This window comes from Bufo gargarizans, chromosome 2 (genome assembly GCF_014858855.1).
Source record: "Bufo gargarizans isolate SCDJY-AF-19 chromosome 2, ASM1485885v1, whole genome shotgun sequence".
NCBI classification, from domain to species: domain Eukaryota; kingdom Metazoa; phylum Chordata; class Amphibia; order Anura; family Bufonidae; genus Bufo; species Bufo gargarizans.
The window spans coordinates 532,098,851-532,170,939 of NC_058081.1; the positions used below are offsets into that span (position 1 = coordinate 532,098,851).

The window sequence follows — 72,089 nt, forward strand, 5'->3', positions numbered from 1 at the left end:
ACTAAACTGAAGACATCCTGATGCATCGTGAACGGTTTACTCTCTATTCAGAATGCATTAGGATAAAACTGATCAGTTCTTTTCCGGATTTGAGCCCCTAGGACGGAACTCAGCGCGGGAAAGAAAAACGCTAGTGTGAAAGTACCCTTAGTAAGTGCTGTATAATCATCTTGCAAACACATAGATCAACTGTAGCCAGAAAGTGGTCAACACCTTTACTAAATAAATGGCTTGCTATCTATAAATGCCAGTAACACCGCCTTTCCTTCTCCTCCCATAAAAAGGCAAGTATGGGCATTTTACATAATGGGGCTTTTTGCCTTTATCTATATGCTTATGCATTTACTGTATATTCCTCAACAGATTGTTCCTTGGTGTTAGGCCATTTTCATACTATACTTCGGCATCTATCATCTATCTAATCGTCTGCTATCCATGGCCGATGGTTAGTTCTAAAGTTTCCCTGCCTTCTAGATGATGTCCACTAGGTGGAGCCATGCTTCCCAGTGACACTGGCAGCTCAGCCTCCCACTCATCGACCTTCTCTTGCAGCCTTGCCATCTGAAGAGCTGATGTTGCTGCAGGATGAGGTGAGAGGATGCGTGTGGATGACGAGGATGATGGTCGCTCTGCATGTCAGGTATAGATGGATATTTTCTATGTATTCGTGCCTGGATCAAGCTCTGCGCAGTGTGTGTTTCTTCTAGTCATAGGTTTGTGTCATAGCTTCCATCTGATTTATTGAATACAATATATGTACTGTAACTGTACTGTATATATGTGCTGACTATATACAGTGTATGTGCTGTGTATATATGTGCACTTTGTATATACAATGTATGTGCCGTGTATATATGTGCACTGTGTATATACAATGTGTGTGCCATGTATATATGTGCACTGTGTATATACAATGTGTGTGCCATGTATATATGTGCACTGTGTATATACAATGTGTGTGCTATGTATATATGTGCACTGTGTATATGCAATGTGTGTGCTCTGCATAAATGTGAACTGTGTATATACAATTTATATATATATATATATATATATATATATATATAATTACTGTGTGTACACCATGGGGCAGATTAATAATAGTGTCATACATTGCACTGTCTAATATAAATGATAGAAAGAGCTAGAGAGCGTTCAGAGGAGGGCAACTAAAGTAATAACTGGACTACAGTACCCAGAAATATTATACAAATTAGGGTTATTTAGTTTAGAAAAAAACACGACTGAGGGGAGATCTAATTAATATGTATAAATATATCAGGGGTCAGTACAGAGATCTATCCCATCAGCTATTTATCCCCAGGACGGTGACTGTGACGAGGGGACATCCCCTGCGTCTGGAGGAAAGAAGGTTTGTACACAAACATAGAAGAGGATTCTTTACGGTAAGAGCAGTGAGACTATGGAACTCTCTGCCTGAGGAGGTGGTGATGGTGAATTCACTAAACGAGTTCAAGAGGGGCCTGGACGTATTTCTGGAGTGTAATAATATTATAGGTTATAGTTATTAGATTTCTGGAGAAGGGTCATTAATCCAGGGAGTTTTTCTGATTGTCTGATTGGAGTTGGAAAGGAATGTTTTCCCCTTAAATGAGATAAATTGGCTTCTACCTCATAGCTTTTGTTGCCTTCCTCTGGATCAACTTGCAGGATAACAGGCTGAACTGAATAGACTTGTTACTATGTTAGACATAATGATGAGACAAATTCTGCTGCATGGACCTTTGTAAATTTGGAATATCGTAAATCCTGCACCAGATTTATGCTAGAATTTTGTCTGTGCGCCAAAAATTCTGTTCGTGTTTGTTTACACCACTTATAAGTTGGCACGGTTTTATTCCGAAAATGCACCAAAATTTGGGCACATTTTCGTGCATTTAGACCATGTCCTTCACTGATGCGCAAAAGCTTCCTTCCTGACAATCGCCTGCAAAATTGGCCATTGAAAAGGGGTCTTTAGTCCAATGTGGAACCTCAAATACATTCATTAGCAGCAGACTTCAAGTACAAATCTTCTCTGGCACTAGTAAGGATTATGGAGGCAGGTTAGATGGCGGCAATTTAGCACTTAGGTGGTACTGAACTAGTAACATTCTAGGTGATGGGTGTCTTGGCTGTAATCCCTCACCTTGCAACACTGTCTTTAATGGTGTCTGTAGCAGTTCACTATGCTGTCTAGTGTCTCAAGACTTTACTTGAGGATAATGCTTGGTTGATCTCTCTTGAGACTCCTGTTTTGGAGCAGGAGCTCGAGCTTGTGCTTCCTGTCCTTCCCATGTCTTAGCAGGACCAGCCCACTCTGACCAAGAAGGGAGAAACAAGGTGGTTAGCTCTATTTTTTGCTAACCTTTGCCATCCATATCCTTAACTGGAAAATACTTCCAATTATATAATATTAAAATACATAAGATTGATATAAAACTATTTACAATTGTAGGTCCCCCATGCTGTCCTCGGCTGTGATATTGGTCCCTCCTTGTAATCTGGCATCAGAGTCCCAAAGCCATAGTTCACACTGACCCCTCCCCCCATTTCTATTGAGAGAGTATGTTAGGGGCATAAGTGCATACATATGCATATATTGCCTAGGCTAAACATGTTGCCTACTAGGGGGACATAATAGCTAGTGCCCAAGGGGACCCTGTCCATGAAGGTGCCAAGGAGGGTGGTACTAGCTACCTATGTTAAATGTAGAAATTTCTAGGCTGTGAGGCTCTAATGCGTCAGAGTCCTTGGGATCCAGAGCAGAGTGAATCCTTTGCTAAGGTGTATTTGAGTCCTAAAGTTGGGTATGATCTTGGAACATTGCTGGAACAAACAAGAAACAAGGTGCACCCTCCACTTGCAGCTCTAATCAATAAAGTCCCAGAAACATAAATGAGAGGTGCAAGGAGCTCTGGTTTGTTAGAGTCTTTCCTTGGGGGCTCCCCCTTCTCAGGTAAGTTGGACCATGGACCAGAGAAATTATGGGAAAAGCACAATAGGTACAACTTGGATGAAAAGGGAGTCCCATACGGCTAAAAATGTGGGGGTGGCAAAAATAGGACCCATAAAAAAAAAAAATACAGAACAGGGGTCAGTGCCAGGTATCTCACCCTACTGAAACTTGTCGGGCTTCTGGATCTTTTGGACTTGTCAGAAGAACTTCAGGCTGGGTTGGATACCATGGCTGCTGGCTTGTCATTTTCAAGATCCTTGATGAAGGTTCCTTAGGCTGGGGTATCCTGGATGGCTGTACCTCCAGCAGAAATGCCATGGATGGCGGATTGGTATCTGCAGCCAACAGAACGGGTCCATGGTGAGGGTGAAGCTGGTGATCAGGCCCACTTATTTCCAGGTTCAGATCCTCCAGGCTTTGTCATGGTAGGGCACAGGAATGTCCTGATCCAGTGGAGATGGAGATCACTGGGCTCATGATCATCATGTGCCCAGCTGCTACAGCAATCACTGGAGGCCACACTCTTCATTCCCTGGTCCACCTGCATAGTTAGCTCTGTGAATCCCTGTGGAGTAGCTGACAGGGCCAAGTATATTTACAGCCACCCTAACGGTTCTGCAGCAGTTTGGGTGGATGCCGCCATCCTAAGAGCCATGGATCTAGGCCTGGGCTCACTAACAAAATTAACCAGGGGGCTACCAGACGTGTCTTAAACAACAGTTCATCAAACCCTATTGCGTGTAGGGCTCCAAAGCAGACAGGCGGTCACTGCACCTCTGCTAAAGTAGTTGCGTTGGCAGAAAAGGCTTCAATTTTTTGCAGCAGTATTGGAATTGTACCTCTGCTGATTGGCAGGAGGTTACCTTTTCTGATGAGTTTTCTGGTTCATGGACATTGGTGTGTCAGGCGAGAAACATCAGAGAACAAACACCCTGCCACCATTGTTAGAAGAACACAAGCTGGTGGTGGCAGTATTATGGTCTGGGCCCACGCATCAATGTGGAAGGCACTCTCAACCGGTTTGGGTATCCACTCTTACAGAGTACACCCATAGATGCTGATTGTCTTTCCTGGGACACAAGGGATCTTCCAGCAAGTCAGTGCGACATATCACACATCTAGAAATGTCTGGCATTAGTTGCCAGACTTACAAGTGCTACCCAAACCCCCTCATTCTCCAGACCCAATTGAGCATCTGTGGGATCACCTAAATTATTGTGTTTTCTCTATGGATCCTCCCCCACGCACCCTCCAGCAGCTGTTTTATGCGATTCGCCCATCCCTAGTGGTCATAATAATGTGACTTTACCATTTATATGCACTGTATGTATACAATGTATGTGTTGTATACATGTGCACTTTAGGTATACAGTGCATGCACTGTGTGCAGTATATATATGCACTATCTATATATGTCCTGTATGTCTACAATATATGTACTGTGTATTGTGCACTGTGTATATACAATGTATGTGCTGTATATACATACATTGTTTATATACAATATATGTGTTTTTGTGTGCACTATTTTATGTGCTATAATTTATGAACCATTTAAGGGATGTGCTGTTTATGTTTGTACAGCATAAAGTATATGTTATATATGTGCTGTACTGTATATGGTATCTGTTGTATGGGTACTGCACTGTATAATGTATGTGAGCACTGTATAAATTAGGTGCTATTTATGTACGTGTGTCCTCTATGCTTCATTTGTTCTGCTCTGTGTAAGTAAAAAGAATATGGTATATACTGTGTGTATATGCATATGCAATGTATAAGTTATGTGTACAGTGTATAACATGTGTTCTGCAGTGTGCAGAGACAAGTTATATGCCATATAAGTGTGCTGCACTGTATACATTATGTGTACAGTGTATAACATGCGTTCTGTACTGCGTAGAGACAAGGTATATGCTATATACAGTGGATATAAAAAGTCTACACACCCCTGTTAAAATGTCCGGTTTCTGTGCTGCACAATTTCCGATTTTTTTTCAGGACTCATTGAAAATGAATGGGTCCAGAACTGGTCCAGATGTGTTCCGCAAAAAACGGAACAGATTAGGAAAGAAACAACGGACGTGTGAATGGACCCTTAATGTGACCAATAAACTGTACAACTCAATTGAAAAAAAAAAAAGAAATCTTTTAGGTGGAGGGAAGAAGAAAAAAAAAAACTAAAATAATGTGGTTGCATAACTACTTATAACTGGGGATGTAGCTGTGTTCAGAATTAAGCAATCACATTCAAAATCATGTTAAATAGGAGTCAGCATACACCTGCCATCATTTAAAGTGCCTCTGATTAACCCCAAATAAAGTTCAGCTGCTCTAGTTGGTCTTTCCTGAAATGTTCTTAGTCGCCAGAAAGCCAGAAGAAGCGCACATACGCGCGAAACGGCTGTCGCTTGATGCTGTGTTTGCACTCTATGCACCCCCTCCTGCTCTGGATTAAAGAATACCTTTTGTACAAATTGGTGAGTGCCGCCCGCTTTTGTTTCTCTCCTTTGAAGATTATTTTGCACATGCACTGTTGCTACAGGCTGAGCACCACCGCAAGGCATCACTCCTCGGTACTCATTCCATATAGCACATAGGTTGGTGTAGTGCCACTGATACACCTTTCCTACAGTTTTACACAGACAGATTTGGAGTGTTTTTTCAAAGAAGAGTGGGCAAATCTTGCCAAGTCAAAATGTGCCATAATGATAGTGTCACGGCCAGTGGTATGTTTTGTGACACTTTCCTTCACTTGGTTGCCCGTGGCAACGTGTGGTGTTGTGGGCATGTGGTGGTAGTGTCTCAGCCCTATGGCTGATCCCCAGGACATGATTTCCACGCATGCCGTTGCCCGCGGCAACAGGTGAAGTGTGTTTGTTTATGTGTGTATTCCCCTTTAAGTGGCTGTCTTCCCTTGCCTTGTGTTTGAAGGGTTAATTCCCTTCTGTGTGTGTGAACACTGGGTGTGTCTGTGTGGGTGTGACTACTTGGGCCTATAAAGCCTCAGTGAATAGCACTAGTCTGAGGGGTACTTCAGCCATGGTTAGCTGGAGCATCCTCCTGTGTATTCCATCTGCCAGTGGGGGTCACCCTTGTGGTCATAAGTTTATGTGATGTTTACTTGATGTTTCCTTTGTTATTCGGTGCAGCTATAGATCTGGGTTCCTGTGTGTGGATGTGTGTGCGCTGAGTTCATTTTGTATTGTGTGGACATCAGCTTGCCAGCACAGGGATCCAGTCAGCAAGGCTGTGGCAGGTGGCTGGAACTAGTGCAGTTCACCTGCCATATCCATAGGACTGTTTGTGTTCCCCTTTTCCCTGCAGCTCGGCCAGTGAGACTCCTGTTCCTCGTGTCCAGAAGGAACAGGTCGTCTTACCCTACTCCTAGTTCAGGGATCGGCGGAGGGTGAGTAGGGATCCGAGGTTTCTGAGCATGGGCCCTCCTACCTTCAAGGTCGGCTCATGCAGCTAGGAGTTAGGGTCGGATTAGGGATGCGTTAGGAGGTGACCTGCTCCCTAATTCTCTCGTCCTGGCCGAGCAGCCGTTAACATCTTCTGGCATCGCACGGCTGAGGGTTTTCCCCATCCTCAGCCGTGACAGATAGACTCATACCCAAAAAGACTGAGTGCTGTAATAAAATCAAAAGGTGCTTCGACAAAGTATTAGTTTAAGGGTGTGCACACTTATGTAATCATATTATTTTATTTTTATATTTTTTCTTCCCTCTACCTAAAAGATTTCAGTTTGTTTTTCAATTGAGTTGTACAGTATATAGGTCACATTAAAGGTGGAAAAAGTTCTGAAATGAATTATCTTTGTCTCATTTTTTTACAGCACAGAAACCTGACATTTTAATAGGGGCGTGTAGACTTTTTATATATATATATTACATTCATATATACCCTGCACGTGTAGAGGCACTTTTGTTATATTTACATATAGTCTTAGACTACTAATTGCCTACTCTTGACAAGTGCAAATTATGTATTTTGTTTATTTAAAATTTAACTTTTATTAATTGCTTTTTTAATAATAAATAGTGAACATTTTTCTAACCTACTAAATTAAAACTATCTCCAGTGCTCCAGTGTGTGCAAGTCTTTATTTTTTATATATTTGTATTTAATTATTTTTTAGCTTTTTAACACTATTATTGCTGTAGCAGTGTATAGATTGCAGACACTTTTTATATTCACTGTACGTGTGCTGCACTGTATAAGTTATGTGTACAGTGTACAACATGAGTTCTGCACTGTGTAGAGACAAGATATATGCTATATATACGTGTGGCGCAGTGTATAAGTTATGTGTACAGTGTACAATATGCGTTCTCTACTGTGTAGAGACAAGGTACTGTATATGCTACACACGTGTGCTGCACTGTATAAGCTATGTGTGCAGTGTATAGAGTGTGTGTAAAGTGTGTTTTATGTGTGCTTAATGTATGAGTAATCATCTCATTTTGCCACTTTACCTGGTGTGGGAATCCGCTCTGGTAGGCAGTGGTAGCGAGTGCAGTATAGAGGCAACACAGACTGGTCTTGATGTAAGACACAATGCAGGGCCGTTTCTAGGGGCGGGCGGGACGGGCGGCCGCCCGGGGCGCTGTCAGCAGCAGGGCGCCCGTTGAGGTAAAAAAAAAAAAAAAAATCGTTATGATGGTAAATGATCGGGCGGCCGGCCGGCGGCGCCCCTCATGCTGAGCCTCCTGAGCGGCCGGCTCAGTGCTGCGCAGCCTGCCTGCGCTGCAGACTGCTGAGTTATTAGTGTAGCGTGGCCGAGCTCTGTTCGGTCCGGCCCGGGGTACAGGAGCATTTGTTTCTTGTACCCGGCCGGACTGAAAGGAAGTGCACACTAAGTGAGCACTTCCTGTCAGCCGGGTACAGGAAACAAAAGCTCCTGTACCGCGGAGCGAACAGAGCTCGGCCACGCTACATTAGAGGTGACAAGGGGGAGGAAATGAGAGGAGGAGGGGGGGGAGTAGAATGAGACTAGTGACAAGGGAGGGGGGGGGAGTAGAATGAGACTAGAGACTAGTGACAAGGGAGGGGGAGGGGGGGGAGTAGAATGAGACTAGAGACTAGTGACAAGGGAGGGGGAGGGGGGGGGGAGTAGAATGAGACTAGTGACAAGGGAGGGGGAGGGGGGGGAGTAGAATGAGACTAGTGACAAGGGAGGGGGGGGGAGTAGAATGAGACTAGTGACAAGGGAGGGGGGGGGAGTAGAATGAGACTAGTGACAAGGGAGGGGGGGAGTAGAATGAGACTAGAGACTAGTGACAAGGGAGGGGGAGGGGGGGGGAGTAGAATGAGACTAGTGACAAGGGAGGGGGAGGGGGGGGAGTAGAATGAGACTAGTGACAAGGGAGGGGGGGGGGTAGAATGAGACTAGTGACAAGGGAGGGGGGGGGGAGTAGAATGAGACTAGTGACAAGGGAGGGGGGGGAGTAGTAGAATGAGAGTGACAAGAGGGGGGGGAGTAGTAGAATGAGAGTGACAAGGGAGGGGGGGGGAGTAGTAGAATGAGAGTGACAAGGGAGGGGGGGAGAAGAGAGTGACAAGGGAGGGGGGGAGAAGAGAGTGACAAGGGAGGGGGGGAGAAGAGAGTGACAAGGGAGGGGGGGAGAAGAGAGTGACAAGGGAGGGGGGGGGGAGAAGAGAGTGACAAGGGAGGGGGGGGGAGAAGAGAGTGACAAGGGGGGGGGGGGGAGAAGAGAGTGACAAGGGAGGGGGGGGGAGAAGAGAGTGACAAGGGAGTCCGCAGAGCCAGACTGCAGCCAGAGACCAGATCATCTAATTGTCCTGGTGGTAAGTAGACAATGCAATATGTGTATTATTTAATTGTTTAGTTATTAATACTACATTTTGCGGACCGCACATTGCCGGCACTAAGAGAATATGCCTATTCTTGTCCGTTATTGGGGACAAGAATAGGACATGTACTATTTTTTTTCAGGTTCGGAATTGCGGATCCGGGTCCGCAATTCCGGATCTGATAAGGGGGAAGGGGGGCGGGGGTGCCAATTTTTATCTTGCCTAGGGCGGCAAAAATCCTTGCACCGGCCCTGGTCAGACTTACTGACGTCACGCGCCTGCTCCTCCCACTAGGCGGCGCAGGCGCGTGACATACAGTGACTGAGTGAGCGCCGCACTGCCTGCCTGTTACCGCCCGCCCTGAGCCCCTGAGCAGTGCTGATGCCTGCTGTGAGGCGAGTGATGGTCTGGGGGGGCATTAATTACAATGGGGGGATGGGGGTTATTACAATGGGGGGGGGCATTAATTACAATGGGGGGAATTAATTACAATGGGGGGGGGGGCCACTGTGGGAGACATGAAAATGGGGGCCACTGTCACTGTGGGGGACATTAAGTTTAATAAGGATCACTATGGACATTATTTAGAATGGAGGCTGCTGTGGGTGTCATTACTCATTATAACTGTATAATGTCTGATAGGCCTAGTCCTGAGCTGAGTTATATTACCCTGCCCATGCCCAGTATAATAATGTACCCATCCCTGATACCCCTAAGGCTACTTTCACACTAGCGTTCAGTACGGATCCGTCTGCATTAATAACTTTAAAAAAATTCGCAAGTGCGCAAGTAGCCTGCGCGGATCCGTTCAGACTTTCAATGTAAAGTCAATGGGGGACGGATCCGCTTGAAGATTGAGTCAATTGGTGACATCTTCAAGCGGATCCGTTCCCATTGACTTACATTGTAAGTCTGAACGGATCCGCACGGCCAGGCGGACACCCGAACGCTGCAAGCAGCGTTCAGCTGTCCGCCTGTCCGTGCGGAGGCGAGCGGAGAGGAGGCTGAACGCCGCCAGACTGATGCATTCTGAGCGGATCCGCTCCATTCAGACTGCATCAGGGCTGGACGGCTGCGTTCGGGTCCGCTCGTGAGCCCCTTCAAACGGAGCTCACGAGCGGACCGACGAACGCTAGTGTGAAAGTAGCCTTAAGTTATATTACCCCGCTGGAGTAATATAACTAAGGGGTATCAGGGTACATTATTATACAGGGCAGGGTAATATAACTCAGGACTAGGCCTATCAGACATTATACAGTTATAATGACACCCACAGCAGCCTCCATTCTAAATAATGTCCATAGTGATCCTTATTAAAAATAATGTCCCCCCACAGGCAGGCAGTGCGGGCGGCGGCGCTCACTCACTGTACCTCACGCACTGCGTGACGTACAGTGAGTGAGGTCAGCACTGCCTGCCTGTCTGTTACCGGGGGGGGGAGTTTTTTTGACACTCGCCCTGAGAGAAATTTTACCTAGAAACTGCACTGACACAATGCTTTGTTTATTCATACGGTGCATACAAGTGAAAGGCGGTGCAGTTCATAGGGAGGGTGGTCACACACAACAGCAAAATAATAGCTCAATCACAGCAAGTCCCTGAATGGGCCCGAAACCTGCTGCAGGCTACTTGAGGCCTGTTACCGTCACATAAAGCAAAATCTATTTAAAGCCAGGAGTAATGTCACCTTTTTCTCCTTGGTAAAGTAAGTCCCTGGGTCTAGCTTCTAGCCACGGAACACGGATCCTGCCTGGCTTCAGCAGCGGGTTCCTGCACAGTCCTTTACAGGCCTCAGCACACAGCCCAGCTCACCTCCACCTCTCACAGCCAGAGAACAAAAACCTCCACATTGCACACCACACCCTTGTTTCTGGTCGAGTTTTAACCCTTCCCTGCAAAACCTGGCCTGGACCGCGGGGAGACAGACACCCACCCGCATCTCTGCCTGCTCCCAGTAATAGCCGGCCCGGATCCGCAGTGTTAACAGCATTACCGCTGCAAAATGCACTTTTCCGGCTCTTACTCCACCAGGGCCAGGACCCCCGGTGGCTCGTACCTCCCGTCTACCACCACCCCAGATACTCTCCTACACTGGGTACATGTGATCATTGGGGAGCAAAGGCTTGTGTTAGGTTTGTGACTGAGTATACTCCGGAGTACAATTTTTTTTCTTTCTTTTTGTAAATGCTATGATCGAGAAATGCTAGTTGGCTGATGCAGTTCAGACTGCTCGGGGTCTTTACTCATAGCCACATTAGGCTAACCACCAGTATAAGGGCTCATGCCCATGAATGTAAGGGCTCCGTGCCCGTGCTGTGGACCGCAAATTGCAGTCCGCAATGCACGGGCACTGACCTCGTGGCAGCCGCATGAGGATCGCGGACCCATTCACTTGATTGGGGTCTTTGGTTTCTTACCTTCTATCTCCAGAGAGGACTGGGAACTTAAAGTGGTCCTGGAAAAAATAAATAAAAGTGGCCCTATTTTGTAGTGGGGCGCAAATTGACAGAAGGCAGGGTTAACACAAGAAGGTGGAGCCAGAAATACCATAATGCTGCACATTATCCCACCCCCGCAGAGCCAAATTCCACAATGCATCACAAAATACTACTCCAGCAACACAAAATGCCTCCCTGAAAATTGCCCCAGCTGCCACTTTCTGTCCTTCTACTCTAGTCGCTTTAGGATGGTGGAAATTAGGAAGACTCTGGTGGCCCCATAGGCAGAGAAGCTTCCCTGTAGGGTCTATGGCCAGTCTGCCCCGTCTACCGCTATTTCATTGTTTTTGTCTACAAAGAGTTTTCTCTTCTTCAACTGGAAATAATTGGGAGATTTTTGTTTTGTTTTGAACTTGGCAAACACCAGAATAATAGACTGTTTCAAATCTGGTAAAATAGGCATACAAATTGTATAGAAATGATAGACCATGGGCTGGTACCTGATATAGTTCATGGTGTGTAGTGATAGACTGAGCAAAACCTCTAGTTTTTGATCATGTGAGAGAGACCTATGTCCTTCGTGGGGGATAGGACAATATTGGGGAGCAATAATGCTTAATCCCTTATATCACTAGTGGAAGGATGGATCCTTATGATTTCAGAATAAATCATATTTGAGTAGATCAGGATTATAAGGCAGGTATAAATGTATACACATCTTCTGCTTTATCACTGCTCAATTTACCAAGGTACTATATATATATATATATATATATATATATATATATACAGTCAGGTCCATAAATATTGGGACATCAACACAATTCTAACATTTTTGGCTCTATACGCCACCACAATGTATTTGAAATGAAACAAACAAGATGTGCTTTAACGGCAGACTGTCAGCTTTATTTTGAGGGTATTTACATCCAAATCAGGTGAACGGTGTAGGAATTATAACAGTTTGCATATGAGCCTCCCACTTGTTAAGGAACCAAAAGTAATGGGACAGAATAATAATCATAAATCAAACTTTCACTTTTGAATACTTGGTTGCAAATCCGCAGTCAATTACAGCCTTAAGTCTGAAACGCATAGACATCACCAGGCGCTGGGTTTCATCCCTGGTGATGCTCTGCCAGGCCTCTACTGCAACTGTCTTCAGTTCCTGCTTGTTCTTGGGGCATTTTCCCTTCAGTTTTGTCTTCAGCAAATTAAATGCATGCTCAATCGGATTCAGGTCAGGTGATTGACCTAGCCATTGCATAACATTCCACTTCTTTCCCTTAAAAAACTATTTGGTTGACTTTGCAGTATGCTTTGGGTCATCTGCAGTGTGAAGTACCGTCCAATGAGTTCTGAAGCATTTGGCTGAATATGAGCAGATAATATTGCCTGAAACACTTCAGAATTTATCCTGCTGCTTTTGTCAGCAGTCACATCATCAATAAATACAAGAGAACCAGTTCCATTGGCAGCCATACATGCCTACGCCATGACACTACCACCACCATGCTTCACTGATGAGGTGGTATGGCTAGGATCATGAGCAGTTCCTTTCCTTCTCCATACTCTTTACTTCCCATCACTCTGGTACAAGTTGATCTTGGTCTCATCTGTCCATAGGATGTCGTTCCAGAACTGTGAAGGCTTTTTTAGATGTCTTTTGGCAAACTCTAATCTGGCCTACCTGTTTTTGAGGCTCACCAATGGTTTACATCTTGTGGTGAACCCTTTGTATTCACTCTGGTGAAGTCTTCTCTTGATTGTTGACTTTGACACACATACACCTACCTCCTGGTGAGTGTTCTTGATCTGGTCAACTGCTGTGAGGGGTGTTTTCTTCACCAGGAAAATAATTCTTCGGTCATCCACCACAGTTGTTTTCCGTGGTCTTTCGGGTCTTTTGGTGTTGCTGAGCTCACCGGTTCGTTCCTTCTTTTTAAGAATGTTCCAATCAGTTGTTCTAGCAACGCCTAATGTTTTTGCTATTTCTCTGATGGGTTTGTTTTGTTTTTTTCAGCCTAATAATGGCTTGCTTCACTGATAGTGACAGCTCTTTGGATCTCATCTTGAGAGTTGACAGCAACAGATTCCAAATGCAAATAACACACTTGAAATTAACTCTGGACCTTTTATCTGCTCATTGTAATTGGGATAATGAGGGAATAACACACACCTGGCCATGGAACAGCTGAGAAACCACTTGTTCTATTACTTTTGGTCCCTTAACAAGTAGGAGGCACATATGCAAACTGTTGTGATTCCTACACCGTTCACCTGATTTGGATGTAAATACCCTAAAATTAAAGCTGCAGTCTGCAGTTAAAGCACATCTTGTTAGTTTCATTTCAAATCCATTGTGGTGGTGTATAGAGCCAAAAATGTTAGAATTGTGTTGATGTCCCAATATTTATGGACCTGACTGTGTGTGTGTGTGTGTATGTGTATATATATATATATATATATATATATATATACATACATACATCCAATTTACATCCATTATAGCACAAAATTACACAGTGCATTGTCTAATGAAAACCTGTGCTTAATAATCCAAATGGTGAATGGCATCTGATGATGCAGCAAAGTTTTGTTCACAACCACTTTTCACTGAAATGTCTTCTGGGTCTACAGAACGTAGAGATGCCTCATGCACTCTTGTACCGTACACTCCTCTGAGACTCTGTACAGGTACAATATATTATATCTCCTTCCACATTTTGAGTAACTTTCATGTTGATTGACCAAATAATGATTTAAAAGAGGAGATAACAAGTTGCTGCTCATTCTTCTTCAAAACAGTATTTTTCGTTTTGTGAGTTCTTTTATTCTTGTAGAATTTTAGATCCTGGGAAGGCTGGACCTTCACTGTAAACGACTATGATTTAGAAAAGCTAAAGTCATATCCTATTAGCGTCTGTGACGAAGTAAAATGTATACACTGATCACTAGTAGTATAGTATATTTATATTAGTAAATTCTTTCCATTACTTCAGCTCTCTAGAGGAGACAGCATGGTGATGGCTATTATAAGAAGACGGCAATAACTGTAGCACCCTAATTCTGAAATATCATACACTCTCGTTGTGTACATTAGGCTCCAGGAGGATCTTAGAGGCCTTATTCATACATTTTTCATGTCTGTGTGTTTTCCCTTTTAACAATGGACAGTAAATGGATCGGTACAAGTCAATGATTCTATTCACGCATCTGTTTTTCTTTAGTTTTTTTCATATGTCCCTTGCGAGAAACTCAATGCATGCCCTATTTTGGTCCATTTCTGCAGACCAGATTTGCCTGTTACAGTCTACAGGGGTGTGAAAAATGTATGTCACAGAAAATCGGATGGCAAATGAGCGTAAAAAACAGACACAAGGATGGATGCAAAACGATCGTTTTTTATGGACACAAATCAGATACAGTCATGTGAAAAAATTAGGACACCCTTTGAAAGCATGTGGTTTTTTGTAACATTTTTAATAAAAGGTTATTTCATCTCCGTTTCAACAATACAGAGAGATTAAAGTAATCCGACTAAACAAAGAAAACTGAAGAAAAGTCTTTTCAAGATCTTCTGTAAATGTCATTCTACAAAAATGCCTATTCTAACTGAGGAAAAAGATAGGACACCCTTGCCCCTAATAGCGAGTGTTACCTCCTTTGGCTGAAATAACTGCAGTGAGACGGTTCTTGTAGCCATCTACCAGTCTTCGACATCGGTCTGAGGAAATTTTACCCCACTCCTCAATGCAGAACTTTTTCAGCTGTGAGATGTTTGAGGGGTTTCTTGCACGTACAGCCCTTTTCAAGTCACCCCACAGCATCTCAATGGGATTCAAATCTGGACTTTGACTTGGCCATTCCAGGACTCTCCATTTCTTCTTTTTCAGCCAATCTTTGGTTGATTTACTAGTATGTTTTGGGTCATTGTCATGTTGCATGGTCCAGTTCCGCTTCAGCTTTAATTTTCTAACTGATGGTCTCACATGTTCTTCAAGCACCTTCTGATACACAGTAGAATTAATCGTGGATTCTATGATGGTGAGCTGACCAGGTCCTGCTGCAGCAAAGCAGCCCCAAACCATGACACTTCCACCTCCATGCTTCACAGTTGGTATGAGGTTCTTTTCTTGGAATGCTGTGTTTGGTTTACGCCAAACATGTCCTCTGCTGTTGTGTCCAAATAATTCAATTTTGGACTCATCTGTCCAAAGAACATTATTCCAGAAGTCCTGGTCTTTGTCAACTTTATCTCTGGCAAATGTCAGTCTGGCCTCGATGTTTCTCTTGGAAAGCAAAGGTTTCCTCCTTGCACACCTCCCATGCAAGTTAAACTTGTACAGTCTCTTTCTGATTGTAGAGGCATGTACTTCTACATCAACAGTAGCCAGAGCCTGCTGTAGTTCTCGAGATGACACTTTAGGGTTTTTGGAGACCTCTTTTAGCATCTTGCGGTCTGCTCTTGGGGTGAACTTGCTGGGGCGACCAGTCCTGGGCATGTTGGCAGTTGTTTTGAAAGCCCTCCACTTGTAGACTATCTTCCGGACAGTGGAATGGCTGATTTCAAAATCTTTTGAGATCTTTTTAAATCCCTTCCCAGACTCATAGGCTGCTACAATCTTTTTTCTGAAGTCCTCTGACAGCTCTTTTGCTCTCACCATGGTGCTCACTCTCACTTCAACAGTCAGGAGCACACCAAACTAAATGTCTGAGGTTTAAATAGGGCAAGCCTCATTCAACATGCAGAGTAACGATCTACTAATTATGTGCACCTGGTGTGATATACCTGTGTGAGATCTGAGCCAATTTAAGAGGGAATACATGTGAGGGTGTCCTATCTTTTTCCTCAGTTAGAATAGGCATTTTTGTAGAATGACATTTACAGAAGATCTTGAAAAGACTTTTCTTCAGTTTTCTTTGTTTAGTTGGATTACTTTAATCTCTCTGTATTGTTGAAACGGAGATGAAATAACCTTTTATTAAAAATGTTACAAAAAACCACATGCTTTCAAAGGGTGTCCTAATTTTTTCACATGACTGTACATTTGTGTAAATACGGACTACGTTGAAATAATTTGTAGATCTATTATACTTGCACAGTTGGTCATATGCAAATGTAACCTTTTCATGTTCAACTGTTTAGAAAGATCTCAGTAGACATCAGTTCAGTTGCCATCTGCAAGATTTTTGGGCATCAGGGTAGCCGTCTGTATAGTGATAAAGATAGAAAAAGAATATAATGTTTGACTTGCTGCACTGGTTGACTCTTTCTCCTCTTCAATAAGTCAGGGACTTTAAAAAATAAGAACATTTGGACCAAGGGTAAGTGAATAATTATATACAGAGTAACAATATTAATTGGTTCCAGGTCAACCCTTGTATGTTGAAACCATTGTAACTTTTTTAATCAGTTCCAAAGTCCCTACATGTCATTCAAGATAAGGAAAAATTAGGATCGAAGAAAAATAAGCAGATAAAACAAGTCCTTAGATATAACAGTCAAGAATAGCTGCTAACTAGCAAATACAGCTATTTTACTAGAGAAGTGGCCATGTTGATTGGTTGGGTCTGAGTCTTAGACATTGTATGTTGATTGTAGTTTCAATTTGATGGGTTAGAAAAGACCATTGTATGTTGAAAGGCTTGAAAATATTGTATCCTGGGGCAGCATTGTATTGGCAGATTAACCCCTTCAGGCAAATTCATATACATGTACGTGAGGGAATGCGGCTTCTTGCTGGTAGCCAGGCCCCTGCTGCATCCACCAGCATCTATGTATGCGGTCATGCCGGCTGAATAACCTTTTAACATGCCGCGTTCATCGCTGCCCAGGGCACGTGCAGGGTTTACAGAGGAAGGGGACTCCCTCTGACTCAATCACCTCCCCGTGCTGCGCTGACAGGGGGCCTGTACAATGTATTGTACTGAATTGAAACAGGGATCAAACCTGAAAAGGTAAAGTAACAAAATAAAAAGTTTAAAAGGTGTATTTTTTTTCATAATAAAAAAATTAAAAGTTTCAAGTAAAAAAAAAAGACCCTTAACATAAAATAGTGTTAAAAAATAATATAAAACAGATATATTAGGTCTCGCTGCATCCGTAGCGATGTGCTATAGAAACATGTCACATAATCTACCACAAAAAAATTAAAACTGAGCAAAAAATGCCATTTGTCACCTTACATCACAATTGTAATTCCAAGTGATCAAAAAGACATAAAAATAGTACCAATAAAACCGTCATTTCTTTGCGCAAAAAATTAGCCCCTATATAAGACAAAATGGAGACACTAAAACATGATTTTTTTTTCCGTGAAAAAATGAGCCCCTACACAATACAATCACCCAAAAGATAAAAAAAATATGGCTTTCAAAAAATAGAAACACTAAAAGACCACATATTAGGTATTGCTGCATCCATAATTACATGCTCTATAAAAATATCACATGATCTACCCCCTCAGGTGAACACCGTAAAGAAAAAAAAGTTTGCCAAAAATGCAATTTTTTTGTCATCTTCATCACAAAAAGTGTCATTCCAAGCTAACAAAAAGCCATACACACCCAAAAATGGTACCCATCAAACAGTCATCTCTTCCCACACAAAATGAAGACTATCTCCCTAAAGGTAAAAAAATATGGCATTCAGATAATTGAGACACTAAAACATGTTTGTTTTTTCCTCACAAAAGTGCTTTTATAGTGTAAAACTTAAATAAATTTTCAAAAAGTAGACATATTAGGTATTGCCACATCCGTAACAACCTGCTCTATAAAAATATCACATAACCTAACCCCTCAGGTGAACATCGTAAAAAAATAAAAACTGTACCAAAAATGCTATTTTTTATCACCATACATCACAAAAAGTGTAGTTCTAAGCGATCAAAAATACATATGTACCTCAATATAGTACCAATCAAGGTGTCATCTTTTTCTGCAAAAAATGATCCCCTACATAGGACAATTTCCCAAACTATAAAAAAATATGGCTTTCAGAAAATAGAGACACTAAAACATGATTTTTTTTTTAAACTGAAATACATAAAAAAGTAGACATATTGGGTATCGCCACGTCCGTAACAACCTGCTCAGAAAATATTACATGATCTAACCCCTAAGGTGAATTCTATAAAAAAAATGTTATAAAAACTACAAAAAGAAACAATTTTTTGGTCCTTTTTCAACATAAAGTGTAATATTGAGTGATCAAAAAAATCATATGTACCCCAAAATACTACCTATAAAAATATCAACTCTTTCCGCAAAAAATGAGCCCCTACACAATACGATCGGCAGAAAAATAAAAAATAAATAGCTTTCAGCAAATGGTGACATAAAATTTTTTATTTTTTTTCACAAATGCTTTTATTGTATAAAACTGAAATAAAAATTATTTACATATTAGGTTTTGCTACGTCCGTAATGACCTGCTCTTTAAAAATATGACATGATCTACCCCATCAGGTAAATGCTGTTAAAAAAAAAAAAAAAAAAAAAACTGTGCTAAAATAGCCATTTTTTTGTCCCATTGCCCTAAAAAAGTTTCATATTGAAGGATCAAAAAAATCATATGTACCCAAAAATGGCACCAATATTAATGTCAGCTCTTCCTGCAAAAACAACATGTGAAAACAATCTCAGAATCGTTTATATAAGTAAAAGCATTCCAGAGTTATTACCACATAAAGGAAAACATGTCAGATTTGTAAAATGTGGCTTGGTCCTTATGGTGGAAACTAGCTTGGTCTTGAAGGGGTTAAGGAAACCATGGGCCCTGAGCCATTTCCATAACTCTGCTGCCCCACTTCCCCAGTGCCATCCTGTTATACTGTGTCTATGGTCGACACCACTTTTCTGTGTTACTATTGACAACTTTTACTACTCCCTTGTGAAAAAGCTGTTTTCCTAAACACAAAAAGTGTCCAGTCATCGCTAACAGTATCAGACTGTGTAAGGACAAATCTTTTTGACATGGAGTATGGTTATGCCCAGTTGTCAATGAGGCCTAGGCGAGACGCTTTATAGAATACAAGTATTTACTGAAATTCATCCGAATTTCTGCCAGCTCCTCTGTAAAGTCAGTGACTCACAGGTGACGTTTTCTCAGAATGTGTTCTAAACTATTACAGTCCCCAGACAGAGCCAATGAATAAATTAAGACCCCACCTCATACACGTGCACAGCTGCTCACGCTCCTCTGTGGAGCCACCTTGCTGCTGTCAATCTGGCATCAGGGCCTTAACACATACAGTACGGTAATGTGACCTTGTGTGTGCAGCTTCTTCATCTAAGGCTACTTCCACACTTGCGTTCGGTGCGGATCTGTCTGGTGTCTGCACAGACGGATCCGCACCTATAATGCAAATGCTTGTATCCGTTCATAATGAAGAACAAAGTCAAAACGGATCCGTCCTGACTTACATTGAAAGTCAATAGGGGACGAATCCGTTTTCAATTGCACCATATTGTGTCAGTGAAAACGGATCCGTCCCCATTGACTTACATTGAAAGTCAGGACGGATCCATTTGGCTCTGCATCGCCAAGCGGACACCAAAACGCCGCAAGCAGCATTTTGGTGTCCTCATCAAGAGCGGAATGGAGGCAGAACGGAGCCGAACTGATGCATTCTGAACGGATCCTTATCCATTCAGAATGCATTGGAGCGGAACTGATCAGTTTTGAACCGTTTGTGAGATCCCTGAAACGGATCTCACAAACGGAATTCAAAACGCCAGTGTGAAAATAGCCTTATCTGTGCAGTCCTGCACACATTTGCACCAGTGATCATTGCAGAAAGCAGTTTTTTCATGGTTTTAGTAGCAAAAACATGACAAAATTGCAATGTCCTTCTTTGCAGAAAGCAGCCTCAGCTGCCCAAACCCCCCACAGTGTGATATACATCAATGTAAACTGAATGAGCATTAATTGTTCTTCTAACTAATAAAAAAGACAGGATGAGATGAGGATCAAGCAAAGGCAGCAGAAGGTATCTGTGTAATCTAGCTGGCTCCAAACGTGACTGTGTTTCTGTGGCTGTGACAGTAAAGATGGATTACGGGGCTGCGGCTTCTGCAATCTGATGCCTGCAACCTTTCAGTTCTAGCACATCTGGCTTTTGCAGTCTGATTTTATCTGATATGTTTCTATACATAGAGGAAGAAATGTGGTGACATTAGGTTATCTGATATTGCTGTCATATTAAGTAGACAATGTTGATACAAGGCACTTCCTAATGTATTATGATTGTCCATATTGCCTCCTGCTTGCACGCTACAGTAGAAGGCGCCGGCTGGATTGTCGGGTAATCATAACCCCTGGATCTGAGCAGTGTATAATTGAAAAGCCCCAAAGATCAAAATGTCCAACTTCATAGCTTTTTCTGAAACTCTCACTTTCCCCCCCCCCCCCAAAAAAAATGGGCATGAAGAGGTGGGCTGTGGGCAGTAGTCCAACTTATTTAACAACATAAGACGTGTGCCTCATTAGGTCAGATCATCCGTTGAGTTTCTACTAACACTGGTGTGGGAAACACCGATCTTTAGTAAATAACCCCTATTGTGTAATACATTTGCCCTTATGACATTGGCTTTATTGTCAGGACTTTGTGTCTTCTTTTGTTTAGACTTGAAGATTCTGTAGTATTAACGATGTCACAGTGAATCAGCAATTTTATTGTATAAGAAAATCGAATAACAGCAAGATGGCGAAAAGCGCAGAAGTGAAGATTGCTGTTTTTGGCCGTGCTGGAGTTGGCAAATCTGGTGAGTATGCATATTTTCTGTACTGGTGCATATTGTATATGTGGAATGGCGTCTCCTCCATTATACTATTTTTTTTTTATTTTTGTCTGCTATATTTTGTGTTAATTCACACACTCTGCTTTTTGTTGCTGTGTTGTTTTTTTTTTAGCCATTTTCATTTATATTTATATATGATATATTTTTTTACATAATCCAGACGTAAATACAGAAGAAATATAGATGTACATGGATCAAAGTAGGAGTCTGCTTGTTTTTCAGGCTCTATTTCTATCAGTAACAAGGATAAAACTTGGGAGAAACATTTTGGATGAGTAAACTATATATATATATATATATAAATAATGCTTATGATTTTACACAGTACAAATAGTATTGTCAGAATATGTGAAATGGATTGGCAGTAGTGTTGGGCGAGCATGCTTGGCTGAACACCAGTTTGGCTCGAGCACGATGCTCGAGTCAGTGTATTTAAATCTAATTTAGCCTCTATTTCTGAAAAGTTTCTGGCAGGATTTAAACTTACAACCTTCTACATTACAGCCCAGAATGTTAACCACTACACTATACAGCTGCATGGCCAGTTACTTAAAAAATAGAATAAAATAAATAAGACTTCTGCTGTATAGGAATACTTGCTGTATAAGTATTCCTATACAGCAGAAATCTCATATATTTATTTACTTTTTATTTTTATTTAATTGTTTTTACTAACTGGCCATGCAGCTCTATGGTGTAGTGGTTAAGATTCTTGGCTGTAAAGTAGAAAGTTGTGAGTTTGAATCCCGCCTGAAACTTTTCAGGAATAGAAGCTAAATTAGATTTAAATACACTGGGTGTCCCCAAGCACTGACTCCATATATGGACATAGCTATATATGGAGTCAGAGCAGGGACTCCTAAGCCGAACTAGAGTCCTGACACCCTCCCCTCTTCAGAGCAGGGGGTGCCTGATTTAATTCTCAAGTTCTCCCATTGACTTCCATTGTGCTCGGGTGTAGAGCACCTGAGCATCGGGAAGTGTTCTACTCGAGCACTTTAGTGCTCGACCAACACTAATTGGCAGTAAACAGTGAAATAGAGAAATAGAACTGATAATAAAAATCCTGCATCTCGATAAAACAATTCTTTATTGGTCACCTCTTAGAAAGAGCCATAAAGTGTGAATTCACATTCTACGTGTTTCAGACGAAAGCAGTTTGTCCTTAATTAAGGCATGCCATGTAATCATTATTGGACCATTTCAGGAGCGCCTTCTCCGTGTACTGCCACATTTTCCCAGGATTTGGACCTTGCAAAGTGGTTCAGTGTTGAACTCTATGACTTTTCCTCATCTTGGTTAATTTTTATGTGGTTCTCCAGTGAAATAGAAAACACCTGCACAGGAAGAGACAGGGACACTGTTACAGGCTTGCAAATAGTGTAAGTACTTTTAGTCAAGCCAAATGCTAGTGTATTTAGACTTAAGCACCAATCTATAGATAAGAAATTCAGCCAACCTTTTTGCTATTAATGTATGCAAGTTACTTAGAACAAGAGACTAATTTCCAGAGGCAGGAAAGGCTAGTCTAGCAATAATCAACATTTGCCTTGATACAAAATATTAGACCTGGCTCAAGGTTAAGAATGGTTCCCTGCATTGTTGTGGCCTTGGATTGAAATCCAAGCAAGGGCAACATCTGCATAGAGGGTTCTCTGAGTTCCTCCAAAAATAATAATGATAGGTTAAGTTGGAATTTAGATTGTGAGCCCCAATGGGAACAGGTATTGTTATGAGTAAAGACAATCTCTGTGGAAGATGTTGGTGCTATATAAGTGAGTAAATAAACCTGTAATAAGGAAGAGGGTCCCAAGATTAATGGGGTCGTGCACATTTTGGGGGTGGTGTTTGGTAACCGCCCCCCCCCCCCCTTATCAAATTTCCAGTTTAATGATGCTGCAGCAAGCAATTGACCTGCTCCCTTTGCATCATGTGACCATTTGACATGACGCAAGGGGAGAAGATCACCACTGTGGCCAACAATTGGCTGTGGTGGCATCAAACCAGAGGCGGACCAGAGAGTGGAGGAGTCGGGAGCCAGCATTGGGAAGCAGGAAAGTATGCTTCACGTTGCAAGTCTGCCCAAGAGAGGGGGGAGAAATGTGTACAACCCCTTTATGTTACCTGTTATTTTCTCGATTCCCTCAAGAATGGGCTGTCCTCTTGACAATGCCAACATATGCCAGATACCATGTCTATTACATTACTTCCTTAACAGCGATGGAAAACAAGAGGACAGAAATATTTTAAAAGGAATTTTGAAGAAGTAGAGAAGTGTTCCAAGGTATGGTGCCTGACCATCAATTTATAGGAAAAAATGCGTATAGCAGCACAACTAAAAATTAAAGTCTTATCTTGTGGTGGTGTCACCTAGTGGACATTTCCTATTTAAAAAAGAAGACTACAATGAAAAAAACAACACATGTCTATCAATGTATGGTGGGAGCTAATCTCTGGTACTTATAAAGAAGAAGAGAAGGTTCGAAGACTTTCTCTATATAGAAATACACAAAAGTAGGGGGTTTTCTGTTGCTGAGGTAGACCAAAGCCCAATCTGTTTGTGATGTCGTATGGATCTAATGTAAAGAGAAGTGGTTTGACTCTTGCCCTTATAGTGGAAGTTCATCTGAAAAAATATCAAGGATGTGTAACAACGCTGGTTGTTCACAAGACTGCAGAACTGGACTTCACCTATAGCAGTTATCTTTTCCAGGTACTAATGGTGTCTCCCAACACTCAGACACCACAAGGACTTACAGTAGGGCCAAATTGTATAACTGGACAGTGGCAGGAATAATATTATGAAGCATGTATCAACACTGGAAGATAAAAAATATACAGAGGTAGAAACTCACTGATAGATTTATGATGCGGTTGTGAGGTCGGTTGGATATACTGCCAAATTCTCTGAAACGCCTTTGGAGACGGCTTATGGTAGAGAAATGAACATTCATTGCACGGGCAACAGCTCCGGTAGACATTCCTGTAGTCAGCATGCCAATTGCACACTCCCTAAAATGTTGCAACACTGTGGAATTGTGCTGTGTGATCAAACTGCGCATTTCAAAGTGGCCTTTTATTGTGGGCAGTCTAAGGCACACCTGTGCAATATTCATGCTGTCTAATCAGCACTTTGATATGCCACACCTGTGAGGTGGGATGGATTATCTCGGCAAAGGAGAAGTTCTCAGTAACACAGATTTAGACAGATTTGTGAACAATATTAGAGAGTAATGGGTCTTTTGTGTATGTAGAAAATGTTTCAGATCTTTGAGTTCAGCTCTTGCAAAATGGGAGCAAAACTGAAAGTGTTGGGTTTATATTTTTGATCAGTGTAAGTAGTATCCCAACAATAAACTTGGTATAATGTGTAGCTTAGCACAAAGTGGTACATCGCTGTTTATTATACCAGCAGCAATATTGTAAGGGCTTCTCAGCCAAATAGTGTGGCTGTTATCGCATACTACTCAGGGCTAAAGCAGTGATAGTTTCACCCTGTATCTTAGGCTTGTATGACACCGGCAGATGTCTTGCAGATAACAGTTTTAGATTACGATATTGCCACTAATTAGCGACCAAAAATGTGCTTATTGCATAGAGCGATATTTGTTCTTATGCTCGTTAATCATTCGCTACAAAGTACCGCGCCTCTATGTGATCTGCAAGCGAGTAGACCACTCCATATTATACGAACAGATCTGTGACTGAGGAAAGATAATTTTTTTTAACAGGATGAAAGATCACGATTGGTGAGAAACTAGCAATTTTCCACTCATCGTTTAATCGCTCCTACTTATTATATCTTGGGAGGCTTGTTCAATTTTGTTAGCATTAACGACATTCGGTACTATTTGCTCTATCTAATATAGGCTTTTGGTATTCCACAGATATTATGTATTGCCTCTATCAGTAGCCACTGAACAGATGGTGCTAATAAAAAATTCCCTCTTCAAGCTCCTCCAACATGTTTCACCAGACCATAGGCTTCTTCAGGGGTAGTGGAGCTTATAGCACATTTTTACCACAATTTGGCACATCTAGTTCTTGAAATGGTTTAGCACTAACTTTTTGATGGAAAACAAATTTCACTTTATTGCCACGAACAAAATGCAGGCAGATGTGACGCGTTTTCGGCTAAAAGGCTGTTTAGCTGAAACGTGTCACATTTGCTTGTATTTTGTTTATGCAATAAAGTGAAGATTTGTTTGCATTAAAAAGTGAGTGCTGATCCACTTCTTCCACCTTGGTTAGACTTTCACAGAACTGCAACTCAAACTTAGGGATGGTTTCTGAGTTGCGGAGAGGACAGAAATTCCTATATCTACTGCATCTTTTCACCTCTTATAATACCTAGTCATATAGCCTTTAACATTGCAAAGTCTTACTCAAACACCTTGTAGCATTTACACCCATATCGCCCATGTATATCACTGAGAAAAACTCATGTACCAACACAACACGAATACCCTTCTCTAGTTACTAACAATATCATGTTGTGTCATCAGGGAAGAGGTCCCAAAGAACTTAGTACTGACCCTTGTTCTTTCCTATTCTGTTACTTACTTAGCTAGATTCCATTAGCAAAAGCATTATATCTTGAGATACCCACTATATGTTGTTAGCTGGTTGGAATCCCAGCAACTGGATATGCACTTACAAACTGCTATTTTGTAACTTTTTCCTACGGGAATCTCAATCTGATCCTCAGTTGGAAGATTCATCAATGTACGTACATTATCCAGATAATCTGTAAAAACCTTATACGTGACTTCTTACATATACCTATTCATTCATGCACTCATGTATTCATGTATAATTGTATTCTTATATTTGAAAATTCTCCTAAAATAAAGAATATACAAAAAATAATAATCTGCGCCACTGTGTTGAATAAAGGGTTTCCAGGGATTTATTCTTGTCTGTTATCATGTTCTACTGAATCACTAACCTGATGGAACCTTTCGGCATAGGAGATACACCTACGTAGATTGTATCCATGGGTACAAGTGCTGAGATACTGACTCTAGATTACAGTTAGGGCGCTGCTTCTAATTCTGCACCATTTTGTTGGCTTTTATTTTACACATATTATTTGCCTTTATCTTAGCTCAAAATGCCCTAGAAGGTCTGGACACTGGAATCTGTATCTTGTGCCCATTCCTTTCTTGCCTCCCAAGCCTTCATTGTAGCTGTTTGGAAATGACTCTGTTCTGAATAAACAGCCGGCATAAGTGCTGAATTATTGGTGACATCTCTGGGTTAAGGGTTAATATTCTTACTATATTCTCACAACTATTCACACATCATAAATTTCTCTTTTGTTTACAAAAGTTTTGTGTCGCTGTTGGCAGCACCAAAATGGTATAATATTAACATCCTAGTGACTTATATGGTAAAACTGTTCAACAAATGATCCGAGAAGTTCTCTTTTTATGGTGCGGAACTTGCTAAGACTGAAATTGGGAACTTCATTTGTATATTTTTTCATTTGACTTGAATGATTTGCTGTGCCGTTTATTGACCGCAAATAATACCCCAGGCCATCTTAGTATTAGTTAATAGTAAATATGATCAGAATGATCAATACACAAATCATACTCTTGCGTGGGCTTTTACAGATAATGTCAGTGTAGCTGAACGTGGTTCGTCAAAACAGCAATCTGAAGGACAGTTGAGGATGTCAGCAGCCATGCAGGAGGTCCCCTTTATATTGCACCATCACATTATACATGCAATAAGTAAAAGTTTGATTAAAATAAATAAGATCAATTTTATTGGGACTAGGAATTTCTTCTTCTGCATGGATGCTGTCCACGTTTCCAATCTTATCATATTTTTTTGAGAAAGTCTTCTCAAGTGCATATTAATGGTCCATTATGTAATATGAGGGGACCTTAGGATGGATTCATTGGATTTATATATTTTGAAAGATGTATCTCAATTGTATGTTAGATGACTTTTATTGTATATGTATCCTATGGATTCCTTAAAGGCTATGGATACCTTCTGGGCAATTTTTTATGATTTAATTTTACTTATTTTGTGCTACAAATGTATTTTCTCATTAGGTCTTAATTAAAAATGTCCAGCTGTTTCTGAGATACATGGGTTAAAAATCAGTCTGCCAACTATCACAGTCTGTTTTATTTAAATCTCATCATCTGACGGCTCATCTCTGGTCTCCTGAACAAATAAACACTTATTTAACCCTTTTCTGACCACCCGACGTAAATTTACGTCGGCAGCAGGGCATTTAAAAACAGCAGACACCCAGCACTAATGTCAGCAACTGGCGGTGATGAAAGTTTAGAACTTTTAATCCTTTCGATGCCATGGTAAAATGTGACCATGGCATCTGTATTCCCTAAAACCCTGAAGCATGTGCTCCAGCTCCTCCCGTTGGGGATTGGGGGAGCCGGAGCATGTGTGCAGCAGCCCCTGTCCTCCTGTGTGACAGGAGGCTGCTGCATATTAGTATCTATGGAGCCCCTGCCTGTGGCAGAGCTCCATAGGAACATAGGAACATTGTCATTGACTCAAATGCTAATGCATTGAAGTCTGAGAATAGCACTCTGATGATTGCTTGTTATAGTTCCCTATGGTCATCATAGGCATCGATGAAAAAACACCCATACTATTAAAGGGAGTCTTTCACAAATATGACCATTACAGACCACTCAGATCAGGTTCTCCATTACATTCCCCAGATTACTATGGTACCTTTCATATTGCAGTCCATCGCCGATTTGCTCCCAAAAACACTTTTATACCATATGGTAATTAGGTTCTGAAGGTGCCCAGGGGCGGCGTTCATGCGGCTGGTGCCCAGGCCCCTCTGCGCTTTGCTTACCAAACCCCTCCTCGTTCACCCCCTCTGGCCCACCCTTGTTTAATCTGATTACCTCCTCCTCTCCGTCTGAAATCCTGTGCCTCCGCCGGCTGGATCGAGTTGCGCAGGCTGGCGCCTGCGCATTGAAAGTCCCTGTTCCTCTGCCCATAATGGGCAATGCAGTGTGCACGCGCCAAGAATGAGTGGAGCAGCGAGGACGCGGGATTTCAGACGGAGAGGAGGAGGTAATCAGATAAAACAAGGGCGGACCAGAGGGGTTAAAGAGGAGGGGTTTGGTAAGCAAAGCGCAGAGGGGCCTGGGCAGCGGCTGCATGAACGCCGCCCCTGGGCATCTTCAGAACCTAATTACCATATGGTATAAAAGTACTTTTTGGACTGCAATATGAAAATCATAGTAATCTAGGGAATGTAATGGAGAGCCTGATTTGAGTGGTCTGTAATGGTCATATTTGGTAAAAGACTCCCTTTAAAATATATATATATATATATATATATATATATTTATTTATATATATTTTTCACATACGGCAAACGGCGAAACAGAAAAAAAATACAAAATGGCCGATTTGCATTTTTTGTTGTTGCTTCACCTCCCACAAAAAAAAAAAAAAAAAAAGTGATCAAAAAGTCGTACACACCCCAAAATGGTATCAATGAAAAGTACAGATCGACCCTCAAAAAATTTGCCTTCACACAGCACGGCACACATAACTACAAAAATTTTGTCAGACTATGGCGATGAAAAGTAAAAAAAATATAAATATGTAGTATAACCATAACCGTACTGACCTGGAGAATAAAAGTGACAGGTCAGTTTTACTGTTTTTTTTATGATTCCACTCTATTTAGAATTTTTTTCCCACTTTCTACCACATTTTTTGCAACCGTTAGAAAGTGCATTTTGTCCTGCAAACAACAAGCCCTCCGCTATCAGTTATCAGTTTGATAAGAATTGAGCTATAATGTGTTCTGTGAGGTCAAGAGATCAGAGATAAGAGCTCTACATGAGTATCAGATGACACAGAAAGTCACAGTTTGCGAATAGATTTTTTTTAACCCTTGTACGTCAGAAGGACATTTAAAAAAGACCAATTGAAAAAATTATTTTTATCCCAAAATGAGTAAAATGTAATAATAAAAAATGTCTCTGAAGGTGTACATATCCTTTAAAGGTTTTCTGTCAGCACAATTAACCCTATTAAACTGGCTGACATTAGCGATGTGCTAATGTCAGCAGACCCTAACTCTACTATTTTTATGCCTATGGATGCCCCGTTTACTGTACAATTTTAACTTTGATGATATATAGGAGCAGGTGGGGCGTTGCTCTTGCTCCTAGAGGCTCTGTTCTCCCACCTCAAGTCACGCCCTGTCGTCTTTGATTGACAGGACCAGGCAGCGTTCGTCTCCTCCTGCCGGCCCTGTGTGCCGGGACTGCGCAGGCGCGAGATTTATCTAGAGCACAGGGCTGGCAGGAGAAGACGAACGCTGGCCATGTCAATCGAGGACGGCAGGGCGTGACTTGAGGTGGGAGAATGGAGCCTCTAGGAGCAGGAGCAACGCCACCCCGGCTCCTAGAGGCTAATTTGCATATCATCAAAGTTAAAAATTGTACAGTAACCGGGGCATCCATAAGCATACAAATAGTAGAGTAAGGGTCTGCTGACATTAGCACATCGCTAATGTCAGCCAGTTTAATAGGGTTAATGCTGGTGACAGAACCCCTTTAAAGGGCCTCTTTCAGCAGATTTGTACCTCAGCTCTCTCTGCAAGCGTGCCTTCTGCCCTTTGATTGACAGGGCCAGTCAATCAAAGTGCAGAGGGCCCGGATGTTTCAGAGAGAGCAGAGCCTCTATCAGTAACGGCAACGCCCCCATTACTCCTAGAGTCTTATTTGCATATATTAAAACTTCATTTTTCTCACCATTGCGGGCACATATGAACATGGGACCAACACAGATGCCTTCAGCTGCCAAGCAGACATGTAACAGGTCAGCCGGTGTCATAGGTACAAATCTGCTGACAGATGCCATTTTAGAATAATAATGTACATTGGACACATTATAAATTGTGTAATGATCAGTCTTTTTCGTCTAGTGTTAAAGAGGAAATTCTTAATTTTAGTGTTTTATTTTCAGCTCTCTTGGTGAGGTTTCTTACTAAACGATTTATTTGGGAATATGACCCGACTTTAGGTAAGATACATTATTATATGGTCTATTTGAAAGTTATCATTTACAATTGACTTTAGAAGTGACTGCAACCTACTTCTATACTTGTTAAGACATCTCTGCGATGTTAATATTCATTGCTCGATTTTACCTTAGCGTTTTCATTTGCTTCTCCATTGAGCCCAGACTACCTTGATGACTTCCCCTGATGACTGCAGAATTTACTGCTGAGACATCGTTGGCTGCTCTCTTGAATTTAGTCACCGCTCCATAGCATCTTCATCCTCTCCATTCCTTTTCTCTCTATAGACCTGCATTAGTGACATGCCCCCTTCCTTTCTGGTCATGTGACCTATCAGGGGCAACTCCATTCTAGACAGGACCCTTTCACACTCCTCTCCGGTGCAGGACCATTTCTTTTGTTACATGAAAGATTCACTCCTTTCAGTCGTCAGCTCCTCCCTGGCTGCTTTGCCACTGCCTGGAGCCGTCAATGAAAGCAGCAAAGTTGCGGCTGACCACAGAAATGAGTGGAGCTTGGGCACAACAAGAGCAATGGTGACGTCCTTATTGCACCAAAAGCCTAATTTCTAAATAAAAAAAGGATCACAACTCTGGAACAGTGCCTAAGATCAACACAGGAAAAGCTGAATTTTAATCAGGTGAACTACAGCTATGTGTCTATGCAAACAGCTTCATAGGAAGGTCGCTAGTGACAGATTCCTTTTAAGTCCTCATCCATGAAATCCAGAACCCACATATATAGTAGAGAGTTAAGTCCATCAGACCGATCAATAAATGCTCATTTAAAATGAGTAAGTGTGTGTCAAGCTTGACATCTTATGGAACCGCAGCCAAGTCTCCTGCTCTCCAGTCTCATTGTATGATTACATTACAGTGAGGGAAGGGCACTCGAAGGAAGTGCCTTTCATTGGAGATCAAGGATCTTTTTCTTAGTGCTTTTATTAAATACCCTGTAGCACATTCCCGACATTTAATTACTGAAGTCCACTTTAATAATTCATCTGCTTGGATTCAGCATGGAGTTAATAAGTGCACATTTATTCATACATTTCCTTACATCTAGAGGACATTGACGTCTTGTCGCCATTTTTATAGTGGGATGAGTAGTCTCCATTAAATGCATAATAAATTAAATAAGTCGTGTCACCTAAATCATACTGAACACTAAATATTTGTACAAGATGTGCTTGTGGTTTCATGCGTGTTATTCATAGCAATTTTCCCCATCAGAATCTACATACCGGCATCAGACCACAATAGACGATGAAGCAGTTGCCATGGAGTTGCTCGACACTGCTGGTCAGGTAAACTATTTGTCTGTCTATTGACCAGAATTTAGTGCTTGAAAGGCTTAAAGGGATATTTCAGTGTGAAAGATATGCTTTAATAGCAACCCCTTCCCAGATGTAGATTTCAATAAATGTAACTTAATTTTTTTTTTTATGCAGATTTTCCTCTCTTTTGGCATGCTTTCCCAAAGACAGGAAGTCATGTAGTTCCATCATTCTCAAAGCAGGAGGAAACGTTTTCTCTCTCCCCTGTGTGAAGATGTCATGTGTCAATGGGGTTTCAATCAGATCAACACCGTGTCTAAGCCTCTCCCGTATGGTCCATCCCCTCACTGCCTGATTAGAATATCAACCCGCCTCCCAGTTGGGGCCTCCAGCACCAATTTCATCCCAGTTCATGGGACCTTCTATCCGTAACACTGATTATAGTCTAGCCTACTATACCATCTAACCCCGACCTGTTTCATTATGTTCCTCTGTTAACCTGTTCACTTTCCCATGCCACCTCTGCCCTCAAAGGGGTTGTCCCATGAAAACAGTTTTCAAACCAGTACCTGGATATGAATACTTTTGTAATTGCATGTAATTAAAAATGTAGCATAGCCCCTAAGTTTTTCACTGAAATCTATCTGTATAGTGCTACCTGCTCTTTGTACTTTTTCTTATTTCTCTGACCTGTAGTCGTTGGAATTGGTTAGTACAGTGCTGCTTTAAAGGGGTTGTCTCATCATGGACAATGGGGGTATATCGCAAGGATATGCCCCCATTGTCTTATAGGTGTGGGTCTCATCTCTGGGACCCGCACCTATATCAAGAACAGAGCCCCGCAAGGTTGTGGCTGGAGTACTCCGGTCCGGCCACGACCAAGCCGGCTCCCCATAGAAGTGAATGGGAGCATACCGCGCATGCTATTTTCGCCGGCCCCATAGAAAATGAACAGAGCCTTCACTTGCGGGGCTCTGTTCTTGGAGCCGCAGTTGGAGCCGCACCTATAAGACAATGTGGGCATATCCTAGCGATATGCCCCCATTGTCCATGATTAGACAACCCCTGTAAAGTGAGTAGGATCAGTGCTGCAGTAACCAGATCTGGCCACCACACAGTGATGGGAGCTGTGCTGTTCCTGTGCTGGATCCTCTGAAAACAGCAGATTGGAAGGAGTGCCAGGAGTCAGACCTCTGCAAGTCTGACTTTGATGACATATTCTAAGGATAGCCAATCAATAAGTAAGTTCTACATAGAACTGCAGCACAGCGAACGTGCTCTGACCTGCTGCATTCTTCTCTCTCATGACTATGTTGGAAATCTCCTGCAGTGTCTTTTCCCATATCTATCTTCTACTTCCTGAACAGACAGATAACATCATTATAACACATTAGGAGAGATTTATCAAAACTGGTGTAAAGGAAAACTGGCTTAGTTGCCCATAGAAACCAGTCAGATTCCTCCTTTCAGGAATGCTGAAAAATGAAAGGTGGAATCGGACTGGTTGCTATGGGCAACTAAGCCAGTTTTCTTTAGAACAGTTTTGATAAGTCTTCCCCATTGTGTCTGGAGGTGGTAGGGTTAGTGTGTGTACAAGAACACAGATAATGGGTCATCTCACTGCATCTCTAGAAATAAAATATAAATGAGAAGAAATATATTGCAAAGGTATAGATAAGACAGGAGTGCTAATTTTTGTATAGAGTTACAGATGTTGACATGCAAAAGACATGACTACAAAGGATGAGAGAACCCGAAGTTTTCAGGTTTGACGTTCAGGTGGTGTATCAATTCCATTATGGATTCCATTAGCACGGAAAATAACGGAATTCTATGACAGAAGGCAAAATGGAAGCCTTTACGAGGCATTCCGTTTTGCATTCCGTCATATTAGAAGTCTATGGGCAGCATAACGGATCCGTCTGGTTTCCGTTTTGCAGGACAGGACTTTGTTTTCCGTCCTGCATAATGGAAACCAGACGGCTTCCGTTTTGCATTCCGTCATAGAATTCTGTTATATTCCGTGCTAACAGAATCCATAACGGAATTCATACACCGCCCAAACACCAAACCTGAACCTGAAAACGTCAGGTTCGCTCATCCCTTATGACAACATAACAGAAGAGAAGTGGGTAAGAAAGCAAGCATGGACTTCTTAGACTGAGGATGGCCATACACCTGAGATACCAGTTGGCCGAACACTTCTGGTGGCAGCTTACTTCCTGGAGAACCAAAAATCTGACTTGTTGAAATTCAACAGCCCAACTTACTTTACTTCCTTTGACTTCCACTGTTGGAGGAGAGTGGGAGGCCGCCCCCCCCCCCCCCCCCCCCCATACACATTACACGGTTAGCCAGTCCCATGAGATTATAAATCCAATATGTATGGCTAGCTAAGATTTAAAAATTGCTCATTCAGAGTCTTCAGTCTTGAAAGTAGAGCTAGGTGGTCAAACATGGTGGAGTTACACTGCCTGATGGAGCAGACAATTATTGGGAAGGAAGGATTCCCATTCTCTGTTTGTTAGTGGAAGTGAAGAGCTACATTTACATGCAGTGATCGCCTCCACTGTACGGTAACAAGCGATTGCTACCACCATCATTCAATCTTATACAGATTCATTGTTTCTGGGCAGCAGATGCAGACACAATGATTGAGGAGTCCACACAAGAGATGAATTCACCCAATGAACAAGTGTTCTGCTCATTCATTGGGTGATCTTTACATGAGCAGATTATCAGGAATGAGTGTTTGTAGTAATGTTCATTGCAGATAATCTGCCCGACAATCTGGCAGCGTAAACCCGCCACAATATGCAAACAGAATGGGGACAAAACTACTGTAACAATGGTTAGTTCCCATGCATTTTATACTGGGCTATGTGAAAGGCCCTGTAAACTAGCAGTAATCAGCAACTGTGCTGTGTAAGAAGACCCTTAGGCCCCTTTCACACAAGCAAGTTTTCCGTGCGGGTGCAATGCATGACATGAACGCATTGCACCCGCACTGAATCCTGACCCATTCATTTCAATGGGTCTGTGTCCAGGAGCGTTTTTTTTCAACCATCAGTTCTGCATTTCGTGAAAAACGCAGACTCTTCTCTGTCCACACAATTTGGAGGTGGGAAATTGTGCAACATTTTTTAGGCCAGGCACTGAACACAGTTTGTGTTCTAGCTGATCCCACAGGTATATGATGGGGATGAAGTTTGGGCTCTGTCCAGCCACTATTGTTCCTCTACATCGAACTTGTCACACTTTGTCATTATAGAGTTCACTTTGTTCACTGGGCGAAGTCATCCTGGAACAGGAAAGAGCCTTAGAGTTATGTAAAATGTATTTGTATGTTGTTGTACTAGCATCACACTTGACTGGAAATAAGGGGCCAAGTCCTGAAACACCACCCTATTCCATAATCCCTTCTCTACCGAATTTTACATTTTTGTGGTAATAGTTTCAGGGCCACTGAACCTACGTAGGTTGTAGTCCAGTGGTGGTGTGCGTTACACCACTACACACCTACACCATTGTGCATGGTAATTCTAGGCTTGTGTGCAGCTGCTTGGCCATGGAAATCTATTTCATGAAGCTCCCTGTCCATACTACTTTGGCCTCATTCACACGACCGTTGTTTTGGTCCGCATCCGAGCCGCAGTATTTGCGGCTTGGATGCGAACCCATTCACTTCAATGGGGCCGCAAAAGATGCGGACAGCACTCCATGTGCTGTCCGCATCCGTTGCTCCGTTTCGTGGTCCATTTTGCGGACAAGAATAGGCAGTTATATCAATGGCTGTCCGTGCTGTTCCGCAAATGGCAAAACGCACACGGACGCCATCCGTGTTTTGCGGATCTGCAATTTGCGGACCGCAAAACACACAACGGTCATGTGCATGAGTCCTTATGGTGATGTCCCTACCAGAGGCAGTTTGTAGTAAGTGATGCAACAGATGAAAGGCAATTTTTTAGGGACTACACACTTCAATACTCCATGGCCATTTTCTGTCAGTTTTTATGGCCCAGCTTTTGTTACTCCTAGACACTGTAACTCCACAATAATAGCCATTACAGGTTACCGGGGAAGATTTAGCAGATCAGAAATGTCACTGACTTGTGCCAAAATTGACAGGTAATGAAGCCAGGAGTTCCCAGCCAGTTTCCATGCTGGTACTTGCCAGACTTGAAGCTCAGCAACATTTGCGGTCCGATGAGGGCAGGCATATTCAGTTTAGAATAGCTGTTGACAGTAAAGATCAATTTTTGAAATCATTGCATCCCGAACATCACTGATGTGAGAAAAGTAGGGATGATCATGGGAGCACTCGGCTCATGTAATAAAGATTAAAGAGTTAGTGTACTTTCACAGAGTTTCATTTCATTTAATAGAGAATGGCGTAACAAGTGCAAATTTCTAAGTCACTTCATTTAAAAAAATTTTTGCCTGCATCCACCTGAAAAAAAAAAAGCCTGTAAAGTCATGTTTACTAGAAGTCTTATTTCCATCTAAGTTGAAGTCCACTGCTTGTTGTCAGGCAAGATCCATCCCTGGTAACAGAAACTCGGAGGATGTTTTAGAGGAAATGGGGACGTATTAGAGCTAGTTGAGATCGTGAGCGTGATAAAACAACTTCTTCTACACTCCTTCTGAAAATCACAGGAGCCTCCTGCTTTTCTGTGAGTGTGATTTATCCTTCCTTATCAGCTTTCTAAGCTCCCTAGAAGAAAACAAACATAATGGGAAGTGAGGTCACTGCATAGAGTACTTGCAGAAGGGAGACACTCCCTGCTTGTGAGAGAAATGAATCTAGCTGTGTAGTTGAAACAGGCAATAATAAGGCTGAAAGAGAATTTAGGGAAGCCCAAACATAACTGCTTCTCCACAGTTATGATTGTACAAAGAAGCACAGCCATTATGCAAATCATTTTTGAAAATTCAGGTATGCTTCAAAGATATTGTCTGATCTTGGAGCCAACTACCACTTTGGTCTGGACCTGTGACCTTGAAATAAAAAAAGGAAGACTCAATTCTCTGCAGTCCCGCCAGTGCTCAGTTCCTGGCTGCTTCCAGTTCCTGCAGGACCAGGAAGTGGCTGGGTCCTGTGACTGCTGCAAACAATCACAGGCCTCACTGGTCACAGTGGCTTGAACATTACATTGCAGCACTGTGGAGACCGGCAAGCAGCTGGGAATGGAGCAGTGGTGGGAACATGGACAGGTGAGTCTTCCTTTTTGATGTTAAGATACTTCATGACAGGAGCACAGGTCTGGGCCAGACAACCCTTTTAAGTTTTAATAGACTGAAATTAGAGGGGGTTGTTTTTGTGAATCACAACATGGGAATGTGGTCAACAGGATATATAAGAATCCTATGATAGTGCCACTTTTAAAATAACTGAGATCTTTAGTATGGCACTCATACTACTAGAAGTGTTTCTCAGTGAAGATTGAATAGCCGTGTGCTAGTTTTTTGTACCTCTTTGTAATGTGTGTGGTTGAAACACCTTAACTCAATAATTAGGAGGGACGATCGGTTTACTTTTAATCATATATTGAATTTAAGGGTGCCCACATGTGGGATCTGCATGTGGACTCCCCCTAATTGCTGATAGTTTTAGGCAATCCACATGCAGATCCCATGGCCAGGTATTCTAACGTTGCTAAAATATTATAATTGTCAGAACAAGAATAAGGCCTTTTGAAACTCATTCCATCTTAGTACAGTATTTAGTATGTCATAGTAAAAATCCTAACCTCAACATTAATTGAGTTTCCTCCACCAAGGTAAGTACATAGGAAATTAAAACACTGTGGGGGGAATTTATCCTGTAAATATAAATTAAATGCATCATCCAGCAGTCTGTGTGTCTAAACTGAAATTGAGATTTTATACATAAATAATGATAAATATGCCAGAGTGGATGGTCCTGCCACACTACGCCCCCTTTACAAAGTGGAGAGGACAGCCACTTTGACCCAGATTTAGGCACAGTTGCACTTAAAAAACTGCTGTAGGGATGATGAATTCTCCCCTGTAAGTGTGCTTCATGTTGTGGGGTTTTAACATAAAAAGAGCCTTAAAAAGGACCTGATGTTTAGGTGTTTTAATACATTTTTGCCCATATAGTGGATATTTATCAAAACTGGTGTAAAGGAAAACTGTCTTAGTTGTCCATAGCAACCATTCAGACATCAGACAATCTTTCATTTTTTAGAGCTCCTTTGGAAAATGTAAAGTGAAATATGATTGGTTGCTTTTTTGTATTCCTTGTGTGTTTTTTTTTTTTATTGTAAAGTATTCATGATGCTACAAAAACAAACACCTATTTATCCTGTGTTTAATAACTCCCGAAGGCTTCTGTAGCTGGTGTTTTTTTTGCCTAAAAAAGCTGCACAAAACACCACCCCAATGCCAGAAAAATAAACACCAGCTTAAAAAAAAGACAAAATGAAATAATAATGTCAGCACCACACAACACAGCCAACATTATGACCCTTGTCTCCACCACTATACATTAATCCTGGTCGGCTCAAGCAAACAGAACGTAAGATTATTCTTGCTGTGGAGGATTAGTTCACATTATGTTTTTTTAGCTTTGAGATTTACATAAAAAATCAGTACTGGAGATGTATTGCGCGTGTGTCCTCTGTAGCAGGAATGAATGTGCTGCATCCTATTAGTAGCTTTATCCCTTCTGCTCCCACGCAGGAATCAAGAGTTTCTATTGAGCACATCAGGAACAGGTGTCCTTGGGGAAAATCAAAGGGCTTTTTAAAAGAAATTGTTCATACTGTTTTACCACCGGTGTATAATGGAAGCTAAGTTGCCTGCTGAGGTATTTGTGCTCATGTTATAAATGGTAAATGATTTATTTCTGCACAGTCTATGTCTGAAGGCTACTGGTGAATATATTCATAGGATTTGATGTACATCTACTCAGGGTATTTCCGCATCTGCGGCGTGCCCGATCCTTTGCATGCTTTTTGTCCATCTGAAACCCAGAAAGCGGCTGGATCACCGCTGGACCCCATTAGAGGTAATGGGGATCCGGCGGTGAACTGTAAAATCTGGCAATGCCACATTTGGTGAAAATCGGCAGAGGCCAGCCAGCCGCATCTGCTGCTGCATATGCAAACGTACCCTCACAAAGGGTACCCTCATCAAAGCTGTAGTACACCGCACACTGTATTTATTTTGGCTGAAGGTTTGATGTGGACTTTAGATTAAGATTTTATGGGGTTTGTGTTTTGAGTCTAGATCTTGTAGATCCTAATCTTAATCATGAGGACTAACAATCAATAAAACAGGAATAATAAACCACGAGTGAGCAATATAATATAATAAAAGATAACCCTTTATTATAATGAAACACATGACTTTTAATGAAATACATAAAAATCCTGACAACAGTCTATAAGATCATTGTCATGGCAGCAATAAGTAGTCATCACCATCTGTTACCTATGTGGGAGACCAAGATAACTTAGAAACTGTTGACTAAAGTGTGTCTCTCATCAATTTCTGGAGATTAACCAGCATTACTTTAAAGAGGTTGGCCCACAGGATAGGTATGAACGCTATATTCGTAATACATTTGAGAATTCAAGATTATTTTCTTGATTGCGAAAAAAATCAGCAATGTAATATTCGTGTAATGCGCGCGCAATACAGGCGTGGGTCACTTTTGCTACATTTTCCAAGCTGCTAGAAGTTGGCAGACTGGAGAAAATGGTTGGCAGGGCAGAACATTACAATAGCTTTATATGCAGATAGAGTGCTCCAATATATACGCAATTGTGCTAATCGGCACTAATGATGCAAATATTTTGGCGCAATACTTCACATTTTAGCAGGTCTGCATGTATGTATGGACAGCAGAACCTATCACACTACACTGCAACAGCTACACTATATCACTATCTAACCTACACTGACTATCTCCCACTAACTATCTGTATTATATATATATATATATATATATATATATAAGCTAACTAACTAACTAACTAACTAACTGACTATCTAATGTAATTAAACAGTAAAGCACAGAGCACAGTAATGACACTGCTGTCTCTCTCAGAACTCCAGAAAACTACAGAAAATGGCTGCTGGGGAGGTTCTTATATAGTAAGGGGTAGGCTGCTTTCCTATTGGTTGCTAGGGATGTTGCTAAGCTCAGACAAAGACATTGCAGCCTTCTCATTGGCCCACAAGCAAGAAGGGAGGTTACTGATGGAAAAATAATCTAGAATGTTCTAAATTATGAATATATATCACTATATTCAAAATATTCGCAAATTCTCAAAGTGGCGATATTCACGATTAATATTCGCAGTTAGAATATTCGGCCCAACACTAATCACAATAAGGTTCCGAGTTCCTTATTAGTGTTGAGCGCGAATATTCGAAAAGCTAATTTTTTCACAAAATTACAGTACACATATAATTGATTGTTTCCCAAAGGTCCAAAAGCTCAGATCTTACTCACATTGCTTAGAAAGTGATTGAGGCGCGAATCTTTGTAAGGCGATTTTATTAGCGCACAGGCGAATATCGGCACTTGTCCCAGAACAGAGGCAAAGGGCTTTGCATTCATACATTAGTGATTGAATTGAGTTGCGAATCTTCGTAAGGCGATTATATTAGCGCACATGCGAATACCTACACTTGTCCCCAGAACAGAGAGGCAAAGGCCTGTGCATTCATATAGTATAGCACCATATTCGCGAATACTTAGAACTTCGTAAAATTCGATTTACGAATATTCATATTTTTTATTTTAGTTTCCACCTTACAGATTACATTGATCTGTACTCTGTCAACTACTGTCATCACCCCCCACTGTAACTCGATTGATTCCCAAAAGTCCAAAAGCTCAGATCTTACATTGCCTAGAAAGTGATTGAGGAGCGAATCTTCGTAAGGCGATTTTAGTAGCGCACATGCGAATATCGGCGCGAACAATCTCATCACTTATTATTTTAGGTGGTTATGTAGCGAATAAACGAATATAGCGAATAGGCGAATTATCTAACAGCCAGCTAATAGGCGAATTTTTGAAAAATGCTATTAACCCTAGTTAGTTAAAATATACCATTGGAACTGAGTTTTCACGAATGTACGGAAAACTTAGATCCGATGGTATATTCTAACAACACAGTGAAGTGACGCTTGTCGGGTTAGAGTGTTAAATGTATCGCATAATATGTATTATGCGATGCGAAAATTCGAATTATCGCATATGCGAAATAATAACGAGTTTGAATATTCGCAAATATGTTACGAATATTCTTTCGAATATTCGCGAAATTTCACGAATTCGAATATGGGACATGCCGCTCAACACTATTCCTTATGTGAATGGAGTGGTAGTGTGCTGTGTGACCACTGCTTTATTCACTTCTGTGTGGCTGCCGGAGATAGCTCAGTGCCTAAAGGGATTGACCCATAAACAACATTTATCACCTATCCACATGATGGGTGATAAAATGAATGACCTCCATGGGTTGGCGGGCTGGAACCTCCACTGGTCTGAAGAACAGGGCGTCACACAGGGGTCTCCAAATCCCCTGTCTGAATGGACACATTGCTCTATGGGGCACTTATTTACATGATATCTTGTACTTTTTTAGTGTCTCTTTTAGATACTTTAACCACTTCAGCCCCCCTAGCTTAAACCCCCTTAAAGATATTCCTAATGAACACTGACAAAACCTATCAAATGCATCCAAAGTGAGGAGCAGAGAAAGCGTTCTGAGGAATTCTGTGCATTGAACAGGATTAATAATTCTGCGAGTACCAGCAAGAGGTTGTCTGCTACATACAAATCCCACTTGGTATCGGTAAGCCAAGATGGGTAGAATGTTATGTAGTCTACTTGCTATTAGTTTACCATATATGTTTACATTGGTGATCAACAGAAATATAGGGTAAATATTTGCTGGTGTAGCTAGGTCTTTAAAAACATCCCCAGGGTTTGGGGCTGCGTGTTAACGCCTCCATTCACTGCTATGGGACTTCTGAAAATAGCCCTGCATGGCTTGCTCTCCATTCACAGTGAGGCCTCGTTCTTGAGATAGGACCTGCACCTTTCAGACATTTGTGGCATATGCTATTGATATGCCATAAATGTCCAGCTAGGACAACCCCTTTATGGGTTAAGATAAGTTAGGGTTGCTAACCCTACTAACATTTTTGCACATTAAACAACATAATCTTCAGCAAATACAGGCTTTTTTTCATGATGGAATGAGGAGTGTAAACTTGATTATCTGCACATGTTGAGCCACATAATGCACAGTTGCCAACAGTCCCCAATTTGCAGGAACTGTCCCTAATTGTCAGAGACAATCCTGGCAAATTGGAGCTGCCCCAGAGCCAAAAATTGACAGGGCTTATGTAAGCACTGCTCAGAATGATCTGTTCCCAGGCAGGTTTGGGACTTTCCTGGGGACAGGACTACAATTTACCAAAAGGGTGTTGGTAACTATGACAGAGCAATGTGCAAGCTACAATGTAGCATTAGAGGATCTCTTCCCACAAAAAGTCTCACTGTGTTCTCTCTTGGACTAAAGGATTTGAGAAGGATAAAGAATTGTTATCCCTCTTATGAAGGAAAGCAGGAAACTAGACCAACATGCATGACATGATGTAGATCTGTAGACTTTGCAATTAAAAAGTACAATTATGACAGAAATGAGGAAAGGAGGTTAGGTAAGCCTTTTTGCCTAGAGTTTGACCTAAACATGAACATCAGTTCTTCTTGTGCTTAAATAAAAATAAAATAAATCATCTTTCCATTTCTTGATAATAAGACATGAAAGGGATTGTCCCATCTTGCTGTCTTCACATCGAGATGAGACTAGGTACCACCTGTAGGTGAGAGTTACAGAAGCAGAGTAGATTATTCTGCTTTGCTGTTTGTGTAGATCCCATTCACTCAGGGGAGCACCCAGGAATTTTGCCTAGGGGGGGGACCGAAAGGCAAAAAAATGTGGCATGTGCAGTGCGCTGTGCTAATTAAATTTTTCAAAGCCCCCTTTATATTTAAAACTGCAGGGTGTAGCGTGTTGCGCTGATTCTTTTACTTGGCGATTCTAAAAGCTCTGTAGGAAAATAACAATGCGCACATTTTTTGGGCCCCGCCCATTATTAAAAGCCCCTCCTACATATAATAGGCTACTCCCAACAAACACTGTACAGCTGACATTCTATAGTTGCGGCCTGTCTCTACACATCATATGGAGAGAGGGGGGGGGTCTGTCCTGGCTGCACTGCCTGCTTCACATCATACAATAGACAGCCGGCTACAGCCAGGAAGCTCCTCCGCTCTCCTCCCTCCCCAGATCCTGCTCAAGGCCTGTGGTTCCCCCCACCATCTTCCCCCCGCCCGTAGCCTGCTGCCCCCCTTGACCGTCCTCACCCAGCTCTGAATCCTCCTTCTGCAAATGGCCGGGGAAGGAGTCGGAGCATCTCCTCTCCTACATAGCGCCACATACCTCTTACATCCAGTGATGTCACCTTTGTTGTAGACGTTCTTTTTCCTCATCTTCTCCATTCAGACCAGACCGCCATGATGATTTTTCAGCCATCTCCCGTCTCTGCAGAGATTAACAAACAGACATTAGTTTCCCACATTTCCATCATCTTCACATCTTCTGAACACCCTTTCCTGCCACCCCCAATACTGTGCCCGCTATGCCCCCAATACTATACTGCTGAAACAGTCCCCCTGGAAATACTACTACCACACAGATAGTGCCCCAATACTGTGCCCGCTGTGCCCCCAATACTATACTGCAGAAACAGTCCCCCTGGAAATACTGCTACCACACAGATAATGCCCCCTTCAACAATTATTGGCACACAGTGCTGTAAAAAAATAACTGCGCCCAGACACTAATAGTATAAAGATAATGTCCCCCAAAAATTATTGTGCTAAGCTGATACTGTGCCAGGGTGCCCCCCAAAGTAACAGGGCTCCCGAAAATAGAAATAATTCTCTGCCAGAGCACACTTAGTAGTAATAATGCCCCTATAGTGCCCATAATCGTAATAATGTTCCTCATAGCCCCCCAGTATTAGCAAAGCTCCGCATAATACCTCCTAGTACTAATAATTCTCCCTACAATATGACAGTACATGAAATACCCCCACTTAGTGCCCGCTGTTGAGCTAATGTCTCCATAATGTATGCCAGTATAAAATACCCCTATATAGTGCCCCAGTAAATGCCCTCATAGTGCTCCTCTCCCCCTTCCCCATAGTGTCCCCCAAAAATGCCCCTTCTAAGTGCCACCATATAGTGCTCCTCTCCCCCATAGTGCCGCTCTCCCCTATAGTGCCTACCATAATGGGCCAGTAAAAAAATGCCCCCTTAGTGCCACCAGATGCCATAATGCCCCCATAATGTGCCAATAAGAATAAAGGCCCCTTTAGAGCCCCCACTTCCCCTATAGTGCCACCAGATGCCCCATAGTGCCGTTCTTTCATATAGTGCCCCCCATAATGTGTCAAAAAAAGCCCCTTTAGAGCCCCCTAAGTGCTCCTCTCCCCCATGGTGCCTCCTAAATAATGCCCCTATAGCGCCACCAGATGCCCCCTAGTGCCATTCTCCCCTAAAGTGCCTCCCCCATAACGTGTAAAAAAAAAACCTTTAGAGCACCCATAGTGCTCCTCTCCCCCATGGTGCTCCGCAAATAATGCCGCTATAGTGCCACCAGATGCCCCATAGTGCTGTTCTCCCCTATCGTGCCCCCCATAGTGTGTAAAAAAAAAAATGCCCGCAATTACTAACAGGGCCGTGCCGCTTGTGGTGATCGGCGGTGCGGCCCTGAAGGATAAAAAATAAATAAATTGGGGCTGGTTGTTCTAGGGGGAGTCCAGACCCGCTGGATCCCCCCTGTAGGTGCGCCACTGCATTCACTACAATGGGAGTTACGGAAACAGCAGAGTGCCGGCTCGTTCAGCTGTTTCCGTAAGCCCGGCCACATAGGGCGAGCGCTTAGTCCCATCTCACCATGGAAATGGTAAGATAAGACAACCATTTTAAGAATTTCTTGCTAACACTATTCTCAGTGTAGATTTATTACCATCTTTTATTATAATAATTTATTTTTCTTCACTTTCTTTGTTCAGGAAGACCCATTGCAGAGAGAAGGACATATCCGCTGGGCAGAAGGTTTTATAATTGTATATGACATAACTGACAGAGGAAGCTTTGAAGACGTCATGACTTTTAAGAATCTGTTAGATGAAGTAAAGAAACCAAAAAATGTCACATTTATTCTAGTGGGAAATAAAGCAGATCTTGGTCACTCTCGTCAAGTTAGCACAGAAGAAGGTGAGAAACTAGCAACAGAACTGGCGTGTGCTTTCTATGAGTGCTCAGCCTGCACTGGGGAGGGGAATATCACAGAGGTGTTTTATGAGCTTTGTCGTGAAATAAGAAGGCGGAAAATGATTCAAGGAAAGACCAGAAGAAGAAGCTCAACCACTCACGTTAAACAAGCTATTAATAAAATGTTAACCAAAATCAGCAGCTGAAAACAAAAGAAAGATTATGGAGGAAGCAGCTCTTGTATTCTGTTTAATGACAAGCGCAGTATCCATGTAAATGACCTCTTTCTACACTGTAAATAACTAATTATACTGTACATCTATGTGCCGTGTCCTCCATCACTGCTATAAGTGCCAGCAATTATATGCACATTACTGATTGCCTGTTTTATCTACCCAGTCACCCTAAGGGGACGTCTAGAGTGGATGTATTTTTAGTGTAAAATTCACAAGGAACCTGCTGCACAGTCTGCATGAGTTATATGAGCTTGCTGTAGATTTGAGCAGAGAGTGTAGTCTGCAACAGAAATTGACATACTGTGGATTTAAAATCTGCACCGCATGTCAAGTTATGAGTGTATTCATTGTGGACGCTCTCCCAAGCATGTCGGTGAGATGTTTGAAAATCTCACTTTGTAGCACTGTAAAATACAGATTTTCCTCATGAAAATCCATTGTGTAAAATCTGCACCTGTAGCTATTTCCTAAAACTGGCAGTAAACATTAGAGCAGGGGCATAACTACCATAGCGGCAGACCATGCGACTGCTATGGGGCCCAGGGCAAGAGGGGGCCCAGTCTTAGTTGGGATTATCTCCTCTTCTACTGGAGGGGAAAATGTGGTCAGGACTCTACCGTCTAAAGGAACGACTTTTAGCAAATGAGGCAGTGGAGAAATGGCCCAAGGGTCATTGAAAAGGGGTTAGGCAGAAACCCTTGTGTCCTGTGTGGGGGGCCTGGTTTGATCCTTGCTATGGGGCCCTTACTTCTCTATGTACGCCACTGCATTAAAGGCCAGTCGAATTATCCAGCCAAATATGTATGGAGGCCTTCCAGATCAAGCAATTAGATTTTAACATGCCCAATTCTTTTAGTTTATCTCAGGGAGCTACGGTCATCATCCATATCAGATTAGTGGGTGTCCGACCTCCCACACCACCAGCAATCAGCTGCGGCAGACGGCGGTGTAGAAAACTATACAGTGGATGGAGCTAGCAGCAGAAGGCTCCGTACACTGTTTAGCGGTGGTGTCAGATTACTGAGCTGCAGTATGCTGGCGCCAGAAACTATACTGTGTACAGTGCCTTCCACACACAGTGTAGTTTCTGGTGGTAGCGGCTGGCTGAAACAGCGTGCAGGGTATTGAACGCCTGCTGATATGATATTGATTAACTATCCTGAGGATAGGACATCAGTATCCAAATATTGGAAAACCCCTTAAGGATGCGCTTACTGCAGAACACAATGTGTGATCTTCATTTCTCACATTTAACAGCAAATATAAGTGTTCAATGAGACAATTGCAGCCTTTCTATGTTTTCAAGTATTAGGTCACTTCTTATTTGCTATGACCAGATATTTAGTGCATGACCCCTATTTCTCAATATATCATTACTAATAAATGCAATCATTAGATGAAATTCTACCTGTAAATGTGTTTCTTTATTTCAAAGGTTTACCATTCCCACTGTGAAATCAGTTGTACCAACTAGAACCTTAGAAGGCAGGGGCTATTAATCAACTTAATTCCTATTGTTTCAGATGACTTTTATATTTACATGTATTTAATAGGAAAAGAGTCAAGCTTAAATGGTCACTAACTTTTCACACAACTATACACAAATCTTTAGTATAAGCAACTATAACAAACTATGTAATATGTCTTATCCTAGGAAAATATTGGTATATAGGAATAGGGAGAACTAAATATAGGAATATTTACTTCTCATGATATCAGCTCTTTACCTCCCCTCCTCGATAATTGCTTTACTGTTTAAAAAATGCTTTAAATCAGTCTTGAGGTGGACAAGCTCTGCTGAAGTATCATATTACACATGTCAATAAAAGTTTATGGAGTGGTGAGGGGGAGCAGTGAGCAGGAGCATTAGTAAGTCGAAACACTAAAGAGGATGCACAGCTACATAAGAAGTTTATATCTCAGCAAAAGTGCTAAATTTACAACCATGCAGGTCAGTACTTCTCTGTAATGTCTTGAGTCTGCTTCTGAGTGAGTAAGAGAAGGTTAGGATGCAGATTCTCCTCAACTTTTGGTGTGCAGTGGATGGGAGCTGGTTTCCACCCACCATCTCTGGGAGAACTGCAAACTAGACATTCACCATGCACAGAGGAAAACTGCAAAAAATTGCCAGATACATGTCATATAATGGTCAGAACAGACACCGTGCCATTGATTAATGTAGGGTATGTTGAAAGGTTAGGTGCATTTTAAATCTTACTCAATTCTATATAACAAATTAGTTTGCAACATATTTTTATAGTTTTTCATTATATTTGTTATTCTACAGTGAGTGTAAAGCGATTTTTGTGATTAAAACATATAAAAGATCTCATTGAGCCTCCCAACAAGTTTAACCACATAGAAAAGTGTCTTCAGGGAAAGTTTGTCAACAAAAATGACACCTATCATTTCATCAGTCTGTAACTAAAGGTGACCATACAGATTAGACAGCAGTTTGTTGATGATGGAACAGCAGTTGAATACACAGTCCTCTGGTGAACGTTCTGTCTGCAGACACGGCCGTACATATTTAGTCCATATTGGCGGTCACAGTTGCTCAAACTGCCCATACACGTTCAATGAAACTGTGCGATGGACGAAAGATCTTTCTGGGAACCTTCTTTTAAACAGTTCATTCATCTGGCTATCGAACGAAAGTATTAAACATGGCCAACTTATTTTCCGACAATAATAGTCTGTCATCTGTCAGCTAAAAGGATTGTTTATTGTTAAATATCACCAAAAATCTCCTGCTTTGATCAAATTTAGACTAATGGGTATGGCCACCTTTATTCATTAAAAAACTCTGCACCTATCAATCAAGCCAGGTCACAACTAATTATAATTGTGGTCCACAGATTAGTATGATACAAATCACCGATGCTACCCAACATGTGAATAAATCATTGATTGGAGCTTGGTCCAGTAACCACATTTAATAGACCCACAAGGCTCGTTGCTTAGAAACTGTAAACCATAACAAATCATTTTCAATTGATTTATTTTTTTCTCTATATACAGTGAGGAACAGAAGTATTTAAACACCTGCGATTTTGCAAGTTCTCCCACTTAGAATTCATGGAGGGGTCTGAAATTCACATTGTAGGTGCATTCCCACTCTCAGAGACAGAATAAAAAAAAAAAAGGAAATCACATTGTATGATTTTTAGATAATTTATTTGTCTTGCACTGCTGAACATAGGTATTTGAACACCTGAGAAACAGCAAGAATTCTGGCTCTCAAAGACCTGTTACTGTGCCTTTGAAAAGTCCACCTCTACTCCACTTATTAATCTAACTTAGTATCACCTGTCTGAGCTCTTTAAAGACACCTGTCCACCCCACAGTTAGTAAGACGCCAACTACTACCATGGGCAAGGCCAAAGAGCTGTCAAAAGACACCAGAGACAAAATTGTGGATCTCCACAAGGCTGGAAAGGGCTACGGGGTAATTGCCAAGCAGCTTGGTGAAAATAGATCAACTGTTCGAGCAATTGTTAGAAAATGGAAGAGGTTAAAGATAACTGTCAGTCTCCCTCGGACTCGGGCTCCATGCAAGATCTCACCTCGTGGGGTATCACTGATGTTAAGAAAGGTGAGGAATCATCCCAGAACTACAAGGGAGGAGCTAGTCAATGACATGAAGAGCGCTGGAACCACAGTTTCAAAGGTCACTGTCGGTAGAACACTATGGCGTCATGGTTTCAAATCATGCATTGCACGGAAGGTCCCCCTGCTCAAGTCATCACATGTCCAGGCCCGTCTGAAGTTTGCCAATGACCATCTGGATGATCCAGAGGAGCCATGGGAAAAAGTCATGTGGTCAGATGAGACTAAAGTAGAACTTTTTGGTCTAAACTTCACTCATCGTGTTTGGAGGAAAAAGAAGGATGAGTTGCATCCCAAGAACACCATCCCTACTGTGAAGCATGGGGGTGGTAACCTCATGCTTTTCGGGTGCTTTTCGGCGAAGGGGACAGGACGAATGCACTGTATTAAGGAGAGGATGAATGGGGTAATTTATTGTGAGATTTTAAGCAACAACCTCCTTCCCTCAGTCAGAGCATTGAAGATGGGTCGTGGCTGGGTCTTCCAACATGACAACGACCCGAAGCACACAACCAGGATAGCCAAGGAGTGGCTCCTTAAGAAGAATATCAAGGGTCTGGAGTGGCCTAGCCAGTCTCCAGACCTAAATCCAATAGAACATCTTTGGAGGGAGCTGCAACTCCGTGTTGCTCAGCGACAGCCCCGAAACCTGACAGATCTAGAGGAGATCTGTGTGGAGGAGTGGGCCAAAATCCCTGTTGCAGTGTGTGCAAGCCTGGTCAAGAACTACAGGAAACGTTTGACCTCTGTAATTCCAAACAAAGGCTTCTGTACCAAATATTAACACTGATTTTCTCAGGTGTTCAAATACGTATGTTCAGCAGTGCAAGAAAAAAAAATGTTTAAAAATCATACAATGTGATTTCCTGAATTTTATTTTTTTATTCTGTCTGAGTGGGAATGCACCTACAATGTGAATTTCAGACCCCTCCATGATTTCTAAGTTGGAGAACTTGCAAAATCGCAGGGTGTTCAAATACTTCTGTTCCTCACTGTACACAGTAATTAAAAGTAGAGACTTACTGTAAGCATGGCTAGCAAACAGAAAACACTGGCTTGCCTTCTGTGCCCTCTGTTATTTCAATGTTTTTCAGGAAAGGCTTATTGATTTCTGCTTGTTCTCATTGGTGTTGTACTATACTATACTATACTATGCTTTACTATACTTCAGGTAATATTATGTAAAACAAATAGTCACAAGACAAAATGATATAGAATTTAAACATTGTGCACAAATATAACTACCTTGATTTTAAATTTAAGGGGGTTTTCACTAACATACATTCAGCAAAAGTAGCAGATATTCCAAAAATATAACTAATTCAATTTATTTTCAGTATATGTTTCTTTTCACAGTTATTCTTTTATCAGATGTCCATGCTACTCTCTTTTTTTAGAAAATCTATTACTGGTGGTAACGTTCACCAGTAGAACTTGAATAAGGTGGTCACACATGTGGATTTCTCATCCTTGCACAGTGCTGGCTGTCCCTGGATTCATCCCTGCACATGCGCAGCAGCTCTCACTAACACAGTAGTATTTCAGGTGATTGTGGGGAAAGTGGCGTCACAGCAGTCAATAAGCAGCCCTCCCCATATAGTCTAGTACTATAGATAAAGGACAGTTTTATTTATTTTTTTATTCTTAAAATAATATTGAATGTGTATTATATTTATTATATACTAGCAGAAAGACCCGGCTTCGCACGGGTATATTTCATCTATATTATTTTATGTTTCTGTGTGTCGCAAAAAGATATCGACAGTTTCCCCCATAACAGTGACCTCTACAGTACCTGCCCCTTTAACAATGACCTCCACAGTGCCAGCCCCTTTAACATTAACCTCCACAGTGCCAGCCCCTTTAACATTGACCTCCACAGTGTCCGCCCCTTTGACATTGACCTCCACAGTGCCCGCCCCTTTAACAATGACCTTCACAGTGCCTACCCCTTTAAAAGTGCCTGCCCCTTTAACAGTGACATCCACAGTGCCTGCCCCTTTAACAGCAACCGCCCCTTTAACATTGACCACCCCTTTAACAGTGACCTTCATAGTGGCCGCCCCTTTAACAGTGACTTTAACAGTGACCGCCCCTTTAACAGTGACTTTCACAGTGACCGCCCATTTAACAGTGACTTTCACAGCGACCGCCCCTTTAACAGTGACTTTCACAGTGACCGCCCCTTTAACAGTGACTTTCACAGTGACCGCCCCTTCAACAGTGACTGTCACAGTGACCGCCCCTTTAACTGTGACTGTCACAGTGACCCGCCTTTAACATTGACTTTCACAGTGACCGCCCCTTTAACAGTGGCTGCCCCTTTAACAGTGACTTTGACAGTGACCGCCCCTTTAACTGTGACTTTCACAGTGACCACCCCTTTAACAGTGACTTTCACAGTGACCGCCCCTTTAACAGTTACTTTTACAGTGACCGCCCCTTTAACAGCGACTTTCACAGTGACCGCCCCTTTAACAGTGACTTTCACAGTGACCACCCATTTAGCAGTGACCGCCCTTTTAACAGTGACTTTCACAGTGGCCGCCCCCTTAACAGTGACCACCCTTTTAACAATGACTTTCACAGTGGCCGCCCCTTTAACAGTGACTTTCACAGTGACCGCCCCTTTAACAGTGACTTTCACAGTGACCGCCCCTTTAACAGTGACTTTCACAGTGACCGCCCCATTAACAGTGACCGCCCCTTTAACAGTGACTTTAACAGTGACTTTCAGAGTGACCGCCCCTTTAGCAGTGACTTTCACAGTGACCGCCCCTTTACAGTGACTTTCACAGTGACCTCCCCTTTAACAGTAATTTTCACGGTGACCTGCCCTTTGACAATGACTTTCACAGTGACTGCCCCTTTAACAGTGACCGCCCATTTAACAGTGTCTTTCACAGTGGCCACCCCTTTAACAGTGACCGCCCCTTTAGCAGTGACTTTCACAGTGGCCGCCCCTTTAACAGTAACTTTCACAGTGACCGCCCCTTTAGCAGTGACTTTCACAGTGACCGCCCCTTTAACAGTGACTTACACAGTAACCGCCCGTTTAACAATGACTTTCACAGTTACCGCCCTTTTAACAGTGACTTTCACAGTGACCGTCCCTTTAACAGTGACTTTCACAGTGACTGCCCCTTTAACAGTGACTTTCACAGTGGCCGCCCCTTTAACAGTGACTTTCACAGTGACCGCCCCTTTAGCAGTGACTTTCACAGTGACCGCCCCTTTAACAGTGACTTACACAGTGACCGCCCATTTAACAATGACTTTCACAGTTACCGCCCTTTTAACAGTGACTTTCACAGTGACCGTCCTTTTAACAGTGACTTTCACAGTGACCGCCCCTTTAACAGTGACTTTCACAGTGACCACCCCTTTATTAGTTACTTTCACAGTGACCGCCCCTTTAACAGTGACTTTCACAGTGACCGCCCCTTTAACAGTGACCGCCTCTTTAACAGTGTCTTTCACAGTGACCACCCCTTCAACAGTGACTTTCACAGTGACCACCCCTTTAACCTGTGTCGGACACATGAAGTACCGGCACGACATGATGTCCCGGTACTTAAGGATACATGACGTACAGGTACGTCATGTGTAGTTCCGATCACCGGCCGCCGGCGGTGATCGGAACAAGGTGCCTGCTCAAATCATTAAGTAGGCACCTGGGGACAATGTGTGGGGGGTCCTGTGACCCCCGTGTCGTCGATCGCAGCAAACCACAGGTCAATTCAGACCCGCGGTTTGCGGCTTTTACAGGTTGCGGCGGGTGGCGGTGCCATCGGGTCCCCGTGCGGCTGTAGGGGGGACCCGATGGCATGGAAGGCAGCACGATGCCTTCCTTAGGCATCAGCGCTGCCTTCCTGTAACGAGCCTGTGAAGTCCAGCCCCCTGGATCTCACAGGCCGGAAGCTGTATGAGTAATACACACTGTATTACTCATACAGCCAATGCATTCCAATGCAGTAGTATTGGAAAGCATTGTAAAGGGGATTAGACCCCCAAAAGTTGAAGTCCCAAAGTGGGACAAAAAAAAGTGAAAAAAATTAAGTTTCCCCCCAAAAATTTAAAGTTTCAAGTAAAAATAAACAAAAACGTAATTTTCCCCAAATAAAGTAAAAATTTTAAAAAAAAGACATATTTGGTATCGTCGCGTCCGTATCGACCAGCTCTATAAACATATCACATTACCTAACCCCTCAGATTAACATCATAAAAAATAAAAACTGCTAAATAAACCATTTTTTTGTCACCTTACATCACAAAAAGCAAAAGATCAAAAATGAGCCCCTACCTTAGACAATCGCCCCAAAAAATAAAAATAAACTATGGCTCAGAATATGGAGACACTAAAACATAATTTTTTTGGTTTTAAAAAAGCTGTTATTGTGTAAAACTTAAGTAAATAAAAAAATGTATACATATTAGGTATCGCCGCGTCCGTAATAGCCTGCTGTACAAAAATATCACATGACCTAACCCCTCAGGTGAACATCGTAAAAAAATAAAAAACGGTGTAAAATGGGGTCACATTTTTGGAGTTCTTACAAAGTTTCAAATGGGACATGGTTTCAAGAAACCAGTGCAGCAAAATCTGCCTTCCAAAAACCGTATGGCATGCCTTTCCTTCTGCGCCCTGCCGTGTGCCAGTACAGATTTGAATTTCTTTACTTTTAAGACAGATAGTAATGCCTCATAAAATAGTTATCAATCCACATTCCCCATATGTCAGATTTATGTAAATGCCATTTTATTTTTATAGGATGTTAGAAAGCTTCGAATTTTTGAAGCAATTTTTCTAATTTTCACCAAAATTTCCAAAACCATTTTTTTTAAACACCAATTCAGGTATAAAGTGATTTTGAGGGGCTTACGTAATGGAAACCACTCATATATGACCTCATTTTAGAAACTACACCCCTCAAATTATTCAAAACTGATGTTACAAACTTTGTTAACCCTTGAGGTGTTCCACAAGAATTAAAGGCAAATGGAGGTGAAATTTCTAAATTTCACTTTTTTGGTACCGTATTTTTTGCCCCATAAGACGCACTTTTTCTTCCCCCAAAATGGGGGAAAAATCCCCCTGCGTCTTATGGGGCGAATGCTTGCAGTTTTACATCGCAAGCTGCGATGTAGGAGCGAGCGGGGACTCGGGGAGGGACCGGGAGGAGGATCTGGGGGCTGGCAATAGCGGTGGGGTGGTGCAGTCAGTGTAGTATAGCCCGCCCCGCCACTCCGGTATACTAATATAAGATGTCATATATAATTAATAGTTATTAAACATGCCCCCTCACTCCTATTACTACCTGACATCCTAATCGCTTCTGTAGAATTCAGGCAGGCCGGGCGGGCGGCAGCGTAACTCTTGTCACGTGCCTGCGCCGCCTACTTTATGAATGAAGCAGGCGGCGCAGGCAAGTGACGTCAGTGAGAGACGCGCTGGCCGCCCGGCCTGCCTGCCTGAATTCTACAGAAGCGATTAGGATGTAAGGTAGTAATAGGAGTGAGGGGGCATGTTTAATTACTATTAATTGAATATGACATCTTATATTTGTATACTGGCGGCGGCGGGGGGGTGGATTCGGGGGCAATCTGTGGATGGCACAGTTATGGGCTGGGGGGTCTGTGGATGGCACTGTTATGGGCTGGGGGGTCTATGGATGGCACTGTTATGGGCTGGGGGGTCTGTGGATGGCACATATATAACAGTGCCACCCACAGACTCCCCCAGCCCATAACAGTGCCACCCACAGATCCCCCCAGCCCATAACAGTGCCATTCACAGATCCCCCCAGCCCATAACAGTGCCATCCACAGATCCCCCCCTGTAACAGTGCCATCCACAGATCCCCCCCTGTAACAGTGCCATCCACAGATCCCCCCTGTAACAGTGCCAGCCACAGATCCCCCCTGTAACAGTGCCAGCCACAGATCCCCCCTGTAACAGTGCCAGCCACAGATCCCCCCCTGTAAAGGTGCCAGCCACAGATCCCCCTGTAACAGTGCCAGCCACAGATCCCCCTGTAACAGTGCAAGCCACAGATCCCCCTGTAACAGTGCATACCACAGATCCCCCCATAACAGTGTCCGTCATCCACAGATCCCCCCCATAACAGTGTCTGTCATCCACAGATCCCCAGTAATAGTGCCATCCACAGACCACCATTAGTTCCAAACCCACCAAACACACAGCACACCTTTTGGTTAAAAATATTTTTTTTCTTATTTTCCTCCCCAAAAACCTAGGTAAGTCTTATGGGCGAAAAATACGGTATATCTTTTATGTTAATCTATTTTTTCTTGCAACACAACAAGGGTTAACCGCAAAATAAACCTCAATATGCATTGTTATGATTCTGCAGTTTACAGAAATACCCCATCTGTGGCGGTAAACTGCTCTATGGGCACATGGCAGTGATCAGAAAGAAAAGGAGCGCCATATGCATTTTGGAGGCAGATTTTGCTAGAATGGTTTTTAGGCATCATTTTGTATTTGATGAAACCCTGAGGTACCCCTACAGTGGAAACCCTCAAAAAGTGACCCCATTTTGGAAACAAAAAAAAGAGGGTTAAGCAGCACTCCAGGTCCCAATATAGGGACAGTTGCCAGTAGAAACCTGGATAGGTTGGTGCTCGCGGATCAGGATCCTGGCTGAGGGTCCCATAGGTATACAAATAAAGAAGAAAATCCACAGCACTCCTCAGTTCTGGTGAATAAGCTGGTTACTTTATTGGTAACAGCAGCATTGGAATAGCAACGTTTCAACCATCTCTGGTCTTTATCAAGCTATGAGATCATATAGTGACATGTGCCTTTAAATAGTGACTCAATGGGTGTGTCTCCCATCAATAGAACATCAACAATCAACATGTGAGATAACTTTAGTGTTTAAGATTCAGCCTATCAGGTGGCTGGGTTTAGTTAATTGCATCATTAACTTATCATTTATGCATAAAATAACATAATACTTACTGGTGGGGGAGGGACCATGTGAAAACCGCGCTCAGTCAGGAGGTGAAATGGCGCCAAAAACCGGCATGTTCCGATTCCATATGCGCCTGCGCCGAGTCCCCACATCCACAGGGGGAGGGATTCTAAAGCGGCCAATAGAAAAAATCGGGTGCCTGTGACGTCAGCTGTTGCCGGGGGCGGGGGGCAGATCCCAGTGAAGGGAATGTCCTCCGGCCGCGGCGCCAATCAGAGCACAGGCGCCGATGACGTCTATTGTTGCTAGGGAGAGTCAGCAGTCCAAAGCTGAGCCTAGGATCGCTTCCCCTACACAGCAACTGTACATGCCATACATATCTATAACTGGGGGAGAACCAGGGTGATGATAGCATATTAAGCCTGAGGATCCCATCTGGCTGGGATCGTTGTTTAGACAATTCCAGCTGTCACTTGGGTACTCATACTAGGCTGTGGCCCCTACATGGACGTGGCCAACACTAGGTTAGCCATCAGTCCCTAGAAGAGGGGCCACAGACCGACATTCATACATCCCCCATCTGTGTACAGCATAAACCACAGAATTCCTTGAGTGTGTTTATTCTGTGACAGGGGTTGCTTAACATGGTAGTGTCCCCCCAGCCGCTCATTGTTTAGATGGCGACCGGGGGCGACGCCACCCTGTTCATATATACTCATTAAAGGGCTGCTAATGCATCAAACTTACCCCCGCGGTTCCCATGTAGCTGCTGAAGGAGTATGACAGTGATAGAGGTCTTGGTCATTGTGGAATCTGTGTAGGCACAGCTGGAGAGGTAGTCGGGTGAAGAAACTAATAAAACCTGGTTTTACATGGAGGACCCCCTGTAAGGTAAAGGTGGAAAAGGTGACTAAAGTGATTAAAATAAACACAACAATTATCTATTGTTGGGCACTCTACTTATGATAAAATCGTCCGTAGCAAAGTCATGAAATAGAGATTAGGCAGGACATAACCTGGGGAAAATAATTAATGTAAGAAGATGCTCAAATTAAAGTCCCTATTGAGTCCCTTCGGTTCCGAAGGGACTCAATAGGGACTTTAATTTGAGCATCTTCTTACATTAATTATTTTCCCCAGGTTATGTCCTGCCTAATCTCTATTTCATGACTTTGCTACGGACGATTTTATCATAAGTAGAGTGCCCAATAATAGATAATTGTTGTGTTTATTTTAATCACTTTAGTCACCTTTTCCACCTTTACCTTACAGGGGGTCCTCCATGTGAAACCAGGTTTTATTAGTTTCTTCACCCGACTACCTCTCCAGCTGCGCCTACACAGATTCCACAATGACCAAGACCTCTATCACTGTCATACTCCTTCAGCAGCTACATGGGAACCGCGGGGGTAAGTTTGATGCATTAGCAGCCCTTTAATGAGTATGTATGAACAGGGTGGTGTCGCCCCCGGTCGCCATCTAAACAATGAGCGGCTGGGGGGACACTACCATGTTAAGCAACCCCTGTCACAGAATAAACACACTCAAGGAATTCTGTGGTTTATGCTGTACACAGATGGGGGATGTATGAATGTCGGTCTGTGGCCCCTCTTCTAGGGACTGATGGCTAACCTAGTGTTGGCCACGTCCATGTAGGGGCCACAGCCTAGTATGAGTACCCAAGTGACAGCTGGAATTGTCTAAACAACGATCCCAGCCAGATGGGATCCTCAGGCTTAATATGCTATCATCACCCTGGTTCTCCCCCAGTTGTAGATATGTATGGCATGTACAGTTGCTGTGTAGGGGAAGCGATCCTAGGCTCAGCTTTGGACTGCTGACTCTCCCTAGCAACAATAGACGTCATCGGCGCCTGTGCTCTGATTGGCGCCGCGGCCGGAGGACATTCCCTTCACTGGGATCTGCCCCCCGCCCCCGGCAACAGCTGACGTCACGGGCACCCGTTTTTTTCTATTGGCCGCTTTAGAATCCCTCCCCCTGTGGATGTGGGGACTCGGCGCAGGCGCATATGGAATCGGAACATGCCGGTTTTTGGCGCCATTTCACCTCCTGACTGAGCGCGGTTTTCACATGGTCCCTCCCCCACCAGTAAGTATTATGTTATTTTATGCATAAATGATAAGTTAATGATGCAATTAACTACACCCAGCCACCTGATAGGCTGACTCTTAAACACTAAAGTTATCTCACATGTTGATTGTTGATGTTCTATTGATGGGAGACACACCCATTGAGTCACTATTTAAAGGCACATGTCACTATATGATCTCATAGCTTGATAAAGACCAGAGATGGTTGAAACGTTGCTATTCCAATGCTGCTGTTACCAATAAAGTAACCAGCTTATCCACCAGAACTGAGGAGTGCTGTGGATTTTCCCATTTTGGAAACTACACTTCTTAAAGAATATATTAGGGGGGTACTGAGCACTTTGACCCCCTAAGCGTTTTACAGAATTTGGAAACACTTGACCGTGAAAATAAAAAGTTTTATTTCTTCCAATAAAATGTTGCTTTAGCACCAAATTTTTCATTTTCACAAGGGGTAACACGAGAAAAAGCACACCATAATTTGTTACCCATTTTCTCCTGAATACGTCAACACCCCATGTGTAGTGGTAAACTGCTGTGGGGGCTCATGGCAGGATTTAGAATAGAAGGAGTACCATATGGCTTTTGCGGTACAGATTTTGATGGATTGGTTTACAGTTGCCATTGGTTTCCATTTTTTGAGTTATTGTCTTATGTGGGGGCTAATTTTTTGCAGGATGAGGCGACGTTTTCATTGGTACCATTTTGGGGTACATGAGACTTTTTGATCGCTTGGTATTATACTTTTTGCAAAGGCAAAGTGTAAAAAAATGGCTGTTTTGGATTTTTTTTTACAGCATTCACCTGAGGGGCCATCTCATGTGATATTTTTATAGAGAAGGTTGTTACGGATACAGCGATACCCAATGTGTATATTATTATTATTATTTTTTTAAGTTTTACACCGTGAAAGCCTTTTTTGAACAGAATAAAATCTTTTTTGTGTTGCAGTTATCTGAGAGCCATTTTTTTTGGGGGGGGGGGGGGGGGGTTATTGTCTTAGATAGGGGATCTTTTTTTGAAGAAAGAGATGATGGTTTGATTGGTACCATTTTGGGGTACATAAGATTATTTGATAGCTTGGTATTACACTTTAGTGAGGCAAGGTGTCCAAAAAAAGGCTTTTTTGGCACTGTTTTAATTTTGTTTTATGGCGTTTTCCTGGTGGATCATGTGAGATTTTTTTATAGAGCCAGTCAATATGGACGTGGCAATACTTTTATTTTTTCGCTATTTAAAAATAAAAAATAAAATTCACTTTATTTTTTTACTTTAAACCTAAAATATATATTTTTTTTTATTTCACTTTATTTTTTGTCCCACTCTGGAATTTCACCTTTTAGGGGTCTGATCCCCTTTACAATACTTCTGTATTGTAATGCATTGGCTGTATTACACACTGTAATACACTTACAGCCTTCCTACCTGTGAGATCTATGGGGCTGGATCTCACAGGCTCACACGGAAGGCAATCTCCACCATGTGCTATATCAACAATTGGCACAGGACTCGCTCTGATCCACGGTATAGTTAATGCAATCAAATTTTGACTTGGGCAGCGGCATGTCAAACTGTAGACAGCCATCTACATTCAAGGTATTCTGAATATTCAGACGGATCTGTTACGTCACAGACTTGAAGTCTCAGCGACTGTATTTTTAAAAGATTGTGTGCAGATGGGGTACCCCCATTTAGATGTCAAGGGGAAAGCCTCCTATACAAAGCTCAAGAAGTTCTGCTCCCTGAATCTAGCAGATCCACCAGAAAGAATAGATGGCCTGTCTTTCAGTTGGGAAGGAATTTTTCATCCAAATTTTCCTCCATTTCTTCTCATATTCTGAGTGCTCAGGAAAATAAGACGAGTCTCAGCCATAGCCTTAGTGCTTATCTGGCCAAAAGGGCATGATCCCTCACTGGCTGCAACTTTCCAGAGGAATTTATTGGAGATACAGTCCAGCCGAACCTTCTGGTTCAAGCAGGCCTACAGAATCCACTGGAGATGTTTCAGCTTATAGCCTGGAATCTGACGGTTCAGGACTAGAGAAGAGCTTGTAATATGTGGTGGAAGAAAACTTTGCAGAACCCTGATCGGTCTGAAGTCTTACATTTTTTTACAGGAAGGTTTCCAGTTTGGGTTAAAATCCAACACTGTAAGAATGCATTTCACAACCCCCACTGCTTGCATCGATGGAGCTTTCGTGCATTCATGCATTTTTATTTATTTATTTATTTTGCATTCTTTATTTAATTTAATTTAATTGGTTAAGCCTCCTATTCCAGCCTGGGGTTGGGCTATTCTCCTCAAGACCCTGGTTGAATCTCTATTTCAGCCTCTTACAGAAGCACCAGTAAGGTTGGTATCTTGGAAGGTTTTATTTCTGGTGGCATGCTTCATCTACTGGTCATTGGAGAATCAGGGTCCTTCAGGTCTGCTGACCAGCTGCTTATAGAGTAGTATAAAAGCCAGCAAGCTACACTGCTTAGATTAGGAATACTATTAAAGTCTGCTTCTAAATTCCGAGTACTTCAGTTACCAGGTAGAGTTATAGCACACTCAGCTCAGTCCACTTAGTCGCTTCGGCAGAGGAAAGGGAAAAAAAAAACCACATTGGATCAATTATGCAAAGCCTCTACATGGTCATCTCCATGCATCTTTACAAAACAATATAAGTTGGATGTATCTGGTGCTTGCGATTCAGCCTTTGACAGACAAGTGATTATTAAAGGGGTTCTGCACTTTCATTTAACTGATGATCTATCCTCTGGATAGATCATCAGCTTCTGATCGGCGGGGGTCCCCTGCCGATCAGCTGTTTGAGGAGGCAGAGGCGCTCCAGCAGCGCCGCGGCCTTCTCATTGTTTACCGCCGGCCCACTGACATCACGACTAGTATCAACTAACGTGGGCGGGGCTAATCTCTGTTCACTTGAATGGAGCTTAGCCGCGCCCACGCTAGTTGATACTAGTCGTGACGTCAGTGGGCTGGCGGCCCGGGGGTAAATAGTGAGAAGGCCGCGGCGCTGCTGAAGCGCCGCTGCCTTCTCAAACAGCTGATCGGCGGGGGTCCCGGGTGTCGGACCCCGCCAATCAGAAGCTGATGATCTATCCAGATCCCCCTCCTTGTTTAATACTGCTTTTCAGATCCCTTTGTGTTGTGCTGTCTGTAGGACGATAAGGAAAGTCTTAATTTGTTTACCGAAATTTATCTTTCCTTGAGTCCAAAGGCAGCACTGATCACTCCCTGAAAAAGACATTGCTTGGAAAAAACATATCTTTCTAGTGCTAATGCCACCTTGTCTTTTTGGTTTGTACACTCGATATGGGGCCCAGAGGTCACGTGCAAATACTGTACATTGTAGCCTTTTGTGGGGAATAACAATATGGTGACTTTTTGCTATAGTGTGGGTTTTCTGATATGTAGTGCAATTATACATACCTTTAAATTATTGCTACTTATGCTGATAATTATGTTTTAATTTTACACTAGTAATCTTTTACCAGTTGGTGGGGCCACATCCTATTTTGTACTGTAATTGGGGACTATAAATCATAGTTACGCCAATGGCCCTTAGAATGACACATGTAACATAGACTGACCTGATAAGTACTAGATTTGGCCTTAATTAGAGAAGGTACGTTTCATACTGGAACAGGGTCATGTGTATTTAGACTTATAAAGGCGTTTGATAGTCTATCATAAAATGAGAATGCTAGCCCTAGGGGAGAATATGTATAAATGGTTTAACAACTGGTTCAGTGATAGGAAATAGAGGGTTGGTACAGCCTCAAATACAAAGTCACCCGTGGGTTCCACTGAGGCCTGTAGTAGACCCTCTTCTTGTTAATCCGTTTATTAATGGCCTTGTAAAGATTAAAGAGTAGAATCTCAATATCTGCAGATGATGATAATAAGCTCTGTAAGGTAATCCGCACAGAGGAAGATAATATAATATCACAGAGGGATTAGAAGAAGCTGGAGGCTTGAGTGGAGAAATTGCAGATGAGGATCAATGTGGATACCAAATATACAATTACAGTTGAAACCAGTAAGTTTACATACACTATATAAAAAGACACATATGCATGTTTTTCTCAATATCTGACATGAAATCAGAATAAACCTTTCCTGTTTTTGTTTTTTTAGGTTTACCATAATTATTATTATTTGCCAAATGTCAGAATAATGAGAGCATTTTTAGTACTTTCTACAATGTCAAAAGTTTACATATAGTGTTGATCGAGCACCAAAGTGCTCAGGTGCTCAAGTAGAACACCTCGGGATGCTTGGGTGCTCTACCGAGCACCCAAGCACAATGGAAGTCAATGGGAGAACCCAAGCATTAAACCAGGCACCCCCTGCTCTGAAGAGGGAAGAGTGTCTGTTCACATGAAAAGGTTAAAAAAAAGATGGAAACACCACTGAAATGGTTCAGGAACAGCATGGGAAGGATGTCTGGATGCATCTTGGACTCCCAGGTCGCTGCTGGGAACGATGTTGTCCGAGTAGTACGCCAATTTTACAGACTGACAATAATACTCACAAAACCGAAGATCAAATCGATTTTAGAGAAAAAAAATTTAGGAAACATTCTTTCCTGTATATTTTACTTGTATATAACGTGCAAGTGCTGCCAAAAATTACAAGGAAGAGGCACTCCGATACAACCTGTATATCACATAAAGGAGGGCCTTGTTCACATTGTGGTACAATTGTTCAGGTAACGGGAGTCCTACACTCATAAAGCCTATGCACTAAGTGAAAGGGCTGCCAAAAATTACAAGGAACCGGCACTCCAATACACCCTTTATCACACATAAAGGAGGGTATCATACACAGCCTTGAAAAATTATGATTGATGCTGGTGACCCTCAAAAACATTAGAAGCAAGGGCCTGCTGGTGACCCTCTAAAACATTAGGGGCGAGGGCCTGGTGCTGAGCTGACCATCGAAAAAATTATGGTTGAGGGCATGCTGCTGAGCTGACCATCTAAAACATTAGGAGCGAGGGCAGCCTAATAAGCATGTTGATATGATGGTGGAGGAGGAGGACGAGAAAAGGAAGATTGAACCATATACCCTTTTTTGTGGTGGAAGGGGTGCATGGGAATACAGTGTATTCAATACACCATAAAAGCCACGTTTAAATGGCCTTTATGTTCAGCCGTTTTCCTCTGGTGGAGTAGAAAAGTCAGGGGCAATCCAGGCCTTGTTCATTTTGATAAGAGTCAACCTGTCAGCATTTTCAGTTAATAATGGCCAGAGGGTAGAGAGGGGCGCTCATAGGGTGAGTATCTACGATAAGTGGATAATCCACAGTAAGAAAGATTTTTTTGTTTTTGCTCACCTATTTGGGTTGCACCTAATTGGGTGCAACCACAGTGGAGGCTAAATGTAGATGGTTCACAGTTGGTGCATCCTGGATTTGTCCAAACACCTTAAGCGGGAACCACGCCACCACTCTGGTGAGACAATAGAACTAGAATAAAAGGGCGCTTGACAGTAGGCGCGCACTTTCACAACTGGATATTTTGCAATTTTCAGGTTTATTGATAGACTGTCTATCAAACCTGAAAATTGCAAAATATCCAGTTGTGAAAGTGTATCATTTTCAGTTGACAGTCGGATGCGCTTATCAGTTATTATGCCCCAGGCAGCACTAAATACCCAGCACCTCCAAGGCGTAGAGCGCCAGTTCATGCCACGTGTCCAGTTTGGACACCCAATAGTTGTAAGGCACAGAGGGATCATTGAGGACACTGACACGGTCTGCTACGTACTACTTTACCATCTTCCAAAACTTTTCTCTCCTTGTGACACTAGACCACACATCAGGGTGAGGGTGCTGGTGGGGTGTCATGAAACTGTCCCAGGCCTTGGAGAGTGTTGACTTGCCTCTGCTGTAACTGATCTGTGTTCCCCTCGTCTCCCCTCCTCGGTTGCCCAAGGAACTATGTACTCTGTAGCCAGCGTTGTCAGCTGGAAATTTTTGGAGCAATTTTTCCACAAGGACCTTCTGGTATTGCACCATTTTGTTTGTCTTCTCCACCACAGGAATGAGAGATGAGAAGTTCTCTTTGTAGCGGGGGTCAGAAGGGTGAACAACCAGTAATCAGTGTTGGCCAAAATGCGTATATTGCGAGGGTCACGGGAAAGGCAGCATAACATGAAGTCAGCCATGTGTGCCAGAGTCCCAACAGACAAGACGTGGGATATACAGTATGTGAGCTTGCCGAGCTCCAAAGCCGCCACAAAGTTACAGCCATTATCAGACACAACCATGCCTGGTTCTAGGTTAAGTGGCCACGGCCTCTGCGTGCACCATCAGCAGCACGGCCATTTCCCCGTCTCTTACTGCTCACCTTCTGCATATTAACTGGTATATATGCTTGCAAGTATGTCATAGGTACAGTAGCGCAGGTTTTGTAAGTGTATGCACAAATAAATTAAACTGAATGTCACTGATATTTAGGATGTGCAAACGTTGTACAGCAGATGTAGCGCAGGTAATGTCGCTGTCACCAGCGGCTAATAAAAAATTACAGGGAATAGCACTGATACTGTATTTAGGATGCGCAAACTTTATAAATGAGATATAGCGCAGGCAATGTAACTGTCCACAGCGGACACCGCCTATGTAAAAAGTACTCTGGATGTCACAGATATTTTTTGTATGTGCACACGTTAAACAGGAGATGTAGCGCAGATAATGTCGCTGTCCGCAGCATCTACGGAAAAAGTACACTGGATGTCACAGATATTTTTAGGATGCACAAACTTTATACAGGAGATGTAGCGCAGGTAATGTCACTGTCCGCAGCGGCTACGGAAAAAGTACACTGGATGTCACAGATATTTTTAGGACGAGCAATTGTTATACAGGAGATGTAGCGCAGTTAATGCATCTGTCCGCAGCGGACACCGTCTATGGAAAAAGTACACTGGATGTCACAGATATTTTTAGGCTGCGCACACGTAGAGATGTAGCGCAGATAATGTCGCTGTCTGCAGCGGCCAAACAATTGCAAGCTATTTAGCGCAGGTTGCGCTAAAAATATATATTGCTGCCAGATACAACAATAGTCCTTAAAAGGACTTTTGGGTCTCTAACACCAACCCTGCCTAACCAAAAAATCAAATTCCATTCCCTACACTATCTGTCCCTTCTACAGCACAGCTCTCCCTGACTAAGACTGAGCCGAATCACATGTCATTGGGTGCTTTATAGCACCTGATGACGCATTCCGGCCAGCAAATCACTGTAATGCCAGTAACCAGCAAGGCTACGGCATTTCAGTGAGTGGCAGTACTTACCTGCACGTATATTGGCTGCGTAGCGGGGAGGAGACTCGAGCATGGTGTTTGAGCACACTTGGTATTCTGCCGAACACCGCGATGTGACGTGCATCGCGATGTTCGAGCCTAACTGCTGTTCAGCCTAGCATTCTCGATCATCACTATTTACATACACTAAGATTACTATGCCTTTAAACAATTCTGGACTGCCCGTATGATGATGTCATGTGTTGGAAGCTTCTGTTAGGTTTGTTGGCAACATCTGAGTTAATTAGAGACACTCCTGTGGATGTATTTAAATGCACCCCTGAAACACACTGCTTCTTTGTGTAGCATCATGGGAAAGTCTAAAGAAATCAGCCAAGATATCAGGAAGAGAATTGTGGACTTGCACAAGTCTGGCTCAACCTTGGGTGCAATTTCAAGATACCTGAAGGAGACAGGTTCTGTGTCCCAGAGATGAACGTGCTTTGGTCCGACATGTGCATAATCAACCCAAGAACAAAAGCAAAAGATCTTGTGAAGATGGTAAGATTGTGTCAATATCCACAATGAAACGAGTACTGTATCAACATGGGCTGAAAGGCCACTCTGCCAGGAAGAAGCCATTACTCCAAAAGAAACATAAAAAGCCAGATTAATGTTTGCAAATGCACACAGAAACAAAGACCTACATTTTTGGAGAGATGTCCTGTGGTCTCACCAAACTAAAATTGAAATTTTTGGCCATAATGACCATCGTTACGTTTGCAGGAAAAAGGTAGAAGCTTGGAAGCCTAAGGCCTCTTTCACACTTGCGTTGTCCGGATCCGGCATGTACTCCACTTGCCGGAATTACACGCCGGATCCGGAAAAACGCAAGTTTACTGAAAGCATTTGAACACGGATCCGTCTTCAAAATGCTTTCAGTGTTACTATAGCACCCAGGACGCTATTAAAGTCCTGGGTGCCATAGTAGGAGCGGGGAGCGGGGGGAGCGATATACTTACAGTCCATGCGGCTCCCGGGGCGCTCCTGAGTGACGTCAGAGCGCCCCATGCGCACGGATGACGTGCCATGCGATCACGTCATCCATGCGCCTGGGGCGCCCTGATGTCACTCTGGAGCGCCCCGGGAGCCACACGGACGGTAAGTATGCTGCCTCCCCGCTACACTTTACCATGGTTGCCAGGACTTTAGCGTCCCGGCAGCCATGGTAACCACTCTAAAAAAGCTAAATGTCGTATCCGGCAATGCGCCGAAACGACGTTTAGCTTAAGGCCGGATCCGGATCAATGCCTTTCAATGGGCAGTAATTCCGGATCCGGCCTTGTGGCAAGTCTTCAGTTTTTTGGGCCGGAGCAAAAAGCACAGCATGCTGCGGTATTTTCTCCGGCCAAAAACGTTCCGTTCCGGAACTGAAGACATCCTGATGCATCCTGAACGGATTTCACTCCATTCAGAATGCATTAGGATAATCCTGATCAGGATTCTTCCGGCATAGAGCCCCGACGATGGAACTCTATGCCGGAAGACAATAACGCAGGTGTGAAAGAGCCCTAAGAACACCATCCCAACTGTGAAAAACGGGGGTGGCAGCATCATGTGGGGTTGTTTTGCTGCAGGAGGGACTGGTGCACTTCACAAAATAGATGGCATCATGAGAAAAGAAAATTATGTGGAAATACTGAAGCAACATCTCAAGACATCAGCCAGGAAGTTAAAGCTTGGGCGGAAATGGGTCTTCCAAATGAACAATGACCTGAAGCATACTGCCAAACTGGTTACAAAGTGACTTAACAAAATCAATGTTTTGGAGTGGCGATCACAAAGCCCTGATCTCAATCCTATTGAAAATGTATAGGCAAAGCTGAAAAGGCAGGTGCGAGCAAGGCGTCCAACAAACATGGCTCAGTTACACCAGTTTTGTCAGGAGGAATGGGCCCAAATTCCGACCAACTATTGTGAGAAACTTGTGGAAGGATGTTTAAAACGTTTGACCCAAGTCATGCACTTTAACCCATTTGCTACCAGCAGCCGTACATGTATGGCACTGGTGCGATGTGTAAACATGGCGCCCGCTCGCATGTGCAGCGGGCGTCATGGCCGGCAGATCTCTGCTGTTTCAAACAGCAGAGATCTGCGGCTAATTAAAAGCTTTAGATGCCGTGACCAAGTGAGGTCACGGCATCTAAATGCACAAAGACCCGGAAGCTCGGCATTCCTACTGATGCCCCGTGTGGCCAATTTTGGCATCGTTACTTGCACTGAACACTTTCAGCCTCGCTGGATAAGGCCAGGATAAGAAATGAGCAAAATCGAGTTTAAATGGCATTTGAAAAATCCCTTATAGACCAAAATTAAAAATTAAAAAACATAATTTATAGGCTCATATATGAGCCACAAAATCATCACAAATTTTCTTTTTGAAAATGTTAAATATATAAAAAATATATAAAAGTTTAAATCACCTCCCTTTCCATATAATTAAAAAATAAATACCTAAATAACAATAGATATAAACATCATAGGTATCACAGCGACCAAAAACACCCATGCTATTAAAATAGAAAAAAAATATCCAATTAGGCAAATGGCGTAACGAAAAAAAGGGTCAAAATGGCATATTTGCCATTTTTTTTATTGCTTCTTGTACCCAAATTTTTTTTTTAAAATGTGATCAAAAAGTCACGCACACTCCAAAATGGTATCAATAAAAACTACAGATTGTTCTGCAAAAAATGAGCCCCTAAACAGCTCAGTAGAAATAAGTATAAAAAATGTTATGGGGGTCAAAATATGGTGACGTGAAAAAAAAAATAATGAAATGATCAAAGTTTGAATTTATTTTTACACTATTTAGACATAAAGAACCTATACATATGGGGTATTGTTGTAATGATACTGACCCAGAGAATGAAGGGCATGGGTTTTGCCATAAACGAAACATATAGCATATAGTATGCATAAATAGTGTATGTAAACTTCTGGTTTCAACTGTATGTACTAAATAATACTATAATCAACTGGGTAAAACTGCAACTGAAAACGATTTAACTTTAGTGGCTGGTGAGAGGTGGCTGTTGGAAAGGCAAATAAAACTATGGGATGCATCAAAAAAGGCCTAAATGTTTATGATATAATCACATTTTTGGCCCTATACAAATCAGTCAGACCATGAACTATTGTGTACAATTAAAGGGAGTCCAGTCACGTAAATTTCACCTAATATATCTACCAGCAATGGCCATCAGAACATTGTAAAAGTCTTCTAACCATACCTTTGTCATCTGGGTGTTTAGTCCCTGTCCAGGAAAAGCAACAATAGAGCCATACACAGTGCTTCCACAACAATGCCACCGTAACAGAGCCATACAGAGTGCTTCCACAACAATGCCACCATAACAGAGCCATACACAGTGCTTCCACAACAGTGCCACCATAACAGAGCCATACAGAGTGCTTCCACAACAGTGCCACCATAACAGAGCCATACACAGTGCTTCCACAACAGTGCCACCGTAACAGAGCCATACACAGTGCTTCCACAACAGTGCCACCATAACAGAGCCATACAGAGTGCTTCCACAACAGTGCCACCATAACAGAGCCATACACAGTGCTTCCACAACAGTGCCACCGTAACAGAGCCATACACAGTGCTTCCACAACAGTGCCACCGTAACAGAGCCATACACAGTGCTTCCACAACAGTGCCACCATAACAGAGCCATACACAGTGCTTCCACAACAGTGCCACCGTAACAGAGCCATACACAGTGCTTCCACAACAATGCCACCATAACAGAGCCATACACAGTGCTTCCACAACAGTGCCACCGTAACAGAGCCATACACAGTGCTTCCACAACAGTGCCACCGTAACAGAGCCATACACAGTGCTTCCACAACAATGCCACCATAACAGAGCCATACACAGTGCTTCCACAACAGTGCCACCGTAACAGAGCCATACACAGTGCTTCCACAATAATGCCACCATAACAGAGCCATACACAGTGCTTCCACAACAATGCCACCGTAACAGAGCCATACACAGTGCTTCCACAACAATGCCACCGTAACAGAGCCATACACAGTCAGGGGCGGACTGAAAACCCTCAGGGCCCCCGGGCAAAATAAATCAAGGGCCCCCTTACAGGCCCCACCCATGTTCTGCTACAAGCCCCACCCTTGTCCCACCTCCAGCCACACCCTACACAATCTTTAATAAGATTTCAAAGTTAAAGTGACACAAAAGGCACCCAGACCACTTCAGCTCATTGCAGTGGTCTGGGTACAGTGTCCCTTTTGTAAATCAAGCTGCAATGTTATAGAGAAACTGCATTGTTTACGTTCCAGCAATAAGTCAGCCTCCAACGGCTGGCTTAAAACAGACCTTTGGTCTGGTATCTGACGCTGGACGTCCTCACACCCTGCATGATGACCTCCAGGGTCAAATTTTTCCCCATAGGAAAGCATTGATTCAATGCTTTCGTATGGGGTGATCTAATCTCAGCGTCCATTAGTGAGCCTCTGTTAGAAGCAGTGTGGGCATAACTACTGTGAAGAGGGCATATATCTGGGCATAACTACTGTGAAGGGGGCACATATCTTGGAATAACTACTGTGAAGGGGGCACATATCTGGGCATAACTATTGTGAAGAGGGCACATATCTGGGCATAACTACTGTGAAGGGGGCACGTATCTGGGCATAACTACTGTGAAGGGGCCACATATCTGGGCATAACTACTGTGAAGGGGGCATATATCTGGGCATAACTACTGTGAAGGGGGCACATATCTGGGCATAACTACTGTGAAGGGGGCACATATCTGGGCATAACTATTGTGAAGAGGGCACATATCTGGGCATAACTACTGTGAAGGGGGCACATATCTGGGCATAACTACTGTGAAGGGGGCACATATCTGGGCATAACTACTGTGAAAGGGGGGGAGGCCCTTCACAGTAGTTATTAATCCCTTTCATCAGTCCCCCCTTCAGTGAATGGGGGACTGCTGAAAGGGGTTAATAACTACTGTGAAGGGCCTAGCCGTCTGGGCAACCCCACAGATCATCCCCCCACCCACCTTGTACTTGTTCCACTGATCCGCTACTTGCGGGCTACATGGGCATGAGTTCAGTCACTTCGGTGCGCAATCCCATCCTGTGGCGCGTGATCCCGCGAGATCCGTGACCTACAGCGGCAGATCTTGCGGGATCACGTGCTGCAGGACGGGATTGCCCACCGAAGTGACTGAACTCATTCCCGCGCAGCCCACAAGTAGCGGAACAATTACAAGAGGGGTGGGGAATAGCCAAATTAAAAAATATTTTGAACCAAAAGTTGTTATGGGGGCTCTGTGGATGGCACTGTTGTGGGGCTCTGTGGATGACACTGTTGTGGGGATCTGTGGATGACACTGTTGTGGGGCTCTGTGGATGGCACTTTTATGGGGGGATCTGTGGATGGCACTGTTATGGGGGGATCTGTGGATGGCACTTATGGAGGGGATCTGTGGATGACACTGTTATGGGGGGGATCTGTGAATGGCACTTATGGAGGGGATCTGTGGATGGCCCTTTTGGAGGGGATCTGTGGATGGCACTGTTGTGGGGGGATCTGTGGATGGCACTGTTATGGGGCTCTGTGGATGACACTATTATGGGGGCTCTGTGGATGGCACTGTTATGGGGGGATCTGTGGATGGCACTGTTATGGGGGGATCTGTGGATGGCACTTATGGAGGGGATCTGTGGATGACACTGTTATGGGGGGGATCTGTGAATGGCACTTATGGAGGGGATCTGTGGATGGCACTTATGGAGGGGATCTGTGGATGGCACTGTTGTGGGGGGATCTGTGGATGGCACTGTTATGGGGCTCTGTGGATGACACTATTATGGGGGCTCTGTGGATGGCACTGTGGGGGGATCTGTGGATGGCACTGTTGTGGGGGGGATCTGTGGATGGCACTGTTGTGGGGAGGATCTGTGGATGGCACTGTTATGGGGGCTCTGTGGATGGCACTGTTATGGGGGCTCTGTGGATGGCACTGTTATGGGGGCTCTGTGGATGGCACTGTTATGGGGGTCTGTGGATGGCACTGTTATGGGGATCTGTGGATGACACTGTTGTGGGGGGATCTGTGGATGGCACTGTTGTGGGGGGGATTTGTGGATGGCACTGTTGTGGGGGGGGGATGTGTGGATGGCACTGTTGTGGGGGGGATCTGTGGATGGCACTGCTGTGGGGGGGATCTGTGGATGGCACTGTTGTGGGGGGGCTCTGTGGATGGCACTGTTATGGGGGCTCTGTGGATGGCACTGTGGGGGGGATCTTTGGATGGTACTGTTGTGGGGGGATCTGTGGATGGCACTGTTGTGGGGGGAATCTGTGGATGGCACTGTTATGGGGGGATCTGTGGATGGCACTGTTATGGGGGCTCTGTGGATGGCACTGTTGTGGGGCGTATCTGTGGATGGCACTGTTGTGGGGGGATCTGTGGATGGCACTGTTGTGGGGGGGGATCTGTGGATGGCAATGTTGTGGGGGGATCTGTGGATGGCACTGTTGTGGGGGGGATCTGTGGATGGCACTGTTGTGGGGGGGATCTGTGGATGGCACTGTTATGGGGTCTCTGTGGATGACACTGTTATGGGAGCTCTGTGGATGGCACTGTGGGGGGGATCTGTGGATGGCACTGTTGTGGGGGGATCTGTGGATGGCACTGTTGTGGGGGGGATCTGTGGATGGCACTGTTGTGGGGGGATCTGTGGATGGCACTGTTGTGGGGGGATCTGTGGATGACACTGTTATGGGGGCTCTGTGGATGACACTGTTATGGGGGCTCTGTGGATGACACTGTTATGGGGGCTCATGTGGATGGCACTGTTGTGGGGATCTGTGGATGCCACTGTTGTGGGGGGGATCTGTGGGTGACACATATATAGCACCTTATGCTATATATGTGTCATCCACAGATCCCCCCATAACAGTGTCCCTGTGAGTGAATGATCCCCAATACAGGGACTGGGGGCCGGCATCTGGTGTTGTAATGGCAGCGGGGCCGGGTGCAGTCACTGTATTCTATTACACCGGGCCCCGCTCACTGTAATACTAATATTCATATCTGTGAACAACTTGAAATCCTCTGTGATCCTCTCCCTCTGACTCTGAGCTCTCTGTACTCACAAACTCAGTAGCAGGCCGGGCGGCAGCGCAACTCACTGACGTCAC

The 72,089-nt window shown here is 43.1% G+C and overlaps 1 protein-coding gene across 4 annotated transcripts; it reads left to right on the top strand.

The window, feature by feature from the left end:
* Positions 1-567: 567 nt before the first annotated feature.
* On the top strand, positions 568-45,526 carry RERG (RAS like estrogen regulated growth inhibitor). 4 transcript variants are annotated; one of them, XM_044278044.1, is made up of 5 exons: positions 568-590; positions 20,847-20,985; positions 30,010-30,066; positions 31,297-31,370; positions 44,475-45,526. In XM_044278044.1, exons 2-5 carry the CDS (start codon positions 20,925-20,927, stop codon positions 44,880-44,882), a joined length of 600 nt encoding a protein of 199 aa, XP_044133979.1. In that variant the 5' UTR covers positions 568-590; positions 20,847-20,924; the 3' UTR covers positions 44,883-45,526. The 4 variants fall into 4 exon arrangements, with proteins under 4 accessions (XP_044133979.1, XP_044133976.1, XP_044133977.1 ...); XM_044278041.1 differs by having other exon boundaries at positions 569-640; XM_044278042.1 differs by lacking the exon at positions 568-590 and adding an exon at positions 591-713.
* The last annotated feature ends 26,563 nt before the right edge of the window (positions 45,527-72,089 follow it).

Coding starts and splice junctions, on each gene's coding strand:
- RERG (XM_044278044.1), top strand. CDS start 20,925: ATGGCGAAAAGCGCAGAAGTGAAGATTGCTGTTTTTGGCCGTGCTGGA. Junction 30,067..31,296: donor GGAATATGACCCGACTTTAG/GTAAGATACATT, acceptor TTTCCCCATCAG/AATCTACATACCGGCATCAG. Junction 31,371..44,474: donor TGCTCGACACTGCTGGTCAG/GTAAACTATTTG, acceptor TTCTTTGTTCAG/GAAGACCCATTGCAGAGAGA.